The 72,089-nt window shown below is 39.6% G+C and overlaps 1 protein-coding gene across 1 annotated transcript; it reads left to right on the forward strand.

Annotated features, from left to right (window-relative positions):
* The first annotated feature begins 20,969 nt into the window (after window positions 1–20,969).
* LOC125091713 (nuclear RNA export factor 2-like) lies at window positions 20,970–54,030 on the forward strand. Its single transcript, XM_047715590.1, has 22 exons — window positions 20,970–21,052; window positions 22,515–22,612; window positions 44,560–44,743; window positions 44,977–45,130; window positions 45,436–45,519; window positions 45,634–45,738; window positions 45,860–45,940; window positions 46,058–46,127; window positions 46,275–46,363; window positions 46,483–46,590; window positions 46,763–46,872; window positions 48,689–48,725; window positions 49,106–49,174; window positions 49,261–49,316; window positions 49,456–49,563; window positions 49,684–49,742; window positions 49,855–49,970; window positions 50,063–50,105; window positions 50,672–50,744; window positions 51,279–51,461; window positions 53,593–53,653; window positions 53,792–54,030. The coding sequence occupies exons 1-22, from the start codon at window positions 21,018–21,020 to the stop codon at window positions 53,834–53,836; spliced, it is 1,968 nt and encodes a 655-aa protein (XP_047571546.1). The 5' UTR covers window positions 20,970–21,017; the 3' UTR covers window positions 53,837–54,030.
* The last annotated feature ends 18,059 nt before the right edge of the window (window positions 54,031–72,089 follow it).

Below are 72,089 nucleotides of genomic sequence, written 5' to 3' on the forward strand. Positions count from 1 at the left end.
GGAGGACTGCCCTGTTCTCTCTTACTCCTTCTGGGATTCCAGTTAACTGTGTTAGAATTATTCACTGTATTATCTATAATTCTTGCTCCCTCTTTTTCAGTATGTTCCATCACTTTTTCTCCCCAGGCTTCGCTCTAGGTATTTTCTTCAGACCGTCTTTCATTTTTTCACGTGGAGAACTCACTATGACCCTTAATATCTAACACCACACATTCAGGGTAGTTTGAATTGTCCACCTAGAGCACAGAAGGGAGGTGAGGTTTATGGACATTAATTAGCTCATTCCAGGTCACCCAGCCTGAACACATCAGAGCAGGGATAGTGTCTCACAATGGACACTCTGTCCAAGTCCTTCCTGCAGTGCTTGCTCACTCCTGGGTGGTGAATTCTCCCCACCTCTCACCTCCCAGGAGGTACAGGGAAGCCTTCCAATCTTCTGTGCTATATTTCTTTCTCAATTATAAAAATCAGTGATATTTCTTTATTAGCCATGACAGCATCCCAAGATCTTTTTCTTGGTTTTTAGTGTTTTCTACTTTGTGTTTTATTTTGTGTTGTCTTTTTTTCTTTTATTGATTTTTATGTGGTTTTATTTTCCAATTTCAGAGCATGATACCAAATTAGCTTCTTTCAAAGAACAATATGCTGGGGTGCTTCCCAAGGGAGATATGATACATGGTCTGAACAAATCAGTTCTGGGATTCATTCTTCACCCCTGTAGGAGCAAGATAGAGATGCAAAAATTGATGATGCCAGTGAGGGTCCCTGGATAAGATAGTAAGTGGCTGAAGTGTGCAAGGATAGGTGTGAATTGGGAAGATTAAGGGAGTGAATAATGGGTATTTGCAGGTTATTTGTTTTGCTTGTTTATTTCAGTCATTATCACATAACACTTCCATCTCAGCACATATAAGCCAGCTAGTTGTTTTTGAACAGTCATGCAGTACTTTTATGAATTTCATGAACCTGTTCCTTTCCTGACAGACACTTAGGTACCAGAATTTTTCTCCTGTGGCATACTGCCACAAAGCTCATTCTGCTGCCTATGATGCAGTACATGTGGAGGCATGTTTCTGTCATATAGATCAGGATATGGCACTTTGCAGTCAGAGTATCTCTACTTTGATCCTAATGGGTGTTACCTTTTCTTCCTCCATCCCAGATGCCTTCATGACAACTACATGGACTGCACCAGGGCCTTATAGGTTCTTGCTGTGCCCAAGATTAGCTTTGGGAATTTAGGCCACGTGAGAAGGATGAGACTCAGGGCTCCAGGCTTTGCTGATCTCCCAACTCCCTCCCTTCACTCCTTCCATGTTGTGATCAAGGTCAAGAAAAGGTTTTCATGAAGCTGTTTGTGATCCTGAAACCTAAAACTCTGAAAGGAGACATTGGTCTTGTCACCTTCCTAACCCTAATCTTTCTTCTCTGGCCTGCAATTGAGGTGAGAGGCTCAGCTCACCCAAAGAGCCAAAGGTTACGTGGTAAGGGTGACACCCGTTCACGCAAATGACTGGTTTTTCTCTGTTTTTGTCCCAGTATCCCTGATTATTTTGATAATAAAGAATGGCACTTCATGTTATGTCAAATCCCTGCAAAATCCATTGGAGGTGGATATTAGTTCACTGGTCCACTGAGGAAGAAAGGAAAAGTCAGAGGGTCAGCAACTCTTGGAGAACAGTGGGGTAGAGGCTCAAATCCTGGAGCTCCCCTCCAAAGCCCAGGCTGTGTATGATCCCCAGAGCCATGTAGCTGCTGAGATGGGGAATGTTCTATTACCTTGTTACACCTGGGGGTGGTGTTCTCTTCCCCTAGTATATTAGTCAAATGTTTTTATGCAGAACAGTATAATTTCTTCATCGTACAAATCTATTCAATTTTTGAAACAAATTAAATTAAAATTAAACATACATTATAATTAAACATATATTATAATTAAATATATATTCCATGCCTAATCTTACCATCCAGCCAATAACTTTGCCCTGAATTTAAAAATTCCTGCAAAAAAAATTATCATACTAATTTTATCAGTGAGGGTGTTATGTTCAAATTGTTTTATAAACAAGCTTGTATTAAAAACATAAATCTGTTTCACTGAAATTCAGTTTATTTTTAGAAACACTAGGTGAAATAAAGAGACTGCACCCAACTGAACACCTAAGAACACACAAAAGGGTACACACATACCTCAAACATCGACCAGCTCCCTCAGTTCACAGTGCTTGCTATGAGCCGTATCCATCCGCATCAGGTGTTAGAATGTTCTAATTCAGATCACTTGTTTTCCACCACTTCAAGGAAACTGACAAATTATAACCCTTTAGACACCCACTTTTACAAGCAAACTTCACATCGATATCAAGTAAACTGCCATAAATATTGTAGTGTTTACATACGTAATCATTTAACAGGTCTGAAACAGCACTACCATTTTTATTAGGTTCCTGTTTTATTTCTAATGAATCAGTATTTTAAAATATCCCAATAAAACCTGGGGGCGGCCGCCTTCACTGTTGAATTCTATCAAATATTTAAAGAATTAGTACCAATCCTTCTCAAACACTTCCAAAAAGTAGAAGAGCAGGGAACATTTCCTAACTCATCCTATGAGGTTAGCATTACCCAGATACCAATGCCAGACAGACACTACAAGAAAGCTACAGACGAATATCTCTTATAAATACAGATACAGAAATCCTCAACAAAGTACTAACAAACTGAATCCAACAGCATATTAGGAAGACTCTACATCATGACCAAGTGGGATTTATGCAAAGATGGTTCAACATTAGAAAATCAACATATTTTTTTAAAAAAGAAAATCAATGTATTAAGAAGGGCATGGGTTGTGATGAGCACTGGGTGTTATATGTAACCAATGATTTACTGAACTCTACCTCTGAAACTAATGATGCATTATATGTTGGCTAATTGAATTTAAATAATTTTTTAAAAACTAAACAAATTTTTTTCTATAGGGAAATAAAGGAATAAATTCATTTTATTCTTTAGGTTAAAAAAGAGAGAGAGAGAAAGAAAGAAAGAAAGAAAGAAAGAAAGAAAGAAAGAAAGAAAGAAAATCAATGTAATACACCATAGTTACAGAATGAAAAACATCTTTCCATCCTTGGAGTGAACCCTACTTGGTCATGGTGTATAATTTTTTATATATTGCTGAATGCTATTTGCTAATATGTTTTAAGGATTTTTGCTTCTATACTCATGGGGGACATGTAGGGTGTTATTTTTTCTTCCATCTTTCTTCCTTCCCCCTTACTTCTCCTTCCTTCCTCCTTCCCTCCCTTCCTTCCTTCCTTTATTTATTTTGTCTAGTTTGGGTATTAGGGTATTAGTAGTTTAATAAATTGAATTGAGAAATACTCCCTTCTCTTTTATTTTCTGGGTGGAGATTTTGTAGAAATGATGTTAATTCTCCCCTTAACATTAGATTCTCCAGTAGTATCATATGGGTCTGGATTTTTGGGAGAGTTGTTAAATTAGAACCTCAATTCTTTCAATAGATGACTTTTCAAATATCTATTTCATATAGGGTGAGTTATAGTAGATTGGTTTTTTTAAGGAATTGGCTGCTTTTATTTAAGTTATCAAAGATGTGTGTAGAGTTGCCCATCACATAATATACTCTGAGGATATTTTTTATGTCTACAAGATTTGTAATGACATCCTCTTTAAACTATGATTTTGGGCATTTGTGTCTTTCTTTCTTTCTTTCTTTTAGTGTTATTGGTGGAGGTTTGGCAATTTTTTCTATCTTTTCTAAGAATCAGTTGCTTGTTTCATTCCTCTATTATTTTTCTCTTAAGTTTCTTCAATTTCTACTCTTTATTATTGTCTACCTATTCTGGTCTTGGTTTCTTTTGCTGTTCTTTTTTTTAGATTCTTGAAATAGAAGCTTAGATAATTGATTTGAGACTTTTTTTTCCAATGTATGCATTTTGTGGTATAAATTCACTCTCCATGCTACTGAATCCCACAAATTTTGATACTGAATTTTCATTTTCATTCAATTTCATTTTTTTAAATTTCCCTTGAGACTTCTACTTGGACCTATGAGTGAGAGAATGCGTGAGTTATTTATTTACATGAGAAAATCAAATTTAATAGGTGTACATATGAGGATTCCACAGTCATGTAAATCCCAAAAGAAATAAAGCAAAATAAGGTATATATGTCATTCTGAACTAGGAGAATGGAGTAGGGGTCTGGGATTTCAGAGGAAAGGTATGCACTTCACAGGGTGATAATGGAAGCAGATGTTTGGCAATCAGATGTTTGACTACCATATAGATGCGTCACTCAGGTAAAATTTATCTCTGTTAATAACTCTTATTCTGGAAAAGACCCCCCAATTTAAATTTTTCTGTGTGCTTAAGGGAGGGACAAAACTTTGTCTTGAGTCTGCAGGTTCTCAAGTGCTTTCAGCTCAGGATAATCCACATACCAAAGTGGTATATTCTGAGGTAGGGGCTGTTCTGAACCCACAAATACTTCCTTGGGAGTGTCACATATTAAATATTGCACAGGTGAATTGTTTCATCTTGTTGATCCCATCTCTTGGTCCTAGCAATAGGTCAGTTTAGTGAAACTAATTTCAGGAAGTAGAGATGCAGGTATATTCTCAAAGTTACACCTATGTTTCAAGTAATCAGATATTAAATAAAAAGCATTTCTATGGAAATAAAAGGAAAACAATGGTTAACGTTTGGATCAAATGTTAAGCCAGTTTTTGTGTTCTGAGGGTAGCTAGTTGATGAAACATCTAGATGTCAGACTTGAAGCCTCTTTAGATAGAGTGAGGGCAGGTAGTGGCAATCTAACAGAGCTTCCTGGTTTGTAGTTCAAATGTCTTGGGTGATCTTTTTGAATGGCCATAGAGCAGTAAGCACAAAGAGTGTCTATTAATGAGGTATTAAGGGGATTTCTTTACATCAAGTCATTTATATTTAGTTTGCAGGACTTCAGGAAAAGGCAAGTTTTCATTTTCAAATTATTCCAAGTCAGAAAGGTGGGAGAAAAATCAGAATGTTAGTTTGGAGAGTTTTAGCCAGGCATTGGAGGACCTTAGGAAGAATCAGGACCTGGTCCAATTTATAACAAATAGTATTAAAATCTAGTATCTACAAAGATGTATTATTGAAACATATTTTGTCTCTATACCCTTATTTTTACCAAAGATAATCAATAATTTTTTGCAAAATAAGTCTAGACTTATTACCAAAGATAAACAATAATTTGTTTGAAAAATAAGGCTAGGCTTATTTTGACCCATAAGTTATTTAAAAGTGTGTTGCTTGGTTTTCAAGGGCCACAGTCCATCTAACTCTGCAGCTGACCATGAACAAATGATACAGAGGCTCCCAGCAATCTCTTAACATACAGAGAGTCTGCTTTGCCCCGGTATGTCTACAGCAGTGATTCTAGGGCAAGTGAGGGCAGAGGAGCCTGTCTGGAAAGGAGACTTAGGGATGGTAACGTGGGGAGGGGCTGGTGCTGGAGCTGTACCAGCTGGGCCTCTCTCAGCCCTCTGATTCCCTCTTCTTGGCTTCTTGGATACTTGATCACCCATGATATTGAAATGATACCAAAGCCTAGACACAGCATGGCTGCCTCCCTGCAGACGTATGAAAAGAACATGCCTGAGGTGAGGACTCAGGGCCAGTGCCGAGACTGATGGTGAAGGTGGGAAAGATTAGGTAGAAGAGACAGGTTGGTCTCAGATATCCCCTGTTGGGGTCCTCACTCTAAATTTTTCCTCACCATAGCTTTTGCCCCCAAACCCGAGCAACAAGACACCCTTTCAGCTGGATGGCCTGACATTGTGCAGAATGTCACCAGCATTAAGAACTTGAACCTCTCCAACAGTGAGGTGAGGTGTGATACCCAGATCCTTCTTTAAAAGGAAGGTGGGAGTGCTCATGGGATGGTGACAAGTCAGGAGAGTGGATTTGTTGGAAAAAAGAAGAGCTAGGTCATCCTGGCCATCTTTCTCTGCTCCGTGTGTTTCCTTCCCATAATTAGAGGTGATGTCTTCAGAGGAGCTGGACAAGGGCAAAAGTCTGCAGCCAGAAGAGATGAGTGCCGACAGAAGCCCCCTGTGCACTGCCTTCCCTGATAAATCAACCAACATAAGGTCAGTTGTACACTGTGTCACCCCATGGGACTCTAAACTATGCCTGACGGTACCTATTTGGACGAGCCAGCAGCTCTGTTCCTTTGCAGGAGACCAGAATCCCTATGCTCTCCTCTCTATGTCCCTCACCTGTGCCGAAACATCTCCTATTTGGATTAAGAGGCTAGAGGATAGCTTCTGAGCTCAGGGCTCAGGCCAACAGACAGAGGACAGCTTCTGAGCTCAGGCTCAGGCCAACAGACAGGGACTCTAAACTATGCCTAACGGTACCTATTTGGAGGAGCCAGCAGCTCTGTTCCTTTGCAGGAGACCAGAATCCCTATGCTCTCCTCTCTATGTCCCTCACCTGTGCTGAAACATCTCCTATTTGGATTAAGAGGCTAGAGGATAGCTTCTGAGCTCAGGCTCAGGCCAACAGACAGAGGATGAGGTTCACTGAGACTTACTTTTCTTGGCAAGAAGGGCCAGAAGTGGAGCTGAAGCTGCCTAATGTGCCTCAAGTTAAGATGGCTCTTGGATCTGTAATAGGATGAAGAGGTGGGAGAATCTCTGGGTCCATCTATGGGGATCTGAATAGAATAGGAAAAAAAGGGAGCTGTGGGGTGGAGAAAAACAGTGGAAGAAGAAAAATATGGGTTGGGGGGAAATGCCTTCTACATGATGCTAGGTCCAATACTCTCAACCTCCTCTATAGGATGCAACACATTATTCTCTTAGACCTGTGGTTTTCAACTCTGGATATACAGAAAAATCCCCTCCAATGTTCAGACTCAAGAAATTGAATCAGAAAAAAAAGAAAGAAAGAAATTTAATCAGAATATCTAGGGGTAGATCCAGTCATCTGTGTTTTTAAGGCTCCCCAACTGATTCTCATGAGCTGTCAAAATCGAAAGCCTTATCTAATAGTATATTAGTTTTCTAAGGCAAAGTCACCACAGACTGAGTGGCTTAAGCAATAGAAATTTATTTCTCACAGTTCTGAAAACTAGAAAGCCAAGGTCCAAGTACTTATAGCATTAGTTTCTTCTGAGGCCTCTCTTCTTGCCTTGCAAGTTGTCACCCTCTTGCTCCTTCCTCACATGGTCATCCTTCTGTGCACACACACCCTTGGTATCTCTCTATATTTCCTAAACTCCTCTTATAGGTAATCTAATCAGACTGGTTTGTGGCCTACCCTGATGGTTTCTTTTTAACTTAATTACCTCTTTAAAGGCCCTATCTTCGGGGCGCCTGGGTGGCTCAGTGGGTTAAGCCGCTGCCTTCGGCTCAGGTCATGATCTCAGGGTCCTGGGATCGAGTCCCACATCGGGCTCTCTGCTCAGCAAGAAGCCTGCTTCCCTCTCTCTCTCTCTCTCTGCCTGCCTCTCCGTCTATTTGTGATCTCTCTCTGTCAAATAAATAAATAAAATCTTTAAAAAAAAAAAAGGCCCTATCTTCAAATCCAGTCATATGCTGAGGTACAGAGAGTTAAAGCTTCAACATATGAATTTGGGTGGGATGCAGTTCAGTCCACAACAGATGGTATAAGTAATATCTTGGTCTGAGAAGTTCAGGTGCCTTTTAGCAGCCTTCCTGTGACTACCACACAACACTTTTACAATCACTTTGTTGGGCAGAAGTTGGTCATGTGGCCACACATAGCTGCAAAGGAGACCACCAGCGTGGTCTTTTACTGGCAACACTACTGTCCAAAATAAATTTCGGATTCTATTATTTGTTAAAGATTTTATTTATTTATTTGACATGGGGAGAGGGGAGAGAGCAAGCATAAGCAAGGGCAAGGGGCAGAGGTAGAGGCAGAAAGAGAAGCAGGCTTCCTGCTGTGCAAGGAGCCGATATGGGTTTCAATCCCAAGACCCTGGGATCACCATCCAATGTGGAAGGCAAACGCTTCACCTACTGAGCCACCCAGGTGCCCTGGGATTCTATTTTTAAGGGAGAAGTATAATTGGTATAGAATATATGCTATACTTTTATACCCAAGACAGCTAGAAGCATCAATTATTGGGCTCTTTCTACCCAATTTTCCAACCACAATTTTCATGGGTTCAAATAAAACTGCTGTTTTAGAGACACCTAAGCTCACTCTTCTGTCCTCCCAAATCCCCTGTCCTAGACTGCTTGGCTCATAACAACTTAACATACATATGTTTAATCAATGTCATTTATCATTCAACAAATATTTAGTGGTTAACAAAGACATGAGAGGCACTGTGATAGATACTAGAGATAAAGTAGAGAACCTGACAGACATGGTCCTCTTTCCCATTGAGCTTACATTTTAGAGGGGATGATACCTTCAGGGATGAAATGTTATTAGGAAAATAATATGGGGAAACATTATAGAGAGCCAATAGGGTGGGGAAGGCAGGGAAGAATTTTCTGAAGAAATGACTTTTACCTGATACTCAGCAAGAAGCAGACAACTGTGGGGAGATATGGGACCTTAGGGAACAGGAGAGGGTGCAGCAGGAAGAAAGGCCCTAAAATATGAACAAGCTTGGCACATGTAGGAAATAGTTTGGATTCCAATGTGTCTTAGAAGAACAGTGTTGGGAAATGAGGTTAGAGTAGCAGAAGAGGCCAGGTCACAGAAAGCCCTATGGGCCATGATAAGCACTCCAGATTTTGTTCTTACTAAGATGGAGCCACTGGGGCACTTTAAGAAAGAAAGGCATATTATTACAATCTACTTTATTAAAGGTCAGTCTGAATGTTCTTTGTGGAATAGACTGAAATATAGGAGCAAGGGGATGAGGTAGGAGACTACTACATACATGAGAGTGAGAAGTTACAGTGGCATGGACCAAAGTCTTAGCAATGGAAGAGGTGAGAAGGAGTTTAAAGTGAGATTTATTGCAGAAGTACTGAACTTGCTGATGAAGTCCATGTTTGTAGTGAGGGATAGAAAGGAATCAAGTGTGTCTTTTGGAATGTGGATCTTTGCAACTGGGTTAGGGTGGTTTTCTTAGATGAAGAACTGAATGGAGGGTCAGGTTTGGTGCAATTCCAAAGAAATTGACAGTTCTGTTTTGATCATGTTGTTTGTGGAGCTTATGAAAAAATCTGGGTGGGGCCATGTTGTTGGATATATAAGTCTGGAGCTCCTGATAATATTCTTGGCTACAGCAAAAAGAAGAGAGAACAACTACACCATTTAACAGAGTAATTCAATCAGAAAATACTTGATTCTACATATGAGCATGACCCAGCTCTAGATTTTGGAAGGGATATTAAGACATTTTAAATCAACTTTACTGAGCTATAACTTATGTTCAATATAATGCATCCATTTTAGGTGTATAATTCAATAAATTTGGATAAATTTATCCATTCATACATGTAACTACCACAGTGGACATATAGAACATTGATATGAAGGCTTTTAAGATCCCTATCCCTTTCTGGGGCACCTGGGTGGCTCAGTGGGTTAAAGCCTCTGCCTTCAGCTCAGGTCATGGTCCCAGGGTCTTGGGATCGAGCCCCGCATCGGGCTCTCTGCTCAGCGGGGAGCCTGCTTCCCCTTTTCTCTCTGCCTGCTTCTCTGCCTACTTGTGATCTCTGTCTGTAATATAAATAAATAAAATCTTTAAAAATAAAAAGATCCCTATCACTTTCTTCATGAAGCTCATCATGCTGTTAGAGGGAAAGAAATGTAGGCATGTAAGTGAAAGAAAGATATAAGGAAGTAAAGGGTAAGTTTCAATGACTGTAACAGTTCTTGAAGGATGTCACTTTGGTGAGGGTATCACCAAAATATATTTTGATATTTTATATATTTGATATTTTGGTGAGGAAAATGCCTGACTATAATGCAAATACATTTGGGGCAGGAAGCTTGCCATCAACATAAAAGGTCAAGGGAGAAGTCAGGCCAGGCCACAAGACTTTCATCTCATCAAATATCTCACCAATCAGAAATGCCCATAATAATTCACCACTTTGGCTTAAAATATTTGGAATTATCTTTAGACTACAAGTTATAAAATGCACATAAATTTTTCAAGAGTGATGTCTGTGGGATACATAGAAAGCCAGCACTCCACTAACATATGCTTATGGTGTCATAGGAAGGTTTTCTGGCAACCACCTCATTAGAGGATAGGGAACTTCAGGACAAATGAGGGATTAGCACAGCAAGTACTCAATATCCTCTTAACTCCTCTGTTTTCTTTTAACCTGACAATAGAAAGACTTCCTTCCTTTGGGATATCCTGTATCATTTTGTGGTGGCAAGCCTCATAAGGAAGCATGTGACATTTGTTTTAGTCCAAAGAAAAGGAGGATTTTATTGGGAGCATGAGTTCATCTAGGGATTGGGGGAAGCCCTAGAAAATGATGTGTGTGTGTGTGTGTGTGTATGTGTATAGGAGGTATAAACAAAGTCCATGGGCTATAAATTTTCAGTATCTATGTTTATTCATATTGATAGTAACATGTAAAAAGTGGTCATGGTGAGAGAGAAGGAGGCTATGCCGAAGCCTAACAGTATGAGTCTTGATTTATCTAGGTGTGTGGATATAGCTTTGCTACTGTTGAATTTTCAATATTCCAGCAACAGAAACCAATGTTGATCACCAAATATGGGTGATTGAATATTGAATAGACTGGGTCTTTTCACTCTGAAAGTGAAAGGCCAATGACTCTTTCGAGAGGAAGATGCACGTATTGAGGGTGATGGTTTTCTTGTCAGGTCTTGGCCATCACCTTTATCTGAGAGCGTAGTGTTTGATCCACTATCATGGAATTCTCAGAACACATCATATCAAACAAAGAGACCCACTTCATAGCAACATGTATGGAAATGGACCCATAGACATGGGATTCACTGATCATATGATATATTACACTACCCAGAAACTCCTGCCTAATAAAGGATTAAAATGGATTGCTGAAGGACCAAATGAAGTTCTGTTTAAAGGTGACATTTTAGTAGAATTGGGAGTCATCATCTAGGACTCAATGTACACCATGAGTAAAAGACTTTTATGTGGTTCTAATCCTCAAAAAAGATAGTACACGGATCTGGAAAACAAGGGGGTATAAGCAGGACATATCATTTGCCATCATTCCAATTGACCAGGTTGGAGAAATTTGGGTGCCTGGTTTCTAGAACTCTGGGTTATTGAACTGTAAGCTACAAATTCTACTCATATACTTTGTCTTCCTTGTGCTCATCAACCATCCTGTAAAAGAAGAGTCACCATCCTGGCAGAGGTAATTGACTATTATCAGGAGAGGTATGAACATTATTACACACTGAGGGCAGGAAGAAATATGTTTGGCTATGAAGCAATCTATTGCGTGCTTCTTAGTACTCCCCTGCCCAGTTTTGACAATAAAAGGATAATGGAGAAACCTATAGCCATAGAAGAATAAAATGACCAGGAATGAGGATCTAAATAATGCTACTCATAACTCATTACAACCATCAGACTTGGGGACTGAAGATGAAGGGAATCTAGAATGGGTAGTGGACGAAAGAGATGAATATTAGTTGTGGCCACACGACCAGATGCAGACATGGGCTGGTAATTATAATCTTCTAAGTTTCCTTCAGTAATACAGAACCACTGGGTTTTCTGAGCATATGTGGAGTAGTAGATGCAATTAGAGCAAATGGTAGAGAAATAGAGAGGAACTCAGAATAACGTTGCTTGATATCCCTTTCAGAGAACGACTTGTTGCCCACCCTGTGGCAATTGATATCAACAGATAGCCTTCAGCTATCAGCAGTTTCTGGGATAACATCTGTTGCAGAAAGCTGTCTTGCCTGTAGTCATGCCCTTCCTATGGTGTTCCTCATTGATGAAGGTAGGGTATAAAGGCCCAGCCATTTAGGCCCAATGCCTGACAAGTCTACTGGAAAGTTTTAGCTCTTCAACTCAACATGGAGAGGGCAAAAGATAACAGACTTGCATCATAGACTGACTTTTCCCTTGGCCTAATCCTACTTCTTCCTCCCCCAATCTATAGTTTTTTTATCCCTATGGAACTCTATAATAAATAGCCAGCATATTAAATTCAATCTTAAACATTATTTCCTGAGCTCACCTTAGGACCCCTCCCAGATCTTCTCAATGAGAACTTGCATATTTGTCTGTTTTGTTTAATGTTATTTTTCTAGCATCTAGAAGAGTGTCTGTAACATAGTAGAACCTCAATAATTATTGGTTGAATGGACATGTAAAATGGCACAACCACTTTGAAGAACAGTTCAGAAGTTTTTAAAAAGTTAAACTTACACTCTACCTACCATATAATATATCCATTCTACTCCTAGATAATTATTCAAGAGAAATGAAAGGTTATGTCCACCCAAGTACTTGTACATAAGTTTCATAACAGCTTTATTCATATAGCTCAAAACTAGAAACAAGTGAAACATCTACCACTTGGTGAATGGAAAAACAAATTGTGGAGTACTGCTCAGCAATAAAAGGAAGAAATTATTTATACACTTAATGATATGGATGAATCTCAAAATAATTTTGCAAAATCAAATAATCTAGGAGAAAAAGAGTATAAGATTATATTTTTCCATTTATATAAAAGTATAGAACATGATGGGGTACCTGGGTGGCTCAGTGGGTTAAGCCTCTGCCTTCAGCTCAGGTCATGATCCCAGGGTCCTGGGATTGAGCCCTACATCCGGCTCTCTGCTCAGCAAGGAGCCTGCTTCCCCCTCTCTCTCTGCTTGCCTCTCTGCCTACTTGTGATCTCTCTCTCTCTGTCAAATAAATAAAATCTTTTAAAAAAGTATGGAACATGCAGACTGACTTACAGTAACAGAAAGCAAATCAGGGCTTGTCTGAGGGTGGTAGAGGGTGTGTAGAGGGAGTGAGGAAGGATTAGAAAAGAGCATGAGAAATTTGGGAGGGTTAATTAATATGTTCATTATCTTTATAGCAGTTATGACTGCATGCATCTGTCAAAACTTAACAAGTCATACACTTTAAATATATAGTGTTAATTGCATATCAATTATACATCAAAAAGTCTGTTAAAATAGTTATTGATTGGATAAAAGAATGAACTCATAACCTAGGATAGTTGTTTCCCAGAAACCTACCTCAAATGTATATTCTCTGTTTCACATTTCACAATTGAGTAACCAGACCCCTAAGTTTTCAGTCTCTGAGAATCTTAGGAATGGACTTTAGAAACATAATTGACCCTTCTATCCTTACCTTTTATATGGAAGACTCAACAAGCACAGCCCCACCCCAAACCTTGGCAAAAAAAAAAAAAAAAAAAAACTGGTATGAAGGATCTGGTCAACACTAGGCAGGAGTGAAGACAGTTGATATTTCATGGGCAAAAATGAACTTGCTGAAATTGTTGGCAGTAGGCAGGAAAATCATAGCTCCAAGTTACACCATCTGTTGAGAAAATACATTGTGGGCCATGGGCTGAAAAATCCCTGTGGTGAAGAAGAACTATCTTTGAAGTTATGAGAAGGAAATGAGAGAATCAATGTGACAATGAAAAAAATATGCAACTCTCCCATACTTTAAAGAGGGGAGATATAAAAAAGTATTCTCTATGTGCTAGAACAGGGTAATGTGTATGAGGATTCAGTGATAGGAAGCTGAGAGAAGGAAATGGTTCCACCTAGGACAGAGTTTTGGGGAGAAGAGATGGTTCATGAAGGACAGGGGCTGATACTCTTACATCTCATAAATCTTCAGGGAAGAGAGGCAAGACTGCCTGATGAAGAGTCTGGTGATGTTTTATTGTGCACTGCGCCAGGTAACCTCTTCCACTGTACACCTGAGGATAACATAAAAGGCAGCTTGAATAATTTTTGTAATTAAACTTATCATTAGTAGAGAAGTGGGAGATAGATTTCAGCACCTGCTGCCAAAAATGGCCCTAAGTGTCCCAATAATATTGTGCTTCAATCAAGTTGCCACCCTGTATTGCAAAATATTTCAACCAAAGTTGAGGGGTTAAATACAGGCCTTCAGAGAAATGGAATAATTCTGAAGAAACATGGAGAGAAGTTTCAAACTTGCCCAAGCACAGCTGAGGCAGATGCTCCAGTCTTCTTCAGAGAGGTTTTAAAAACATGGAATGGATTTTGTCAGGTGCCTGCTGCTTCCCACTCCTACCCTGTGCTTGTTCCACGCTGTGCCTGTTTAGTTGGCTGCCTGCCAGTCCTAAGAAGAGAAGATCTAAATTGCTCTGGTCTTTTTTTGGCAGCTTGGTTTTTAAAACGAACATTTACCAACTTTACCCCACTCCAGTGCCTACAGAATGACGAACTACCTGTTGTAGAATGAGATGCAATGGCTATTACAGGAACCAGTAAAATAGAGTGAGGATGCAAGAAAATTAGGGTTAATGTTGATCCCGAGGTAGGAATCCTAACTGTTTCAAGTAGTACAAAATATAAGGGTGATTAAAGGCTCTGCTTTAGGGGCACCTGGGTGGCTCAGTTGGTTAAGCAACTGCCTTCAGCTCAGGTCATGATCCTGGAGTCCCAGGATCTAGTCCCATATCGGGGGAGGGGGGGTGTCCCTGCTCAGTGGGGAGTCTGCTTCTCCCTCTGACCCTCTCCCCTCTCATACTTTCTCTCTCTCTCTATCTCTCAATTAAATAAATAAAATCTTAAAAAAAATAAAGGCTCTGTTTTAGATGCTTTTACCGAATCCCCCAGTAATCAGATCCATACTCTGGTCTCTGCCTTGGAAGGTACCTACAACTCCCAGTTTTTGAGTCTTTTAGGATTCTGCAATTTGTTTCTTAGACAGTTGGTGTTTAGTTTCTGTGGTCTGATCAGTGTCTGTTTTCCAATTTCCAAAATTTTGTTCAGATTTTTTTTTGTCTTCTGTCCTTTTTTCCCACCTTTTCTTCATTTGAGGAGGTTTTCTACTGAGATCAAAAAAGCATTTGTATTCCATTTTCCAGGAATAAGCAGAAGTTCATAAATAGATTTTTCTAATAGTTCACTGTGCTTTCATTTCTGGAATAAATCTTTTGTGATCTTATTTCTTTATAAGATATTGGTTAGTTCGGTTTGGTATTATTTTACTTAGAATTTTTACATCTATAATTATACATCTACTATAATTTCCTTTGCTTATACTGTCTTTTTCTAATGCTTAGTGTCCAATTTTACTAGAATTACAAGAGAATATTTTTAAATCTTATTGACTTTAATGATAAATGTTTTCTCATCTGGACTAATTGGTGGATATAAATATATCTGAATAAATAAAAAGAATAGTCTTAACATGTGGAAAGGGACCATTACTATTTCAAAAGCACTGCTCTATGAAAGGAGGCAAAAAAAAAAACAAAAACAAAAAAACCTCCTCAATACATGGACTATTACCAATGAAACTGGGATAAAATGTTGCTTTGTTCAGGGGATTTCATTAAACTGGCTTTGTTATTATGATGTATATCTTGAGGAAAAGCCAATAAATTATGTTTTTTATTAGGTATTAGTGTTTTTTAAGTTTTTATCTAAATTCTAGTTAGTTAACATACAGTGTAATATTAGTTTCAAGTGTACAATATAGTGATTCAGAATGGCTAAAACTAACAACACAAGAAACAAGTATTGGTTAGAATGTGGAGAAAAGGGAACGCTCTTGCACTGTTGGTGGGAATGCAAACTGGCACAGTCACTCAGGAAAACCATAAATTATAAGTGAATAGAGTCTTGCCTGTTCACTTCCATGGTACTATTGTAAAATAAAAGTAAAGCCCTGAATGGATCTTCACAGTGCTCAGCTTTCCTCCCAGGTCAGGCCAGAACAACTCTTCACAGTGGCAGACCCAGGAGAGAGTCCCAATGTTCTCCCTTATCTTTCCTTCCATCCTGAATTAATATCTACTACAATTATTCCTCTGCCTATGTTATCCCTTAAAATGCGCTGCCTTGGTACTAGGCATTTAGATTCAGGTGAGAATCATGGTAGTTAATTTTATGTGTCAACTTGACAAGGCCACAGGGTGCCCAGATATTTTGGTAAAATGTTGTTTCTGGGTGTGCCTATGAGGATGTTTCTGGATGAGGTTAGCATCTGAATTGATAAACTGAGTAAAGCAGATTTCCCTCTTCAGTGTGGGTAGGCACCTAATTGGTTGAGTGCTGGAGCTGGAATTCTTCCAAGAGGTAAGCCTACATCATTGGACAGTGTTTCACTTCCAGTTATTTAGATAGTGGAAATGAGTAACCAGAGCAATCTCTTGATGACCCACAGCTCCCAGGCTTTCCCTTTTGACTACTTCTTCCTATTGAGTAAGCTAGATCACTTTCAGAAGCTTCACTTAATCTTTAGCTATCTCTCAGGCCACCTATGTAAGATGCTCAAGGAGTGTAGGTAGAAGTTTTTCTGAAGATACAAAGGCCAAGATCTCCAGAATGCCTCTCTGAAACTCATCAAGTTAGAGCCAAGCATAGGTTTCCCCTCCATAAATTTATGCTGAATCACTTGGGAGCACTGGCTGCATACCTGGGGTCCTGGTCTGCCAGGGGCTATTAACAGTTAAAGGGAAGAAAGATACATGCCTGGAATATAACTATAATTCATTCATTCATTCATTCATCCAAGCACCTAGTGCATGTCAAGCATAATGATAAGAAGGGAAAATAGGACCATAAAAAAAATCAGGCAATGTCCTTGTCTTCCTGAAGCTTCAGAGTTTATACAGAGAAAGAAAGGGGTTCTGGGGTAAAGGAAGTGTTTGGGTCCCTATAGTGTCTAACCCCAGTTTATAAAGTTGACTCTTCCCCCTCTGCATGTCTCATAGACAAAGCTGTGACATGAACTAGAACAGAAAGCTGTTCACCAGGAGCCTGTCCATTGTGTAAATAAAAGGTTGAGGAACTAGATTTCTCAAAATTCCACCCAATAGAACACTTAGTCCTTATTATATGCAGAAATACACTTAAATTTCATTTAATTCTTTTAACAATTTGAGGAGTGTAACTAATTATTTTATCTCTATCTAATCAGAAAGTTAAGGTTAAGGAAGATTGAGTGTCTTAAAAGAAAATAGGAGGCATATTGATAATAGGAAAGTGTTAAACTTTAAGCTATGAAATCTTAACTAATACAATATACTGGCTCCCATCCTTTGGGTCCAGGTCAAGGTAGTGGCAAAGCAAATTTCTCAGTCCAAAGCTTGGAATTTACTGGCCCTTAGAGAGTCATATGAACTGGAGAATCTATAGTATATTGAAAGCCTAACATGCCATCCTCCTGCCTGCTCTGTGTACTTGTTCCTGTCTCTGTTCTGTTGTCTCATAATAATGCCATCTTAACACTGGGCTTTATTTTGACTGGATTATTTCTCCCAAAAGTCATATGTTGAAGTCCTAATTCCCAGTGCCTCAGAATATGACTACATCTGGAAATGGGATCTTTAAAGACATGATTAAGTTAAAGTGAGGCTGTTATATGCCTTAATCCATTCTGACTGGTGTCTTCATACTAAGAGGAGCTTAAAAAAATGCAGAATCAGACCCATAAATACAGAGAACAAACAATTGTTGCCAGAGGGGAAGGGAAGTGGGAGATGGGCAAAATGAGTGAAGAGGAGTGGAAGATACAGACTTTCAGTTATGGATAGAATGTCACGGGAATAAAAGGCACAGCATAGGGAATATAGTCAGTGATATTATAATAGCATTGTATGGTGACACTTGTGCACATAGCACAACCTATACAGATGTTGAACCACTATGTTGTACACCTGAAACTAACATAAAATTGTGTGTCAACTATACTCAAATATAAAAATTTTAAATAAGTAAATCCATTTTGTTTTTTTTTTAAAGGAGCTTAAGACACACAGACGCCAGGATCGTGTGTGCATAGAGACCATCATGTGAAAAAACAGCAAGAGGGCACCCATCTGCAAACCAGGGAGAAAAGCGTCAGAAGAAACCAAACATAACAATACCTGATTTTGGACTTCTAGCCTCCAGAACCATAAGAAACAAATTTCTGTTGTTAAACCACCTAGTCTGAAGTATTTTTGTTATGGCAGCCCAAATAGTCTAATACAGGCATTATGAACATGTTGCAGAGTTTTGCAGGTTATAAAGCAGGTATAATAGCCTGTCACAGAAAAGATGAAAATAAAGTGATGATCAATGACCAGTAAAACTAAGAGAAAGATTTTTTATTTATATTATTGTCAGGCACCACCCCCCATGTGTATTAGAGTGTGCTGACAGGCACTCATTGATGTAACTAAACATTTTTTTAATCCTAAAAAATTCCTGGTAATCATCTCAGAGGAAAAAATATATGATATGACTATCAGGTCTGACAGGAGAAAATCTGACTTTTCTGAAGAAAAGTTATAATTAGAATTTCAGTGTTCATCTTTTAATGAAAGAAGCTGATCTTGATCACCATCAAAATGTCTAAGTATCGCTTGAGCATAAGTGGGATAGGTGCAATTCTGCTATGTCTTACACTGTGATCTGTCCATCTGTAAGTACTTACAGAGACTAGAGTTGAGCCAGGCATCAGATCTTGATGTCAGACTCCTGTGATTGTACATAGAGGCTTCCTAAATCCAATTTGAAGTTTCATAATAGGTTTTATTGTAAATACATGGCTTCATTTTCATAACCTGCATTTACATGTGTTCCATAAATGATTCTTCCAAAATTATCTATAGAACACAAATTTTCACAAATTATAGTCACTTGAAAAAAAATCACAACTTCTTTCAGTAGTCTTAGAACTACAAACACACGCAGGGCACCTGGGTGGCTCAGTGGGTTAAGCCACTGCCTTCAGCTCAGGTCATGATCCCAGGGTCCTGGGATCGAGCCCCGTATCGGGCTCTCTGCTCCCCAGGGAGCCTGCCTCCACCTCTCTCTCTGCCTGCCTCTCTGCCTACTTGTGATCTCTGTCTGTCAAATAAATAAATAAAATCTTTAAAAAAAAAAAAAAGAACTACAAACACACAGTCTGTTGTCATCCTTACTAAAATATTCAAATTTAACCATAGTACAAAATTTACTCTGTCGAATTTTCTTCAGCTTATTTATGTAACTATGTTATATTGCAGGTATTTGGCAAAATAATACCATTGCTTTTATAACACTTTTTTCCCAAGTCAGCAAACCAGTAAGGCCACATCAAATTTATTATGGATATACATACAAAAGCTTCAGTTTCCCACACAAATCCCACACAAAGCAAAAGAGGTGTTCATAAAACTGCAATTAAAAAAAAACTGCATTGTATATTCTTCTTTGGTCTTTCTAGGAAAGTTCATAGTATATCTAATATACACAGTAATACCTAATTCAGATTCTACTCATTTTTAATTTTTGTAATTCCAGCAAAAGCCAGGTATTATGTTTAAATTCTGCAATATTTCTTTTTTTGGTATTTATCTAAAAGGAGATGTTTTCAACTATCATTTAACATTATATACCACATATTATATAAATGAATATTATATATATTATTACAATTATATTTATACATTAAAATAAATCTAAGGGTCTTAATTAGTTTCAATTTTGTTTTATTAGTTCTAATTACTGGTAGTACCTGAAATTATTTAAATGGCATTTCAAAGAGGTCCTCCATTATCTCAACTTTTCAGAAACTGAAAAGTTTCTGGCTGTCCATTTATTCTGAATAAGGAAGACTGAATTAATATTAATTTTTTTGGAGAATCTAGTAGGTGATCAAAACACAAAGTTTGGATCCAGAGTGTCTGGAAGCAATCCCTGGCTTGACATCTATAAATTCTAACTTCTTAGGCAAGTCACTTAACACATATGTGTTTCAACTTCTTCATCTGTGAAAACTGAAAAAATAAAGATAGTACATACTCCATAGAATTACCACTATTAAATGAGTTAATATTTTTAAGCCCTTGACTCTTAGTAATTATTATACTTTTTTTTTTCAAATTAACAGCTAAAATCCACTTACTTGGTTTACTTTAGTTTCCTTTAGACTTCCACAAAATTAAATCAACATTGCTTCTCCGTAACCACTCCTTAGGCTTTTGAAGTAATCGCCACAATATGGCAATTGTTATGGTTTTAGGGAGGACCCATTTCATCGTTGTGTATTAATTTGTGTCTTAAATTTCATGTATTATTAGGAAAATAACAGAATTAGCACATTAAAAAAAGGGTGGGGCAGGAAAAGCCCAACCTTGTGTGCTGAGGAAAGTCACTTGGAGCCACCACCATCACTAGGGAGCCCAGGAATGTGGGCAATCTCAGATCTCCAGATCTCATGAAGAGAATGGTCTCCTAAAACATGCAGATTGGGAGAATCCTACCGTTGTTGTACCTAACTATTACCAAGCTGCCCCAGCATTTGAGCACTGTGGGATCCTAAGGCTGTTGTCACATGAATACTGTCATCATGTGAACACTACAATTATGTGGCAGGCCCACACATACTGGTCATGTCAATACCATGGGCTTCTAAACCCTAAGGTCACCTGGTCTCTCTAAACCGGTTGCCACTATGATCATGTGGTAGATTCAGCATCAAGTCACTACAGAATCACGGACTCTTAAATCCTGCCCATCAGGTGATTTTTTTTCCTGTCATGTGGCATGTGGAAACTTGAGCTCTCAAAATCATATGGGTGTCCTGTTTCCGAGGTCATAAGGATGATGGTCATATATCAGGCTCGGTTGTCTCTATCACTGAAGACTGTGGACTACCAAACTGTAAATCTACGAGTCAGCAACCATGTGGCACCTACCATAACGTAGCAGTCACGTGAGCAAAGCAGCTACCCAATCGCTTTTGGTTACCTATATCCTATGGTCACGCGAGGCTCAGATTTCGCAGTCACGTGAAAATTGGAGGCTTCTGAACCCTGAAGTCACTTAGATCTTTCTGTCATGTGGACCCTGCCAGTCAAGTCTCTGGAAGTCAGGTAGACCCCCGATAGCTGTGGATTATGGGGATCCTGCAGTCCCGTGATCCCCCTATAGTCGTGTGCGAGTGTCTGTGTTTTTAAGTGTGTGGAGTCTCCTGAAGTGTGGCTCAACTTAGCTTTCTGAGGAGTCAGACCTATACATAAAGAAGACCCTGTGGTCTGCATCCTGGCAAAGGGAGAATTTTCCTGAGACTCCGGTTCAGATCCCTTCCTTTCCACCAACTTTTATGTCCTGGCGTGGTGAGCGGCACTTGGGTGGGCGGGGCACCAGTAAATACTTGATCTTTACTCAGAGAGTTGGCTTGAGAGGATGCCCCTGGGGTTCATGTACTTCTCTCAATGGCCAGTCTCTAGAAATGCGGTGGGACCCCGTTGCCATTCCTCTTCCCCAGCCCCACACTAAAGCCCTACTTTTTTTTTTAAAGATTTTATTTATTTGACACAGAGAAAGAGCGAGCGCACGATCAGGGGGAGCGGCGGGCAGGCAGAGGCAGAGGGAGAAGCAGGCTCCCTGCTAAGCAGGGAGCCCCATGTGGGGCTGGGATCATGTCTCAGCCGAGGCGCCCCTAAACCCTGCTCTTGATTATCACCCTGCCGTATTAGCTTGTCTGTATTGGACTCCTCTGCCATTGTCTGTGCTGTTATCAAAGATACCAGAGACCTCTTAGATGCCAATTTGTATAAATGATTCCAAATCTGATTTTAATTTCTTTCTTCTTTGATTCTGTGGAGAGAGGGAAGAAGAGACTTTCAAAGAATCAGATATTTTGGGGGCGCCTGGGTGGCTCAGTGGGTTAAGCCTCTGCCTTCCGCTCAGGTCATGATCCCTGGGTACTGGGATCGAGCTCTCTGCTCAGCGGGGAGCCTGCTTCCCTTCCTCTCTCTCTGCCTGCCTCTCTGCCTACTTGTGATCTCTCTCTGTCAAATAAATAAATAAAAATCTTTAATTAAAAAAATCAGATATTTTTTCAATGAAAGTGTGAAAGTTCAAATGTATTTAAAAATATTTTTAAGTATGACAGTAGCCATTACCTGAAGTTTTAGAATGTTTTTATTAGATTTACTTTGTAGTCCAACAGTTTTTCAAAGTGCACATTGGGTGCATATATTTTTGTTCTAGGGATCTCTAAGTAGCTTAAACTAATCCAACCAGACACCATTAGCTTCTGATTTTTCTCCTGATTTTCTAACCATTGCTTCTTAGAATCCTTGAAAACTCTTTTCCTTCCTCCTGTTCTTCATGTGGAAAAAATAGTAAATTTATTTAAGAAAAACATATTAAATTATGGGTGATACATAAAAATCACACAGGTGGTAGTGGATGAGTAAAATTCAGCAAATAAAGGACTGTGTTTACATTTGTGAGGTTTTGAAATATCGTTTGATAGGCACTTAAAGAATATTGTCATGTGTAATATTTTTATTTCTCATATCCACTTTACCTTTTCTCTCATTTCAGCACTTCCAGGTTTGATACACAAAATACTATGTCCAAAAGACAGCAACAACAAAAATATGTTCTTCCATCAGATAAATATGAGACATATAGAAATAAAGGTAAAAAGATTTTTATATTGTCATATTTTTAAGATAACTATGCTAATATGCAATGTGAATATCAAAGAGAGAGGTAGTGTCTTAGTCCTTTCAGGCTGCTTTAACAGAACATCATGAAGTTTATAAGTGAGAGTTGCCAAGAGAGGCAGTTCACAGAATATTTCACAGAACCAAATCTTTTTGCTATTGTAAATTATGTATTCACAATGATATATTATTTTCTATTTGTTACAATTCTTTTGTATATATAGTATTACATCCAGTAAACTGGTCAATCTCTAGTCTTATAATTTTCTGTAGATTCTCTGGAATTTTTTAAGAAGAGTTTTGTTTCTTCACTTTTACAGTTATGAATTTATGTATATATGTATGCATTTACTTATTTTGGTTAACTCACTGCCTAGGAGACTCAGATGTTGAAGAGAACTGATCATATGAGGGTGACTGGGTGGCTCAGTTGGTTGAGCATCAGACTCTTGATTTTGGCTCAGATCATAATCTAAGGGTTGTGAGACTGAGCCCCACGCTGGGCTTTGTGCTCAGTGCAGAGTCTGCTTGATATTCTCTCCTTCTCCCCCTGTCCCTCCCCCTACTCGTGTTCTCTCTCTCTTAAATAAATATTTTTTTAAAAAAAGAACTGATTATCTGATTTAATATGGAATGCTTTTAATGTTTCACAATTATGTATGGTGTTTGTTGTAGTCTTTTTAAAAAAATACATGTTATCAGTTTAAAGAAATAGCTCTCTATTCTTGGTCAGCTGAGAGTTGTTGTTTAATCTTGATTGGTTACTAAATTTTATTTATACCCCTGTTTCTGAAATCTTTGTGATGATTATCCTCTTCCTGCTTTATCTTATTAATGTGATGGATTATATTATGGATCTCTTAATGTTAAGTCACACTGCAAGTTTGGGATAAACACAACTTTGTTATGTTATCTGTTTTACCCATTGCTGGATTTGGTTTGCTATTATTTCCAATTTTTTTGCATTTCTAAAACTAATTAAGATTGAACAGTAATTTTGCCTTTTCATGCATTATTTGTCAGGAATCCTTTTTAAATTAAGAAAGAGAACTCTTGGGGTGCCTGGGTGGCTCAGTGAGTTAAAGCCTCTGCCTTCGGCTCAGATCATCATCCCAGGGTCCTGGGATCCTGCCCCACATCAGGCTCTCTGCTCAGCGAGGAGCCTGCTTCCCCCTCTCTCTCTGCCTGCCTCTGCCTACTTGTGATCTCTCTCTATGTCAAATAAATAAATAAAATCTTTATAAAAAAAAAGAAAAGAAAAGAAAGAGAACTCTTTATATTATTTTCTATTTCTTCAATTTAAAACAGTATTATTTTATGACACATGAAAATTATTTGAAATTCTCATGTCTGTAGCCATATATAAAAAGTTTTACCAGAACAGAGCCCATGCTATATGCATGGCAGCCTTTGGCTAAAAACAATAGATTTGAACAGCTCCATCAAAAACTGAAAAGCCGGGACGCCTGGGTGGCTCAGTTGGTTGGGCGGCTGCCTTTGGCTCAGGTCATGATCCCAGCGTCCTGGGATTGAGTCCCGCATCGGGCTCCTTGCTCATCAGGGAGCCTGCTTCTCCCTCTGCCTCTGCCTGCCATTCTGTCTGCCTGTGCTTGCTCTCTCTCCCTCTCTCTCTCTCTGACAAATAAATAAATAAAATCTTAAAAAAAAAAACTGAAAAGCCTGCAAAGTCTCAAATATTTAGGATTTGACCCTTTCCAGAAATAATTGTTGAACTCTGGCTTAGAGCACTTGTCCTTAAAACAAGTGCACAGTAACTGGTAAATGGCTGGAAGTCCCTTTGGCTAAGCCCAGGAAGATTTACTGTAGTCAATTGTGACTTCATTCTAGGGTTTTTTTTCCTCAGTAGTCCATTTGCTTGTGGTATTATGGCTCAGGTGTGGGAATTGATTTTTCAACCATTCAAATATGTAAAAGCCATTCTTAGCTTGCAGGGCCCACAAAAACAGGCCACAGAAAAGGTTTGGTCCATGGGCCGTAGTTTGCCAATTCCCTGCCCTATGCTAATGGAATCACTAGGTCTCCAAAATAGCCATAAGTGGAAAGTCAGCAAATGAGAGGGAAATCATTCCTAGGATCTTCTGGCAAGCATAAACCAAAAACTGACAGTTTAACATAGTAATTTTCAGTCTCGGTTGCACACTGCAGTCATATGGAGAGTTTAAAAATGTAGTTGTCTAGTCTGATTCCAGTTCTGCTTTAATTGTTGTAGGTATACCTTGGTGCCAGCATTTTTTCACTTTTTAAAATTTCTTTTTCTTAAATTTTTATTTAAATTCTAGTTAGTTAACATATAGTGTAATATTGGTTTCAGGAGTATAATTTATGATTCATGACTTACATATAACTCTCTTATGATTTGTTTTCCCTTCTATTTTTCCCCTATGTTTATCTGTTTTATATCTTAAATTCCACATAGGAGTAATATCATATCATATTTGTCTTTCTCTGACTGACTTATTTCACTTAGCATAATGCATTCTAGCTCTATCCACATCATTGCAAATGGCAAGATTTCTTTTTTTTTGATGGCTAAGAAATACTTCACTGTATGTATATACCACTTCTTCCTTATCCATTCATCAGTTGATGGACATTTGGGCTCTTCATAGTTTGACTATTGTAGATAATGTTGCTATAAACATAGGGGTTCATGTGCTTATTCAGATCAGTACTTTTGTATCCGTTGGGTAAATACCTAGTGGTGCAATTGCTGTATCTTAGGGTAGTTCTATTTTAACTTTCTGAGAAACCTCCATACTGTTTTCCACAGTGGCTGCAGCTCTGTTTGTATTCCCACCAACAATGTAAGAGGGTTCCCCTTTCTCCACATACCAATATCTGTTGTTTCCTGTGTTATTAATTTTAACCATTCTGACAGGTGCGAGGTGGTATCATATCATGGTTTTAATTTGTAGTTCCTTGATGATGAGTGATGTTGAGCGTATTTTCATGTCTGATGGCCATATGGATGTCATCTTTGGAAAAATGCCTATTCATGTCTTCTGCCCGTTTCTAAACTGGATTATTTCTTTTTTGGGCATTGAGTTTAAGAAGTTCTTTATAGATTTTAGATACTAATCCTTTGTCAGATGTGTCATATTATAAATATCTTTTACCATTCCTTAGGTTGCCTTTTAGTTTTATTGTTTCCTTCATTGTGTAGAAGATTTTTATCATGATGAAGTCCCATTAGTTCATTTTTTGTTTTGTTTCTCTTGCTTCTAGTTCTAGAGTCAGCTAATAGAGTCATGTCTAGTAATAAGTTGCTATGGCCAAGATTGCTGTTTGTGTGTTCCTCTAGGATTTTGATGGATTCCTGTCTCACATTTAGGCCTTTCATCTGTTTGGAATTTATTTTTGTGTATAGTATAAAAAGTGTTCCAGTTTCATGCTTCTGCAAGCTGCTGTCCAGTTTTCCCATCATTATTTGAAGAAACTGTCTTTTTCCATTGGATATTCCTTTCTGCTTTGTCAAAGACTAGTTGATCATATAGTTATAGGTCCATTTCTGGGTTTTCTATTCATTTCCATTGATCTCTTTGTCTGGTTTTGTGCCAATATCATACCGTCTTGATGTTTACAGCTTTGTTTTTTTTGTTTTTGTTTTTGTTTCTGTTTCTGTTTTAAACTTTTTTTTTCAGTGTTCCAAGATTCATTGTTTATGCATCACACCCAATGCTCCATGCAGTACGTGCCCTCCTTTATACCCACCACCAAGCTCACTCAAACCCCTACTCCCCTCTCCTCCAAAACCCTCAGTTTGTTTCTCAGAGTACACAGTCTCTCATGGTTTGTTTCCCCCTCTGATTTCCCCCAACTCCCTTCTCCCAATATCCTCCATGTTATTCCTTATGCTCCACAAGTAAGTGAAACCATATGTTAACTGACTTCCTTAAGAAATTAAACATATGGGCGCCTGGGTGGCTCAGTGGGTTAAGCCGCTGCCTTCGGCTCAGGTCATGATCTCAGGGTCCTGGGATCGAGTCCCGCATCGGGCTCTCTGCTCAGCAGGGAGCCTGCTTCCCTTCCCCTCTCTCTGCCTGCCTCTCTGTCTACTTGTGATCTCTCTCTCTGTCAAATAAATAAATAAAAATCTTTAAAAAAAAAAAAGAAATTAAACATAGGAGTACCTGGGTGGCTCAGTGGGTTAAGCGGCTGCCTTAGGGTCATGAATCTCAGGGTCCTGGGATTGAGCCCCGCATCGGGCTCTCTGCTCAGCGGGGAGCCTGCTTCCCCTCTCCCTCTGCCTCTCTGACTGCTTGTGATCTCTCTCTGTCAGATAAATAAAATCTTTTTAAAAAAAAGAAATTAAACAGAGAACTACCCTGTGATCCTGCAATTGCACTACTGGGTATTTACCCCAAAGATACAGATGTAGTGAAAAGAAGGGCCATCTGTACCCCAAATGTTCATAGAAGCAATGGCCACAGTCACCAAACTGTGGAAAGAGCCAAGATGCCCTTCAACAGACAAATGGATAAAGAAGATATGGTCCATATATACAATGGAATATTGTGCCTCCATCAGAAAGGAAAGAATGAATACCCAACTTTTGTATCAACATGGACGGGACTGAAGGAGATTATGCTGGATGGATACAGCTTTGTAACACAGGTTAAAGTCCAGAATTATGAGGCCACCAGCTTTAGTTTTCTTTTTCAACATTCCTTTGGCTATTTGGGGTCTTTCGTTGTTCCATACAAATTTTAAGGTTGTTTGTTCTAGCTTTTTGAAAAATGTTGTTGGTTATCTGTAGATTTCTTGGGGTAGTATAAAATTTTTAACAATATTTGTTCTTTCAATCTATGACCATGGAAAGTTTTTCAGTTTCTTTGCTGGTTATGGTTCCTGTTCAAATTTTCTATTTCTTCCTGTTTCAGTTTTGGTAGTTTGTATGTTTCTAGGAATCTGTCCACTTCTTCACTGCACACTTTGTTGGCATATCATTTTTTATAATATTCTCTTATAATTATTTGCATTTCTGTGGTGTTGGTTGTGATCTCCCTCCTTCTATCATGATTTTATTTATTTGGGTGTTTTCTTTTTTTCTTTTTGATAAGTCTGGCTAGGAGTTTATCTATTTTGTTAAATATTTCAAAGAACCAGCTCTTAGTTTTGTTGATGTGTTCTACTGTGGGTTTTTTGTTTTGTTTTGTTTATATCATTTATTTCTGCTCCAATCTATTACTTCCCTTCTGCTGGCTTTAGTCTTCATTTGCTCTTCCTTTTCTAGCTCCTTTAGGTGTAAGTTTAGGTTGTTTATCTGAGGCTTTTTTTGCTTCTTGATGTAAGCTTATTGTATTGCAATATACTTCCCTCTTAAGACTGCCTTTGCTGCATCACAAAGGTTTTGGACTGTTGTGTTTTCATTTTCATTTGCTTCCATGTATATTTTTTATTTCTTCTTTAATTTCCTGGTTAGCCCATTCATTCTTTACTAAGATGTTCTTTAACCTCCATGTATTTGTAGTCTTTCTAAAATTTTTTCTTGTGGTTGATTTCAAGTTTCATAGCATTGTGGTCTGAAAATATGCATGGTGTGTGATCTGTTCTGGAGAATGTTTCATTTAGACTCGAAAATAATGAGTATTCTGCTGCTTTAGGATGAAACGTTCTGAATACATCTGTTAACTCAATCCAGTCCAGTGTGTCATTCAAAACCATTGTTTCCTTGTTGATTTTCTGCTTAGATGATCTGTCCATTGCTTTAAGTCGGGTGTTAAAGTATTGTATTATTATCAAAGAGATTCTTTATGTCTGTTGTTAACTGATTTATATATTTGGCTGCTCCTGAGTTCGGAGCAGAAATATTTACACTTGTTAGATCTGCTTGATGGATGACCCTTTAATTATGATACAATGCCCTTCTTCAACTCTATTTACAGTCTTTGGTTTAAAATATAGATTTTATGGTACAAGTATGGTTACCCGAGCTTTATTTTAATGTCTGTAAGCATTTATTTTCACAGTCCATCCCCTCACTTACAATCTGCAGATGTCTTTAGGTCTAAAATGAGCCTTTTATAGGCAGCATATAGATGGGTCTTTTTTATGTATATGCATTCTGAAACCCTATGTCTTTTGATTGGTCCATTTAGTACATTTACATTCAGAATGATTATTGAAAAATATTAATTTAGCACCATTGTATTACCTATAAAGTTACTGTTTCTGGTGATGTTCTCTGTTCCTTTCTGGTCTTTGTTGCTTTTGGTCTTTTTTTCCCCACTCAGAGAGTCCCCTTTAATATTTTTTGCAGGGCCAGTTTAGTAGTCATGAATTCCTTCAGTTTTTGTTTATCTGAGAAACTCTTTATGTCTCCTTCTATTCTGAATATCAGCCTTACCAGATAAAGTATACTTGGTTGCATGTTTTTTCCACTCAGCATGTTGGATATATCATGCCACTCACTTCTGGCTTGCCAAGGTTTCTGTGGACACCTCTGCTGCAACCTCATCTATCTTCCCTTCTAGGTTAAGGACTTTTTTCCCTTGCTGCTTTCAGGATTCTTTCCTTTTTTGTGTATTTTGTGAGTTTGACTATGATATGTCTTAGTGATGGCCAGCTTTTGTTGAATTTAATGGGAGTTCCCTCTGTTTCTCGGATTTCAATGTCTATGGCCTTACTCAGATTAGGAGTTTTCAGGTGTAATTTGCTCAAATAAACCTTCTGCCCCTTTTTTTCTCTCTCCTTCTGGGATTCCTATGATATAAATATTATTAACCTTTAAGGAGTTACTGAGTTCCCTACATCCACATTTGTGATCCAATACCTCTCTTTCCCTCTTCTTTTCAGCTTCATTATTTTCTAGAATTTTATCTTCCATATTACTGATTTATTCCACTGCTTCATCCATCGTCATTGTCATGACATTTAGTCAGTTTCGCATCTCAGTTATAGCATTTTTAATTTCAGCCTGAATAGTTTTAGTTCTTTTATCTCTGCAGTAAGTGATCCTCTAATGTTTTCTATGTTTTTTTCAAGCCCAGATAATATCCTTATAATTGTTGTTTTAAATTTTGGTTCAGACATCTTATATCTGTATTGATTAGATCCCTGGACTTTAACTTCTTCCTGTTCTTTCTTTTGGGGTGAATTCCTCTGTCCTATTATTTTGTCTAGGTCACTGTTTTTTTGCATGTTTGTTAGAAAAGCCTGATATATTCCTGCTTCTGAGAGTAATGGCTATATTAAGAAGAGGTCCCCAAAAGGTCCCCCCCAAAAAAGTCCTATATGCACTCTGCCTCTGTGTTTTGGCTACTCCTACCTCAGGTCAGTCCTCTGCAGAATTTCTTTTTGCTTGCAGTAGGGGTTGTTTGGACCTTGTCCACTGTATGGCAAGTTTTAACTATGTGTCTTTTGGTCTGCTTGTTAAAAGAAACTAGATTAAAAAGAAGAAAAAGAAGAAGAAGAAGAAGAAGAAGAAGAAGAAGAAGAAGAAGAAGCAACGACAGCAACAGCTAGATCCTATTTCCCCCCAGAGCTGAAGCTTTGCAGCACTCTATGATCAGTAAATTTGGTGCCTATGAGGGGTTGTTCTGGTCTTCTAGTGGTGGGGCCTGCTGCACTTATTCCAGGAGAACTGCTGAGGAAAGATGCTCCTGCAGGGTGCTGGGGGATGGGGATTGCTATAAGCAGCTTCAGCCTCCACTGGCGGCACTATGTTGCTCACTGAACTCTTTCAGGGCTGATGGCAGGGATAGGGAATGGCTTCATCCCACTCTTGTCCCTGAAGCAGGGAGTTTACACCTTTCACTGTTCACAGAAGAACAATCACCCATCTTGTGCCCCTGGTTTCTGTCATATCCATGCCTTCCCCCTGTCTGTGTCTGAGCTATCTGCCTGCCAGGTTGCACAGTACACCTGTGTTTTATCTCAGACCTGTAGCTGGGTTTCAAAACTCCAAATTTTAGGAACCCACATGGTCTGGACCTACACTGGTCCTCTGGGGGAGGGTCTAACCGCACTTTTCTCGTTTGTGGGTTGCACAACTGCAATGTGATTCAGACATTAATAGTAAAGTGCGGCAAAAAGTCGGCACCAAGGTTTGCTGCCCTCTGCTGGTGTCTTTGTTCTTATGCTAGGGAACAGGGCAGCACATTGCCACTGCCAGTTCTTTTGTCCCCAGAGAGGCTATGCCACCATTCCCAAATGCACTCCAAGAAGGCGAATTGTTTCTCCCCATGCGACTTCAGACCACACTGCCCACTCTCAGATCTCTGCCCTCCTTCCCCACAGGAGCACCGCTAAGCCCACCAGGCATGACCCTGGTGATGGCATGGACTTCTAAAACTTCAGACTTTGCACTCTGATGCTTATAGTAACTTGTGGTATTCAGTCCCCCTTCCTTTTCCCAGTCAGTGGTTTTAGGGAAGAATTTTTCTTGTGTAATCTCCTACCTGCTGCTTTCTCTCTCTCTCCTCTCTGTGGTCAAGGCTCCCTCCACTTAATAGCACCTACAGTCTTTTCCCCTCCAAATCAACTCTCTGCAGCTCCTAACTTCCATGGGTGGTCATTTTTTAACTTACAGATGTACAGCTTTGTTCTCTCAATCCTCAGATCGATTTCTTGGGTGTTCAGAATGGTTTGATATTTATCTAGCTGTGTTCGAGGGATGAGGCAAGCTTAAGGTTCCCCTACTACTCTGCCATCTTAACTCCTTCCTCTTTTTTTCAGTCTTCCCAAGTGGCTCTAGTATGTGAACAATGTCCAGAACTACCTGAATGATTTAAATGATGACAGTGCAAATATTTAACAATATTTCACTTCAAATTTTTATAATTGTGGTTTTGGAATAATAATATTACATTAATAAATACATATGATATGCCAATAGTAACAAACAAGGTGTAGATGAAAGCTAAATACCCATGAGCACAATGCTGACTTGGCAGTGAAGCTTTCTTTGTAGGAGACAATCATGACCCAGGGTAAGGATGGAAGAGACAGAAAGAACTCAACAAATCAAATGATTTGTAATGAAAGAATATAAAAAAAATAGGAAAAGTAGAATAGGACCTTAAGATAATATTTTCTAGAGAGAGAAAAGTATGATAAAGGAAGAAATTATATATATTGTAAAAGAATAGAAAACTGATCAAGAAATATGGCTGATTTAACATAAAAATCTACTTTCACTTATTCCTGAAGTCTCATTAAAATAATATTAAAGGTATACAGATACATATGATAGGATATTACTCAGCAATTAAAGACAAAAACATGGGTGGATCTCAAAAACATTGTGCTGACTTAAAGAAGCCAGACACAAAGGCATACTGGATATATGATTCCATTTAAAAAAAATGAGATTCTAGAGCAGGCAAAATGAATATGTAGTGACAGAATGTAGATCGAGGTTTACATGCGAGAAAAAGAGACTAATTTGGTATGGTATATACCCATGTGGTTTATGCTTTATATCTTGATCAAGGTGGTGTGGTATATACTTTATACCTTGATTAAGGTGACAGTTAGCTTTAATCCTTGATTTTTACATGTAAGTAATTTGAGATCAGGATAAATTGGGTGAATTTTCCAAATTGTTGCAGCTTATTAATCAGAGAGAAGACGGGGGATCTGATTATCAATAATAAATTGTTTCTATTGTGCTGCATAATGAGTCAATAAGAGTAGTGCTTCCCCCTCAAACACCTGACAAAACTTCAACCCAGCCTTGTATACAAGTGAATCGTGGACATGAAAGTATAAATATCTGCATTCCAGCCAACCATTTTTAAACACAGTTGACATTCTTATGTTCCTTTACCTTGACTTCTTTATGTTTGTATTTGTAAATCAAAACATAAACTTTCTTTTTTTTTATTTAGTAACATATAATGTATTATTTGTTTTAGGGGTACAGGTCTGTGAATCACCAGTCTTACACATTTCACAGTACTCACCATAGCACATACCCTCCCCAGTGTTCATCACCCAGTCACCGCATCCTTCTCACTCCCCTCACCTCCAGCAACCCTCAATTTGTTTCCTGAAATTAAGATTCTCTTATGGTTTGCCTCCCTCTCAAGTTTTGTCTTGTTTCATTTTTCCCTCCCTTCCCCTATGATCCTCTGCCTTGTTCAAATTCCTCATATCAGTGAGATCGTATGATAATTGTCTTTCTCTGATTGACTTATTTCACTTAGCATAATACCTTCTAGTTCATCCATGTCGTTGCAAATGACAAGATTTCAGGTTTTTTGATGGCTGCATAGTATATACAGACATTTTCTTTATCCATTCATCTGTTGATGGACATCTAGGCTCTTTCCATAGTTTGGCTATTGTGGATATTACTGCTATAAACATTCGGGTGCATGTGCCCCTTCGAATCACTACATTTGAATCTTTGGGGTAAATACCCAGTAGTGCAATTGCTGGATCATAGGGTAGCTCTGTCTTCAACTTTTTGAGAAACCTCCATACTACAAAGCATAAACTTGCACTAATATTTACTTCTCAGTAATGTATTATAATGTACATTTTTAAAAATTGTGGCAAAAAGCACAGAACATAAAATTTATCATTATAACCATTTCTAAGTATATAGTTCAGTACTGTTAAGTATACTCACATATTTGTGAAACCAATCTCCAGAACTTTTTCATCTTGGAAAACTGAAACTATATGAAACAGCAGCTTCTCTCGCCCTTTTCCACCAGACCCTAATAACTACCATTCTACTGTCTGTTTCTATGAGTTTGACTACCTAAGATACACCATAAGAGTGGAATCATACAGTATTTCTCTTATTGTGACCGGCTTATTTCATTAAGCATAATGTTTTCAAGGTTCATCCATCTTGTAGCATGTGACAGGATTTTCTTCCATTTTAAGGTTGAATTATATTCTGTAGTATACATATACCAATATTTGTTTATCCATTCTTCCATCAATGAACATTTTACCATCTAGCTCTTGGCTGTTTATGAATAATGTTATGAACATGTATGTGCAAATATCTCTTTGAGACTCCACTTTCAATTCCTGTGAATATATAACCAGAATTGTGATTTCTGGGTTATATGGGAGTTCTACTTTTAATTTTTTTGAGGATTCTTCATACTATTTTCTATAAAGGCTATATTGTTTTGCCTTTCCACCAAAAGTGCATGAGGCTTCCGATTTCTTCACATACTCACAAACACTTACTCTGTTTGTTTTTTTGTAGCCATCCTAATAGGTGTAGGTGGTATCTCATGGTGGTTTTTATTTGCATCCCTCTGCTGATTAGTGATGTTTCCTTCTATCTCTATTTTGCCAAGTGTTTTTTTTTAATTATGAAAGTGTCTTAAATTATGTAAATTGTTTTCCTACATAACTTTGATGATGAGTTTGTTTTTGTCCTTCATTCTGTTAATGAATGATGATTGATTGATTGATTATCAATGATTGATTATCACATGTTGAACTATCCTTGCATCCTAAGGATAACTTTCACTTGGTCATGGTGTAAACCTTTTAATGTGGTGTTGCATTTGGTTTGCTCATATTTCTAGAGGGTTTTGAATGAATACTCACCAAGGATATTGGCCTATAGTTTTCTTGTAGTGTCTGTCTGGCTTTGGTATAAGGGAAATGCTGGTGTCATAGAATAAGCTTGGAAGTGTTCCTTCTTCAATTTTTTGGACAGGTTTCATTTGGCATTCATTCTTCTTTAAATATTTGATAGAATTCGCCAGTGAAAGGCATCTGGTCCTGGGCTTTACCTTGTTGGGATGTTTTTGATAACAGATTCACTCTCCTTACTCACAATTGACCTGTTCAGATTTTCTATTTCAGATATGATTCAGTCCTGGTAGTTGCTGTTTTTCTAGGAATTTATTTCTTCCAGGTTTTCCAATTTGTTGGCATACAATTGTTTATAGTATACTCCTACAATACTTTTCATTTCAGTGGTATCAGTTGTAATGTCCTTCTTTCATTTCTGACTTTTGTTATTTGGATCTTTATATTTTTTCTTAGTGAATCTAACTAGAGGGTTGTCAATTTTGCTTACCTTTTCAAAGGACCGACTCAAAAGTTTTGTTGATTTTTTTCTATTGTTTTTCCTTTCTCTATGCCATTTATCTTTGCTCTTATTTAATTACTTCCTTCCTTATGCTAGTTTTGGGTTTTGCTTGTCCTTTTTCTAATTTCTTGAAGTATAAAAGTTCATTGTTGATTTGGGATCTTTCATCTTTTTAATGTACACGTTTAAAATTATAAGATTTTATTTATTTATTGACAGAGAGAGATCACAAGTAGACAGAGAGGCAGGCAGAGACAGAGAGAGAGAGGGAAGCAGGCTCCCTGTCAAGCAGAGAGCCCGATGTGGGGCTCGATCCCAGGACCCTGAGATCATGACCTGAGCCGAAGGCAGCGGCTTAACCCACTGAGCCACCCAGGCGCCCCTTAATGTACACGTTTAAAACTATAAACTTCCTTGTTAGTGTTGCTTGTGCTGCATCCCATAAGTTTTGGTATGTTGTATTTTCATTTTAATTTGTCTCAAAGTAGTTTCTAATTTCCTTTGTGACTACTTCTTTGACCCATTGGTTGTTTATGAGTGTGCTGTTTAATTTCAGTACATTCATAGATTTTCCAGTTTTCCTTTTACTGCTGATTTCTAGTTTCATTCCATTGTGATTGGAAAAGATACTTCGTATTATTTCACTCTTCCTGAGTTTGTTAAGACTTACTGCTCTGGGCACCTGAGTGGCTCTGTTGGTTAAGCGACTGCCTTCGGCTTAGGTCATGATCCTGGAGTCCTGCATTAGGCTCCCTGCTCGGCGGGGAGTCTGCTTCTCCCGCTGACCTCTCTCCTCTCATGCTCTCTCTCTCTCATTCCCTTTCTCTCTCAAATAAATAAAATCTTTTTTTAAAAAAAAGACTTAATTTGTGGCCTTGCATGCAGTCTATTCTGGAGATGTCCCAGTGCACTTGAGAAGAATATATGCTGTTCTTGGGGGAGTGTTTCATATATATTTGTTTGACCCAATTAATCTATACCGTTGCTCAGGTCCTCTATTCCCTTATTGATCTTCTGTCTGGTTGTTCTGTCTATTATTGAAAGTTAGGCATAGTCTCCTACTATTATTGTGTTGCTGTCTATTTCCCCCTTCAATTTTATCAAAGGTTGCTTCATATATTTAGGAACTCCGTAGTTTAGTCCATACATACGTAAATAATTGTCATATCATCTTGGTGAATTGATCCTTTTACTATTATATAATGTCCTTCTTTGTCTTTTCTGGCAGTTTTTTACTTAAGGTATATTTTGTCTGGTATTAGTATAGCCACTGCTGCTCTCTCTTGGTTATTATTTGCATAGAATATCTTTTTCCATGCTTTCAGTTCCAGCTTCTCTATGTCCTTAGATTTAAAGTGAATCTCTTATAGACAGCATATATTTGGATCAAGTTTTTTAAAATCTATTTGGCCAATCTGTGTCTTTTGACTGAGGAGATGAATCCATTTACATTTAAAGCAATAACTGATGGGGAAGGACTTACTATTGCCCTGTTGTTCATTATTTTCTGTATATCTTGTAGCTTTTTTGTCCCTACTTTCTTATCTCACTGTTTCCCTCTGTATTTAACTGATGTTTTGTAGTGATATGGTTTGATTCCCTTCTCATATATTCTATAGATTTTTTTCTTTGTGGTTATCATTGTAGTTACATAAAACATCTTAAAGTTATAGCATTTGTTTTAAATTGATAACAGTTTAACTTAAATTGCATACAAAAACTTAACTGCTTTACACCTCCACCTGCCCTACATTTTGCTATTGAAGTTGGCATTACATCTTTATATATTGTATATTCCTTAACATAGATTTATAGGTTTTTAAAAATATTTGTCATTTAAATTCTCATTGTCATTTAATGCGCCAAAATTACAATAGTACAGGTTACTCTATTGGCCCATGTATTTACCTTTATTTCAGAATCTAATATTTTCACACAGCATAGTGTGTCTGTCTACTATCCTTTTATTTTAACTTGGACTCCCTTTAGTAATTCTTGTAGAAGAATTCTAGTGATAATGAACTCCCTCAGTTTTTGTTTATCTGGAAGAGTTTTAATTTCTCCTTCATTTGTTAAAGGTAATTTGCCAGATACAGTATTCTTGGTTGACAGTTATTTTTTTTTTTACTTCAGTACTTAGAATATATCATCTCACTCCCTTCTAGCCTGCAATGTTTTGGCTGGCAAATCAACTGGTAATCTTATAAAAAGTTCCCTTGTACATGATAAATTTCTTTTCTCTTGATGCTTACAAGATTCTCTCATTGTCTTTGACTTTGGGCAACTTGATAATGTAGTTTAGTGTGATTCTCTTTGAAGTCATCCTAATTGGAGTTTCTTCAGCTTCTTAAATCATCATGTTCATGTCTTTCCTCAGATGTAGGAAGTATGGAACCATTATTTTTGCAAAAAAAATCTCTCTGGCCCTTTCTCTTTTCTTTCTGGGATTCCCCTACTGCATATATTGTTCTTCTTTATAATGCCTCATAAGTCCTATAGGTCTCCTTACTTTTCTTTATTCTTTTATCTTTTTGCTCCTCTGACTCAGTGATTTCAGATAACCTGTCTTCGTGTTCACTAATTATATCTCCTGCCTTACCAATTCTACCTTACAAATTTTCAGTTGTTCTTGTATTTTGCAGCTCCAAAATTTTTACCTTTTTTTGTAGTTTCTATCATCTTGATGTACTCATTTTGTTCAGACATTGTTTTCTTGTTTCATCCAGTTATCTGTCAGTTTTCACTTTTAGCTTATTGAGCATCTTTAGGATATTTATTTTAAATTCTTTGTCAGACTGGGGGCACCTGGGTGGTTCAGTTGGTTAAGCCACTGCCTTTGGCTCAGGTCATGATCCTGGAATCCTGGGACTGAGTCCTGCATCAGGCTCCCAGCTCTGTAAGGTGTCCGCTTCTCCCTCTGACCTTCTCCCCTTTCATGTTCTCTCTCATTCTCTCTCAAATAAATAAATAAAATCTTTTAAAAAAATTCTTTGTCAGATTGCTCATAGATCTTTTTATTTTACAGTCAGTTTCTGGAGTTTTATTTTATTTATTATTTTATTTAGATTATTTATTTATTTTATTAATGTGTTTATATTATTAATATTTATTAAATATTTATTAATATTGTAATATATAAATATATTAATGTGAGTATATGGATGTTTATATTAATATAAATATAATTAATTATAAATATAATTAATATAAATATAAATATATTAATATATACTTATTAATATTTAGTATTTGTTTATTATTTATATTATTTATTTAGTTTTATTTTATTCTTTTAATTGGACCATATTTCACTGTTTCTTTATAGGCCTTGTAATTTTTTGCTGAGACTTGGGCATTTGAAAAAGCAACCAGCTCTGCCAGTTGTTGTGTACACGTTTCATTCAGGGGATGACCTTCACTAAGGTCAACCTTGCTGGAAGTTCTAGGACCTTTCATACCTTTCTGGTCTCTTGCTCTCCCTGGCATCTGCCTGTGAAACTGAAGCTCTCATTTACTGCTTGCTTCTGTTTTCAGCACTTTCTAAACTTTGATGCAAGCCCAGTAAGTTTTCTAATTTACACAAGACAGAAATTCATCCCGAATCAGCCCCCTAACAAGCCAGAATGTTGGATACATGGTCCACTCTTAATTCCATCCCAAGGGAGGAGAAGGAATATGGGCAGCTTCCTCCCAGTTGTTCTGTGGTATGTCACAAAGGCAAAGGGGCATGAACAATCCCACAAAACAACATGAATTTCACTACCTCTTTAGCTAAAATCCCTGGTTTTATAACGGCTTGAATGCTGTATTTTTTCTGTTCACCTCCAGAGTCCCTACAGAGATATTCTTGTTCATATATTGTTGTTAACTCAGTGTCTCTTTGGGAGAAGGAAGCCTTGTAGCTTCCTAGTCAATCTTGTTGCTGACATCACTCTGTAATATACAATTTTGTATCCTGACTCTTTTTTCTTTCACATAATGGCATAAGGTATCAGGAGTATTCTATCTTGCTTTTTGAGCCTGCCACTTGAACTTGAATCGTTTTTTTAGAAAAAGAGCATGAGTGGGAGGGAGGGGCAGAGGGAGAGGGAGAGAGAGAATCTTAAGCAGCATGGAGCCTGACATGAGGCTTGATCTCACAGCTCTGAGATCATGACCTGAGCCAAAATCAAAAGTCAAATCCTTAACCAACTGAGCTACCCAGGTGTCCCACCATTTTTTAAATAATAATACATTTTTAGCAAAAATACTGGAACTCAGAATGTAAGCCCCCTTTCAAACCGGTCTGTATGCCTGTATCAGAGTGTAAGCATTTTATTTTGGTTCTCTTGATTAGATCAATGTCAGATCATTTCCCACCAAGCCTGTCCTGTTTTTACTGTTGCTACTTTATAAATACATTAATAGTTGACACCATGATCTTCTCCCATACACTCATCTGTTTTCCTTCTCATTTCCCAGAGGACTAACAACAATGAATGTAAATAACACCCATCCATCCTTTACTAAACACCAGATGTTGTACTAAGTACTGGCCTAATAATAGCTAACTTACTTATAGTGTTTATTTGGTCACAGGCATTTCTCCAGGTGTTTTCCATGTATTTCCGTATATTAACTTTATTTTCACAATTATAAGGCAAAACTGTTACTATTTTCAATTTAAGGGGAAAAAATAAGGTGAGTCACCATGAAGTCAAAGTTACTTTCCCTGGAACATAGAATTTAGCACTAGGATTCAAACCCTCATTGATCTGACCTCTAGTCCTGCGCCCATAACAAATGATGTATGACTCTGTGTTAGGGCTGAAATGAACACGGAGATGGTACCCAAAGTCCAGTGGACAGTATTGGCTATGGTGTCTGGGACCAACACGCTCTGAACTCTAGCCCTTCGTCCAAGAAACTCATCACTGTATGCTCTTCCCCCTGTATGATCTCTCCCTTCTTAGACCGTAGGAACTCTTTCTCTGGTGTTCAGCTTGAAGATGAAGTAACAAAGACAGACAAGTTATACATGGAAAGAAAGAAAGGTTTCCAGTGAGGTGCATATTGCCAGGATTTTTCAGTTCCTCATAGGCCTTTCCCATTTATGTTTCATTCTCTTCCAATGCTCACCCTTATCTTTCTGACTGGCATGTCCATCCCTTGGCCTTTTTGTTCTGTATGTCAGGTACCATGCCTCTTCTTTCCTATCCTTGATTCAAGGGACAATCATTTCTACCTCTCTTCTGTCAGTATCAGCCACTCCCAGATCCCATTGTTTTTCTGTGTCAAAGAGCATATAAAGCACAGCCGTATAATTATAAGTATATATTTCAGCATAGGACATTTTGAGGTGAAATGTCTTGGTCAAAGTGTAAGAATGGTTAAGCATACTGTAGGAAATTAGACTCTCTTGCACTGTTAGTGGAGAAATATATTGGTGTAAATATTCTTAGGAAATTGTCTCTTATAATTTAAAATATGATGTACTTCTTCTGGGAAGCTGTAAAATACAGACTGAAATCTTGGAACTGTCCTAAATCCCAAGCCATGCTCTACTGGGTAATTTGGCTTCCCTCATTAGAAATACCTTGTATAGAGAATTCCAATACTTTAAATTTGAAAATCAATTCAAATATTAAAATGCAAAGATGTAAAAAATTAAAGGGCATATTAAAAACAAGAAGCAAAAATTGGATATATATATAGTATATAATAAATGAAAAGAAAATGTATATTAGGTCCTGTTTTGTGTGGCAATGAACTTTTCAGCATGATTTGAAATACATGTATCTGTAATCTAACTATATAAATGTATACAAATGTAATCTAATTATACAAATGTAAAACAGATAATATTAACACATGCCCATGCACACACACATGCTCATGCAGACACTCTTGCTTTCCTCTGAGACAAGTACAGTACTGGCCGTCACAAAGCTGAGCACCCACAGACATGCATGTAGGTCCAGAACATTCTTCGTACACATACCAGCACCAGCTATATCTGCTAGATTTAAGGAAACCCTCTCTTCATTTCTGCCACCAGTTTGCAAAATCCTCCTTTCCTCAGATCAGAAAAGCAGTAGTTTCAGCATTAATCAAGAGGGGGGTAATCAGCTCTAGATCTAACTGTACACTAGTGAAAAATACTAATTTTGCAAAAGACAAATCCAACACATGGTAGCTTTACAAGCAGTTTATGAAATAGTTCTGCAGCCCAATTTTTTTTCTGGAATAAGTAGATGTGGGTGGAAGTGGTTGAGATGTATGGATTCTCAAAAGTGGTTTTATCACAAATCTACATTGCCTACATTCATTTAACAAATACTAATTAAGCCCTGTTATATGCCAGACAATGCCACCTCGAAGTGACTCTTAATTGGCAAACTCTGTGATCCAAACAGATTTATCCATCTAGTTCAAGACCTATATCTCCACTTGGTCCAAGACACCTGGATCCGCCCAAGCAGGAGACTAACTCCTGCTCACAAAGCATCATCCTTTGTCTGCTCACAGAAATTGGTCCTTGAGATCTAAAAGTCCACTAATAAAGGAGACGCAGCCCAGTAGCTGGAGGAACACTTAGGATATGAAGGCAGACCAATCGATGAGGACACAATTTCTGCTCCACCACTGACTTGGCTGAGAAATCCAGGGAAATGTACCTAACCCCTGTGAGCCTAATATTCATGATCTAGAAAGGGACTGTGGATACAATCATTTTTAGACTTCTGTGAGGAGGTCAAAAAACTCTAGTGAGGGACGCCTGGGTGGCTCAGTTGGTTAAGCCGCTGCTTTCGGCTCAGGTCATGATCCCAGTGTCCTGGGATCGAGTCCCACATCGGGCTCCTTGTTCTGTGGGGAGCCTGCTTCTCCCTCTGCCTCTGCCTGCCACTCTGTCTGCCTGTGCTCGCTCTCTCTCTCTCTCTCTCTCTCTGACAAATAAATAAAATCTTAAAAAAAAAAAAACTCTAGTGAGTCTGCCCAACTCTGATTAAGTATTGGTTCCCACCAGGCAAGTGTTGGTTTACTTCTCACCCTGTTCACCAATGGCAGGGACGCCATTGTCATGTGCTCAATGGCATAGCAATGATGTAGGCAGAATTCCAAATCAACACAAGAAGTACCATGTGAACACACATGATGTCATAAAGGATACTCACAACCGTTTCTTTGTGTATCAGTTAATACTGTAGTAGAGACTGAGGGGAAACCCAGGCAGCCTGGGTGAAAGGCACCAACTGATTTCTGATGCTCCTTGTTGTTATCTTTGACTTTGGCACAACGACAGTGAGACAGGGATTGTACTGAGATGCAAACCTTCAGTAAGTGGATATGCACGTGCACGAAAGTGTGTGTGTGTGATCTCTCTGATTTTTTAGTCACATGCCCACTCTCCTATGAGATTCCCAAAACAAGGCTGTGATTGTGATTGCTTCTGTCAAATCACCTTCTTTAGGGAGGCCTCTGGTCCTGTTTAGACTTAGCTGGTCAGTCTGGGGATTGCTATAGCTGTTAGGTAGCTCATTTTTAACACTTCCCCCTTGACAACATTATTTCTGAAGTAATGTCAGTTCTCAAAGATGATTCTGATGCTCTGTACACTGTATGTTGACTATGGACCATTATTCCTCTTTCTAATATTTGATTGTTTCCTTTCATTGGTGGATTTTTATGAAAACACATTGTTTTCCTGGAATTCTCCAAAGGTCACTAATAAGGTTTCTCTTTGTTGTTGTTATTGTTGTTTAGTATCATTATGAACTCATGGCTTTTTAACATGTTGATGGGCTTCAAACCATTGTTTTGAGCAGAAGAGTGAAATGATTTATGTTCCACTCTTGGGCTGAAAACAGATGGTAAGGGAGCAAGGATGAAAATAGAAGGATCAGTTAGAAGACAGTATAATCCAGGAGATAGATGTTGGGGTCTTGGCCAGGGTGGTAATAATAGTGGTGGTGAGAAATGGCTAGATTATGGATGTACTGGAGAGAGGAGGCAAGAGAATTTCCTGAATAGTTGGATGTGGAGTGAGAGAGAGAGAGAGCACTCCAGGCCACTTCCAAGTTTTGAGGACTGAGCCATTGGCATTTCAGCATCAAATGCTCTGCCCATGTTTAATTCCACTTCTGGTGCCACACAGGGAACGTCCCAAAGGTTGTGAGTAGCAGGGTTGTCATGACAGCAAGGCCACACACTGAAAGCAGTGACTCCCCAGAGAAATTAATCTGAGGCATGGTTGTAATCAGTATATCATGGAGTAATCACCAGTGAACAGATTTTTACTCATAAGCGTGCCCTAAAACAGCATGGAGTAATTAATGTACAAAATGTACAACACACAAACTGAGAGAGCCTTAAATATTAGAACCCAAAAGGAAGCTGTTTTCTACCAGTCTAGGTACCTTAATTCTCTCCTCACTGCCTACCCAAACCACTACCATTATTATGTGCTGTTTCACTGTTTCAGTTGAATGTGGTAAAAATAAAATACCCTTAGTGAATCCACTGTGAGAGAGAGAATTGGGCCTCTTCTGTAGATACCAGAAAATTTCCAAATCTTTCCAAATGTAAATTATATATTTTGGCAGGGAGTATTTGCAGGGGGAATGGTGAATATCAGTACAACTCCTAGGAGTGAATACAGGATGAGATAGCACCAAGACACTAAGTGTACTTGTGGTTACAATATCCAAGAAAGTAGAACTCAGATTAAAGGAAATTGATAAGAGAAAGAAAGAGGCACTACATAATAATAAAGGGATCAGTACACTGGGGAGTCATAATGATCCTAAATGTGTATGGGCCAAACAACAGAGACTCAAAGTACATGAAACAAAAACACTAAGAGAGCTGAAAGGAGAAATAACCACATCCATAATTAGAGTTGGGGCCTTCAACAGCCCCCTCCCATTTAACAAGGGATAAAATTACTAGAGACAAAACCAGCAAGAATATAGGAGATCTGAATAACACAATAAACAGGATCTATGCGACATAAATATAGTACTCCAACCAATGACAGCAAAGCACGTCCCCCCCAATATCTATCTAATATTCATCAAGCTAGAGCATCTCTTGGACCATCAAACAAACCTCAACAAATTTTAAGAGAATTGAAATCACACAGGGCATGTTCTCTAACCATAATGGACCCATGTTAGAAATCAATAATATAATGAAAAAAGAAGAATCCCTGAACACTTGGAAATGGTAGTTGACATATCATCCCAGTTTGTAATTCAGATCCTTGTTATAGAGGAGCTGAGGTTAGGAGGAGTTGTCCCCTCACCTGAAAGGCATTTCAGGCTGGGCAAAAAGAAAACTCACTCTGGGTATTTCAAACTGAGTATTGTTGACAACAAGGCTGGAGGGAGGGGAACAGCTTAGGAGGCTATTATATCAGTCCCACCTGACATTAAAGCTTGAACTACACCAGCAAAGGAAGTACAGCTTGCTGAGTGTTAGTGGGATCAGTATGGTGGCTGACTGAATTTGGGAAGCATGAGAAAGAATGCTTCCCTGGTATTGGTGTGGTATTTAGACAAGCCTGAAAGAAGGCATAATTCAGATGTCTTCCTACTGTATGGCTGGTTTCCAGTCTAACCCATGGATGCATAGATCTCTGTTTTTTTATAAGTCCTGCTTCATTCTTTAAAAGGTTCAATACAATTTCCTCCTCCTCCTCTCCCAAGATCCTCCCCTGATAGTCCCATCTGTCAAATAAGGCTCTCCTATCTGGACAAGCAGAAGAGTTTCCTTTCTGGGGTTTGGGGGATTGGACCCTTAGGGCAGGTTGACACTTTGCTTGCCCTACCATGGTGTTAGCCTAAGATGGATACATGGCAAGTGGACCACTGACATGTCTTCAATCTTGTATTTTTCCCCTTTTGAGAATACAATGATGGTGATAGCTCATCTCAAGGAAGAAAGAAAATTTGGAGCTCATTCCGAGGTGATTTTGTCAAGAGGAACCCTCATTATGAATGTGGTGGATATGAGCCTCATCCTTCATACCTCCAGGAGAATGATGGAAATGTGTTGATGAGGGATGTCCAAGAGGACCCCAAAATAAGACAGTAAGTGACCAGGCAGACTGGTTTGCATGTAGCGGCCCCTGGGACTAGGTGACTCTTTCACTCTCCCTGGTCTTCTTTTTCTTCTCTCACTGGAAAACTGAAGGATACCAGAAGTGGAATAATGGTTAAGCAATCCTAATTGTATTCCTGGTGACAGAGAGGTGAAGGTGTATAGAAGAAGACTTTCTTAGCATTTATGGTCCTACCTTTGTCTTTCCACTTCTCCTCCACAGCACTCCCTATAGCACCCGGCGCAACAAGAGGAGAGTGAAATGGCAAAATGAAGGCCATATCCATATTACTGTGTGGAGAGATAGAAAAACTCTGAAGAGAGAAATGGGGGAGAACACACAAGATGGAAACCCAGGGAAATGGTTCAAGATCAACGTGAGTGTCTTGGCAAGGTCTGCATTAGATAGACTATCCTGGAACCTTATAAAAAAAGGAAGACCACATTACACAACCTTACATCAATTATTTGGAGGAGAGCTTTCCAATGGAGATTTCTCTTCTCCATCGGAGGATCTAGGAAATCCATATCTGGCACAAAAATAAGAAATAATGCCAGTGGTCCCTTCTTTCGAAGTTCTATGCAGATCAATAGAAGGGCCGATAAGAACGCTGTTGGGTCTGTTTCCAGCTTTAATTCTATGTTGTCTCTCCTCACTCCCATCCCTTCTTTTCACCTTTAGATTCCCTATGGGAGAAAGTATGACAAGACATGGCTAATGAATTCAATCCAGAGCCATTGCAGTGTCCCCTTCACTCCAGTGGATGTAAGAGAGGATGGTGAAACCAGACGAGTGGGCACAGGGAAGTGTGGGTGGGGGAAGCCAACTGAGCCAGAAGACTCTATTCTCCAAAATTATTGTTGCCTCCCCCTCCTGCAGTTTCACTACGTGAAAAACCAGGCTCGGTTCTTTGTCCAGGATGTTGGCACTGCCTCTGCACTGAAGGATGTCAGCTGCAAGATTTATGATGAGGAGAACCGAAAGGTATGTGTTGAGGGCATTACCTCTCCCTAGTTTCTTCCTGGGGCAGGAAGAAAGGGCAGGGGCTGGTTGTCTTCTTTGGAATTAAAGTTCTTGGTGTTTACCCCACCTCTCCTTCCTGCAGATATCTATCTTTGTCAATCCCTCCTCTGTACCCTACTCTGTGAGGTATAAGTTGGAGCCAGAAGAAATGGAGCAGCTAAAGGTAACTCAGACTCAAGGCCCATTGTGTGCCCAGACCCAGACCCACCTCTTCCTCCAGCCCCTGATTTCCCTATCCCCACTAGAGCCTCCCAGTGGCTCTCTGCGTCTCTCTCTGCAGCTGACCATGAACAAACGCTATGACGTCTCCCAGCAAGCTCTTGACCTCCAGTGTCTCCGCTTTGACCCAGGTACACAACAGCAAAAATTCTAGGGCAGGTGAGGGCACAGGGATCTTTCTGGGAGGGAGACTGAGGGATGGTGATATGAGAAGGGGTTGGTGCTGGCCCTAGACCCCACTCTCAGCCTTCTGATTGCCTCCTCTCGGCTTCCTGAAGACTTAGTAGGCCATGATATAGATATAATCCTGAACCGAAGAAACTGCATGGCTGCCACCCTGCAGATCATTGAAGAGAATTACCCTGAGGTGAGACCTTGGGCCCAGTGCTGTTATTAATGGTAGGGGGTGGGACACATGGGGTGGAGGACAGAGTTGTCTCTGAGTCCCTAATAATAATTGTCACTCTAACTCTTCTTCACCAACAGCTGTTGTCCTTGAACTTGAGCAACAACAAACTGTATGGGCTGGATGGCCTGTCTGACATTATAGAGATGGCCCCCACAGTCAAGAACCTGAACCTCTCCAAAAATGAGGTGGGGAGAGGGAGCCAAATCAAAGTTGGGGTTGACAGTGGGTGGTAGTGCTCATCAGAGTAATGACAGGAGGCAACAGAAGGTACCTGTGTGGTAAGGTGGGAGCTTGGGTGCAGGGCCTGTGTGTCTCTTTCCCGGGAATCTTTTCCAGTTTCTTCCCCATATTTCTCAGCTGAACTTGGTGTGGGAGTTAAACAAGATGAAAGGACTGGAGCTTGAAGAGCTTTGGCTAGAAGGAAACCCCTTGTGTGACACCTTTCCAGACGAGTCCACCTACATAAGGTCAGTGTGAACACCTCTCACACTTCCTGGGAACCCTCGATCCTGGGAGCCTGAACTGTCCCTGAGAATGCATGTATGCAGGAAGCTACAACCATAGTCCTCTAGAAGGACCATAGGTCCCACCTACTCCTCTCTCTGTGTCCTTCAGCTGTAAGGAGTTTCCTTCCTATGACCTGCTCACCTGCTCTCCTGGTCTGGAGTCTGTTTTCACCTCACTGCAGTACAGAATTCTTTTTCTTTTTTTTCCTTTTTTTTAAAAACCATCTTTTTAAATTTTTCTTATTTAAATTCAATTTAGTTAACATTTAATGCATTATTATTTTCAGGGGAAGAATTTAGTGATTCATCAGTTACATATAACACCCAGTGCTCATTACATCAAGTGCCCTCCTTATGCTTTCAGTGTTCTTTAGAATGCCCTCCAAGAGTGTGCTCCAGGAAGCAAGTCTCCTCCTCCTCACCAGGACCAGGAGGGACCAGACTTGAGCCAGATGTTAGTACTTTGAACTGAGAAGGGTCCTCCAGTTCAGGGCCTCGGTGCTGAGACAGGCTTTCCTACTCACTGCTGAGATGGAGTTTCCCTCCCTTGTTCTGAGAGGGGACCTCCTTCTCTTACTCCAAAAGGGTTGCCCTCTCTAATTTCAGGCTATCGTGGTGGCTTTCCTGCCCCATGCTGAGGCCAAGGTCCTGGAGTCCTACCATCACGATATCTATTCCTCTGACCCAATGCCAGTAGTAAGGCCCTGCTTGGGAGAAACCAGGGTTCCTGAGTCAATGGGCCAGAAATGGGTGACTGCCAGTGAGCAGAGGCCTTTCTGAGGCAGGAATGGAAGTCAGAGGGCAGAGGTGCTTGAGGAGACAGAAGGACAAACCTCTCAGAGGCACTGCCCCCTCCTTTCCCTCCGCACATCACATCTCCGCAAATGATCCTTCAGAGAAGCCCTGGGTAGTCCCGCACAGATATGATTCCTCAGGCTAGGAATCAACTAAGACAGGCACACGTGCACAGGGTCCATCAGGAGAGAAGGCAGTGATCATGAGAAGGGACAACAGACCCTCAGCCCCATGCTGACCTGGGGGTTGACCCTATACTCCCTCTGGGGAAAATATCCTGCCCCTGTGGTTGTCTCATTCCCCAGCTCAGACTGAGCTCACACAGGTGACAGAGTTTCATCCAGCATGCAGTGGGCCCCCAACCCAACACCTGCACGTCTTCCATTCCTACCTTGGGTGCCAGGGCCTGCCAGGGCAGATGAAGGATAGGACTGCAACCAGGGAGCCATTTCCCCATTCTTCTCTCTTCTTTCTGATCCCTACCACCATGGTAGAGCTTCTTTCCCCTCCCTTTGCTTTGCTTTCTCTTACTCCTTAGTCTCTGATTCCATTATGTCTCTCCTACCTCTCCCCTCCTACATTCATTGCCTCTTCTGTCTTCATCCCCCCCTTCCTGCCTCATGGGCCTTGCCTCACACACCTCCCTGCCCCAACATCCTGGACATCCTTGGGGGATATCAGGGTCTTGCAGGATGCTAGACCCCTAGTGATGTAGCAGAGCTCTGGGCTCCCATTCCATTCCCTCTTCTCTTGGGAGTCTTCAGTGGGGATTTGGAGGAAGTAAGGAAGGCAGGGAGGGGAAGTCATCCCTGGAGCCTGAGCTCCAAATGTTGCTTCTGGTGGCACTGAAGAAGGGAGTCAGAGCAGTATAGGTGGAAGCTCCCAGTGGAAAGGAGAGGGAGGGGAGGGAGGGAAAGGGTAGGAGGGAGGCTTTGCAACCCTGACCTATCAGTCACTTCTTTCTATTTTGGATTTTGGACAGTGCCATCAAGGATTGCTTTCCTAAGTTGTTACGCCTGGTAAGTGACTACACTCATCATTGTCTCTTACTAATATTGATCACCACCACACCTTTGGGTGTTCTCTAGATTACATGTTTGTGTCAGACCTTTATCCATTTTAGGGTACCAGGACTCCTGAAAATGACATGAATATGCTCTCTGGAGAAATGTGTGCGTACACACACATACACACACACGACAGAAAAATGTTGCATATAATAGTAAATACTTTCCAGACGTCATGTTGAAGACACACACTCTAATCTTGTCCATGTAATTTCCAGTGCGCTTTCATACCTAACCTCTGACCCTCACCCTCTCTTGGGCTCATCTTTTCCCCTGATCATCCAGGGCCACCTCCCTGGTCTCCACTGCTGACTTCTTCTTCCCTTCTCCAGGATGGCCAGGAGTTATCACCACCAGTTATCACTGATACTGACACACCCTGCTTGTTAAAGCCCTGCAAGGTGAGGGAAAATTGATCAAACAACATTTGGGCTATTACAAGGGAGGTTTTATCAGCCACATAGTCTCAAATGTCTTTTGATTCCAGGAAAGCTACAAAGGATCTGATGCCCTGAAGAGTCTAGTCCTGCAATTCCTGCAGCAGTAAGTACTCCTGGGAATCTGGAGAAGGGGATGGCTAGGACGGGTGAGGCCACACAAGCTCAGAACTGCTTACTGGTTCTGGAAATCTCATTTGGGGTCCAGACCACAGAGATAGACTGTCTTCATTACTCTCCCACAGGTACTATTTCATATATGATTCTGGAGACCGTCAGGGTCTCCTCGGTGCCTACCATGATGAGGCCTGCTTCTCCCTGGTCATTCCCTTAAACCCCAAGGACCCAGGCCCGTAAGTAGCAAAGCCCAGTCTCTGTTCCTGGGCTCTGTGGCTCCCCAGAAGACACAGGGCAGCTCCTGGAATCACCCACACCGGCCACACCACCACTTTCTGTCCTTCTTTCTCTGCTAGAAGCAGCTTGTGGGAGTACTTCAAGGAAAGCAGGAATATGAAGAAGCCCAAGGACCCCTGTGCGTATGTGATGAGGAAGATTGGGCAGGGAAACAGGGTGTGCAGGGGTTAACTATTATGGCCCAGGGTGTGGCGACCCCTGAACTTTGCTTGCTTCTCCTCTCCCCCTAGCCCTGTGTGTTCAGCCGCTAAAGCACACAAAATATAACATCGTGGGCTCTCTCTGTGTGCTGCCCAAAACACAGCACGATCTCAGCTCCTTCTTGGTGGACATGTGGCTCCAGACGGTGAGCACCTTCTTCCTCCCGAGGGCAGCCCCAGAAAGCCATGGGTGGGTAGGAAGTTTAGGTGACTTAGCACCTGGGCTCTTCCCTTTCAGGAAAGGATGCTCTGTTTCACTGTCCATGGGGTATTCAAGGAAGGTGAGTGTGCATAGAGTCCCTCCCCAGATGCCCCACTGCTCCCTCCCCGCTGGCTGGAATCTCTCTCAGAACTGCCCCAGCTTCCCTGATCCCTTTCCTTCTCTTCCTATTCCCACTGTGTTCTGCCTCCACTCTGTCCCCAAACCATCCTGGTCTGAACTGGATCTATGCTGGTCTGCCCCACACAACTTGGGGATTAAGGACACATTCTGTGGAGTTTCATGGCTGTCATCCCAGATCCTTATTCCGAGAACTACTTGAGGTGTTTATTTAACCTCTAAGTTTCCTCATTTGCAAAATGGAGCTAATAATGCCCACCTCTCAGAGTGAAAAATGAATCAAATGAACTTGTGGAGTGGTTGTCACAGCACCTGCCACCTAGTAGAGGCCCTGTCACTGGGAGTAGACTGTCCCTACTGTTGGCATCCCCATACCAGACACCCCAACTCCCAGTGAACAATAGTTCCCTTCAGCATGAGTATCGAGTCAGACCCTGACTGGGTTTCACTGTGTGGGCATGTGACGTATGTGTGACTCTAAGAGGGTATTATTGTTTGTTGTTGAAGTGGAGGGAATGTCTCAGGGTTCTGTTCGTGCCTTCACCAGGACTTTCATCACCATCCCTGCCAACAATTCCAGGTGAGTGCTACGTTGTAGGTGGGAATGCTCATCCCAGCCTGGGCTCAGGGTTGTGGGAGCATGGTGGTGAAGACATCTTGGTTTTCTCACTATTGTGGAAAGCCAACAAGTAGATCCAAGAAGCAGTCTAGTGTGGTGGTTAAGAGTATGGGTTCTGGGGTTAGAGCACTGGGTTCTCTTCTTGACCCCAGCACTCACTGGCATCACATGATCTCTCTGTGACACATTGTCTTCATTGGAAAATGGGGATTAGCTGCCCCTTCCCTTAGGCTATTGTAAGGGTTAAATGTGGGTGTAAAATCATCCCTGGGTTGCAGGTTAAGTACACATCTAGTGATGTTGGTAGATAGTCCCTGCAAAGGTGGGCTCTGTGAAGGGGTGGAGGCACAAGACATGGAATCTGGGGAGGATGGCAGGCATTCAGTAGGGGTAAGGAAGGAATCTAGTTGCTGAGTGGCAGTGGAAACAGGATCATTGATCTGGATGTGGAGTTGTACATTCATCTACTTGTCTAAGGGCCCATTTTCTCTCCAGTCTATGCATCGTGAATGATGAGCTGTTTGTGAGAGATGCCACCCCCAGTGAGACTTGGAATGCGTTCTCTTACGGAGATCCTACACCAACTTCCAGCTCCATGCCTACCCTCTCCCAGGAGCAGCAGGAAATGGTGTATGCTTTCTCCACTCAGTCTGGGATGAAACTCGAGTGGTCTCAGAAGTGAGTGGTGGGTGTACATGGGAAAGGGCAAGTTGCGACAGCGACTTGAGTGGAGGAGTGTGAATCAAAGAAACTCACAGGAAATTTGGAAAAATAACATTTTGGATAGTTTGCTTCCAAAAAGAAAGAAAGTGAGTCCATGGAGAAGGTGTCATACTATTATATATGTGAAGGATTAAAAAAAAATAGTATAATGCTCAATGACATTGTTTTATATATAGAAAATCTGAAAGAATCCACCAAAAAGCTAATAAAACTAATAAATTCAGCAGGGTTGTAGGATAAAAAACCAATATACAAAACTCATTTTTATTTCTATGTACTTGCAATGAGCAGTCCAAAAATGAAATTAAGAAAATTTACATTTACAATAGCATCAGAGTAGTGAAATATTTGGAAACAAATGTAACAAAAGAAGCACAAATCTTACACTCTGAAATCCATAAAATGTTAAAAAAATTTAAAAATGGGAAAGACATTCCATTTCCATTGGTTGGAATATTTCTAAATAGCTTAATATTGTTAAGATGGCAGTAATACCTAGAGCAATCTACAGATTCAGCACAATCCCTGTCAAAATCCTTCTTTGTAAAAATTGACAGGGTTATCCTATATTTCACATATAAGTGCACCAAATAACAATCTTGAAAGGTAAGAACAAAGTTAAAGGACTCACACTTCCTAATTTCAAAACTCGCTAAAAAGGTACAGTAATCAGAACTATGCAGTGCTGGCATATGGACAGTGCATGAATCAACGGAGTAGAATTGAGAGTGCACAAATAAACTCTCACATTTACGGTCAATTGATTGTCAGTGAGAGTGCTGAAAAAAATGTGATGAGAAAAAAAATAGTCTTTTCAGCAAATGGTGCTGGGACAACTGGATATCCACATGCAAAACAATAAATTTTGACCCTGGATTCACATCATGTACAAACAGACTATAAGTGGATCAAAGATCTAAAGGTAAGAGCTAAAACCATTAAAAAATTGGAAGAAAACATACATGTAAGCCTTCATTAATTAGGCAAGTGTTTCTTATATATGACACCAAAAGCACAAGCAACCAAAGAAAAAATAGATAAACAGGGCTTCATCAAAATTAAAAGGTGTTGTGCACCAGTGAGCACTATCAAAAGACTATAAATCCCACCAAAGGAATGGGAGAAAATATTTGCAAATCACATATCTGACAAGAATGTATGAAGAATGATTGCAGCTCAACAATAAAAGGACAAACGACCCAATTTAAAAAGTGGTAGAAGTGTCTGAATAGACAATTCTCCAAAGAAGATACACAAGGGGCCAAGGAGCCCATGAAAAACTTCTCAACAATTAGTCATTAAGGAAATGTAGATTAAAACCACAATGACTTACTACTTTACACACCACTGGTATGGCTTTGATCAATAAATGTTTAATGAGGTTTTTTTTAGATACAATTATTTGGGAATTAGATAATGGTGATGATTGTGCAATCTTGTGGCTATACTAAGAAAACACTGAATTGTACACTTTAAAACTAACTAAAACTAAAACTAAAACTAAAAACTAACTAACTAAAATGGTATGTGCATACAAAAATAATAAAATGGTATGTGCAGGGCACCTGGGTGGCTCAGTTGGTTAAGCGACTGCCTTCAGCTCAGGTCATGATCCTGGAGTCCCGGGATCGAGTCCCGCATCAGGCTCCCAGCTCCACGGGGACTCTGCTTCTCCCTCTGAACTTCTCCTCGCTCATGCTCTCTCTCACTGTCTCTCTCTCTCTCTCTCTCTCTCAAATAAATAAAAAATGAAATATTTTTTAAAAAATAGTATGTGCATTATATCTCAATAAAAATAACTGGAAACTTGTACTTTTAAATTTCCCATTTATTTTCTTGAATATCTTTTTTTTATCAATATATATTAAGTTCCCTGGTTCTTTTGGAAAGGTCTATTTTTCTGTCTTGAATTCTAGTGGGCATGAACGCCAGTGATAGACATTTTCACTAGGTCTTTCCTCATTATTGCACATAATGTTCATTCTGGTACATGCATCCCAGCAAAGAACTGGCACCGATTTAGCATCCCACGGTCAGCATGTCTGTACTGTGATACTAATGGAGATCACCTGTTCTTCCACTCCAGGTGCCTTCAGGACAACGAGTGGAACTATACCAGAGCTGGTCAGGTCTTCACTATGCTCAAGGTGAGGTCTGGGAATCATTAAGCGGGCTACCGATGGGCATTTCTGGGCCTTCAGGGAGGCCAAGAAAATGGAGGCTGGGTGGCCTGGGAATGAAACTCCAGATCTGGCTCTTCTGATGTCCCAACTCCTTCCCTCCAGAATGAGGGCAAGATCCCAGAGGAGGCTTTCAAGCAAATCACCTAAAAGAAGCCTTAGATGTCCACGTCGTCACTGTTTCTCTTTTCTCCAGCCTAAGGCTATACCCATGACTGGGGATGGAGGCCTGGCTGACCAAGAAATCAATATTACCTTGCAGGCCAGGTAACATAAGCACCTGAAGGATCAGTTGTTCCATGTACTTTCCTCACACATGATCGCTGTTTATTTTCATAATAAAGAGTTATGTTGCACATTGTGTGTTGTGTGTCCTAGATCACTCTTTTCCTGCCCCAACCATGAGCCAGTGAGTCCAGGACTGAAAGGTCCTGTCCTCTTCCAGACATTGTTCACCCTGGCACAGCAGGTACACAGGCTTGACTCCACAGGTAATATGTCAGTAAATTCTGGTGAGAAGGTACACACACTAATTCCAGAGATTAGCTTTTGGAAACAGTGTGACTCAGATGCTCTACCTGGAGGCCTGCAGAAGCAGGCATGTGGCCTGGAATAATAGGGGCTTTGCAAGGGCTGCCTACCAGCTAGTGAGGGCAGTGGAAGGAAGGAAGATGACTCACATGTATTTACTTCTTATTCCTAATCACTTGGATGCATTCAAAGGCATACCATCAACAACTTTATGACTTGCACACCGGTGAATGGGAAATGGGCCACGCTTGCATTTGTCTTCTCATCTATCCACTGTACTCCCCCCTCCCCTTCTCTGAAGGTGCACTGTGGGAGAGTTCTTACTTTAGCTCCTGAGAGTGAGGGAGAGTCAGCCTGTTTGCCCAGTGCATTTGTTAGAGAGGCGACAAAGGTGCTCCATGTCCGTGTGCTTGAGGGTGATCAGACATTTAGTTTCACATCCAAACAACAGTAACATGGAACCTCCCATTATGGTTGGCTTTGTGGGTAATTTCTCAATGATCAGCAATTGGCAGTTCAGAATCACAGGTAAGAGTTGAAAAGGACACTTGTGCAATTTATTTTCCATACTTCTGTAACATTTGGACTTTAGACCACAAGCAGTCATAATTCTTGAAATTAAAGTAATAGCAGTACCAAGTTTCACATTACCATCCTATAAATGATGGAATAGGTGAGGTATCACCAGTGTACAAATTATGCCTCTATTGGCAGGTCTCACATAAGTCATTTCCTACTACTTGCCACTTTTCAACTCTATGTACATTTACAGAAGGAATATAGAGGTGTGTGAATTTCTTAGATCTATGAACTAGGAGAATAATTGCATTACATAAGGAATAATTCCATGCTATTCCAAGCAGTACCTCAGGGGTCAAAGATAAATCTCTGACTCCTTACCCAGAGAAGAGAGTCTGCATTGTGAGGAATAGAGGCAGTCTCACATGTTAGCAAGCAATTGCTGTGTCTGGCTCAAATTAAGCTCTCTGAGCTGAGTTCTCTCATGGGCAAGGACTACAGAACCCATTACATGGTGCCTTTACTGCTTTTCTCTACATGATTAGGTTTCCACATACTTTGCCTCCTTCCCTAGCTAGCTCAGATGCCATGGTCTTCCAGTCACTCATTCTTCGGCCAATTCTCCCAATTCCATTGGTCCCATGGTACAAAGGCATCAAGTTTATGGACACCTCCAATGAGATGCCCTTCTCACAAAGGCTACTACTGGGGATGGGTGGTGGACCCCTTCCCACACGCCCTCAGGCCAAGAACCTCTGTGGGGAAGGAACCCCAGAAGCAGCTGCAGGAACTCTAGGAAGAGTGACCTTGATGATGACTCTTCCTATCTCCCACTAACTTCTGTGCCTTTACTAAAAATCCCTCTGACTCTAGTGTGTCACTCTGCTCCCAACACTTTGTCCCAGAGCTTGCTCTGAACTGATACCCTTATCCCTAGGATTCCTGCCCAGATACTCTACCCCCAGCTCTAGTGTATAACTGCTGCTTATCTTTCTTTTTTCAACATTTTAATTTAATTTTTTTCAGTGTTCCAAGATTTGTTTATGCACCACACCTAGTTTTCCATGGAATACGTGTCCTCCTTAATACCCACCACCAGGATCACCCATCCCCTCACCCCCTCCCCTCCAAAACCTTCTGTTTGTTTCTCAGAGTCCACAGTCTCTCATGGTTCATCTCCCCCTCTGATTTACCCCAATTTACTTTTCCTTTCCTTCTCCTAATATCCTCCATGTTATTTCTTATGCTCCACAAGTAAGTGAAACCATATGATAATTGACTTTCTCTGCTTGGCTTATTTCTCTCAGCAAAATATTCTCCAGTCCCATCCATGTTGATACAAAAATTGGATATTCATTCCTTCTGATGGAGGCATAATATTCCATTGTATATATGGACCATATCTTCTTTATCCATTTGTCTGCTGAAGGGCATCTTTGCTCTTTCCACAGTTTGGCAACTGTGGCCATTGCTGCTATGAACATTGGGGTACAGATGGCCCTTCTTTTCACTACATCTGTGTCTTTGGGGTAAATACCCCGTTGTGCAATTGCAGGGTCATAATGTTGCTCTATTTTTAATTTTTTGAGGAATCTCCACACTTTTCCAAAGTGCCTGCACCAACTTGCATTCCCACCAGCAGTGTAAGCAGATTCTCCTTTCTCTACATCCTCTCCAACACTTGTTGTTTCCTGTGTTGTTAATTTTGGCCATTCTAACTGGTGTAAGGTGAAATCTCGATGTGGTTTTGATTTGAGTTTCCCTGATAGCTAATGATGATGAATATTTTTTCCATGTGTCTATTCTGCTTATCTTTCTACATATGGATTCTATTTACCCTATTTGCCTGATCATAAGTCTTTAATGGTACCATTTCTTTAATGACCAGAGAATTTCTCTTCAAACATTGCTCCTTATGATTCTACCACCCTGTAACTATTGTGCTGGAGAAAATCAGCCATTGGATGTGAACACATCACCCCTTCAGTGAGCATAACCAAGGGCTTGGCCCTTGATCATACAAGGTTGGGCACTGTCTCACATCCCTGCTGAAATCAAATAAAGCAGAGAGAAATGGTGTCTGGTTGTTCTTAGCACCCTATCCTGCATCAAAGAAATGTAGTAAAATAATGGTAAGATGGCATGATTTCTGGGTGTTAAGGAGGACAGTTGTCTGTGGCAGGGTCTGAAATTTTGCAGTTGTAACAGGATCCCAGTTGTGATGGTTAATTTTATGTGTCAATTTATGTAGACTGTGGTACCCAGATACTTGGTCAAACATTATTATGGATATTTCTATATAGATTGTTTGGGATTAGATTAATATTTAAATCAATAGACTTAGAGCATAATGGATTACTTTTCATTATGTGGATGGGTCACATCCAGGCAGTTGAAGACCTGAATAGAGAAAAGACTGACCTCCCTGAAGGAAGAGATAATTCTGCCAGCAAACCACTTTCAAAATTGAATTACAGCTCTTTCCTAGGTCTCCAACCTACCAGCCTATCCTGCAGACTTGGAGCTTGTCAGGTTCCACAATAGCAGGAGCTAACCCCTCAATTAAGGGGAAAAAAAGAATAAACCATACAACAAACTACACAAACCAGAATAAATGGAAAAATTCTTGGAAACATACAACCTACTAAATGGAAACAGGAAGAAATAAAAAAAAAAATCTGAACAGACCAATTACTTGTAAGAAGATTGGATGATCATAGAAACAAAAACAAACAAACAAACAAAAAATCCCAGTGAACAAAACTTCAGGACCAGATGGCATCACTGGTGAATCTTACCAACATTTATAGAAAAATTCATGTCAATCCTTCTCAAACTCTTCCAAAAAATAGAAGAGGAAAGAACACTGCCAAATTCATTTTATGAGGCCAGCATTACCTTTATATCAAAACTAGGAAAGGACACTATTAAAAAAAAAAGGCCAATATCCTTAATCAATATAGATGCATAAAATATCAATAAAATACTTGCAAACTAATTCCAGCAGCACACTGAAGGATAATTCACCAAGTGGGATTTATCCCTGGGATGCAAGGATGGTTCAATATATGCAAATCAGTAACTGTGATACATCATATTAATAGAATGAAAGAAAAAATTGCATGATCATTCAATAGATGCAGAAAAAGCCTTTGACAAATTCCAACAACTGTTCATGATAAAAACCTCTTAACAGATTAGTTATAGAAGGAACATACCTCAACATAACAAAGGCCATATATGACAAGCTGACCAGTAACATCATTTTCAATGGTAAGAAGTTAAAAGCGAGAGTGCCCTGTGTCTGGGGACCAGCATTAACTTGGAGTCTGGTTGAAAGCACTCAAAAATAGCAAAGGATCGTGGGGGGAAATTGTGGGAATCGGGGTGGTTAGGGACAGGGGCTTAAGTCCCCAGACCCAGGACAGCCTCCCCTGGCTCTGAGCCAGAGAGAGTGTGGCGAAGAAACCAGGTCTTGGTCCCTGAGCCACCAGCACGCCTGAGAATGCCTGGGGTCTGGCTCCCATGAGGGGCTGGGACCCGCGCAAGCCGGCAGAACGTCGTGCTATCAGAGCCTGAGATGCACACACCCCACACCCTCCCCTGAGAGAGGTGCGCACAGGGGCCAGCTTGGTGCTCTGGGACCTGGAAAGACCAGGCACTCCCAGCCCAGGCCAGCGGGAAAATCTCAGTGTGCGATCACTGCTTGGAACCTCTCTGGCGCTCTGGAGCTGCCCAGTTGCCCAGTCACCACTGTGGTGGTTTTGGATACAAGCGGGAGTTCCTGTGTCCCCAGGGACTGCAACTCGGAACTGCTCTGCCAGCAGCTGGGGGGGAACTTACTGTGCTCTGGAGACCCAGAGGGGAACAGACTGAGGCTTCTCTCTGAGAGGGAGGTCAGGGTGCAATTTGCTTTCCTCTAAACCTCCAAAAACCATCAAAAGCTGTCAAGGCGAGAGAAAAGAAACAACAAACATAAAAACCTCCAGAGAACAAAAGCCTGAAAAACCAGTTTCTTCAGAGCCCACCCCCTTGAGGGGGGCGGGAGGACTTAACTCAGGGAACATTGTCTGAAAACCCACGTGGCAGGCCCCTCCCCCAGAAAACCAACCAGGAAAAAAAAAAAAGGGAAAAAAAAGAAAGACTACAAGAGAACAACCACCACTACTTCATAGATACAACTTTTGTTTTTGATTTGTTCCCACTATTCTGGTTCATTTTTTTAATATATAGATAATTTTTTAACCTACTTACCATCACAGTGAGATGTCCAGTATATCAAATTCCATAATAACCTTTTAACCTGAACTTTTTGATACATATACCCGTGTTTTTCTTTTGCTTTTCTATTTTTAATTTTTTTAAATTTTAGTTTAGTTTAGTTTAGTTTATTCTTTTTTTATTTTTATTTTTTTAATATTCATATAGAGTTAAACTTCAAGGTAGTCCCCTTTCCCCAATCAATGATACCCCTATAGGTAAACCAATTTTTAATCCCTCTTTATCTTAGGAAAGTTGAGTCCTTTAACAAAGATATCAAGATACATCCAGGAAGAATCAAAATAACCTTCCTCACCCACACTGAGAATTTATAACAACTCTCCCATCTTTTTCTTTCGCCAGTGTTTCTGTGTATTTGTGTTTGTCCTGATAGTATATAAATCTTATACTTGGGGTTCTTTTTGATGAGGTTCTTTTTTTTTTTTTTTTGCTTTTATATATATATATTTTTTTCTCTTCTCATATACTTTTATCAGTCTTTTTGTTGGTCTGTTTTTGTTTGTATACTTCATAAATCTTACCTTGGGGCTCATTTAGGCTGAGCCTTCTCTTTTATCTTCCCTTTTTTTCCCCCTCTCTCTCTCTCCATCTCTCTTTTTTTTCTTTTTATTTTCTTTTTTCTCTCATTTGGGTGGGAAATCCTGATTGCTCAGAAGCGTTCCAGGGTGCACCTTGACTGCACCACAGTAGATACATCCAGCTATATCCGTTCAGCCATCTCTCACCAAAACGACTAGGAGGAGGAATGCCCAACAGAAGAAAAATACAGAGGATGGGCCTTCTGCAACAGAGCTAATGGCTATCGACATAGACAATATGTCAGAAAGGGAATTCAGTCTAACAATTATCCAGACAATAGCTAGGTTGGAGAAAGCCATGGATGATCAAACAGAATTGATTAGGGCAGAACTGAAAGCCACCAGGGATGATGTTCACAATGTTAGGGCAGAACTGAAAGCCACCAGGGATGTGCTCTCAGTGAGTTCCAATCTAATCTAAATTCTCTAAAAGCTAGGGTAACTGAGACAGAAGATCGAATTAGTGATCTGAAGGACAAACAGATAGAGAGAAAGGATCAGGAGGAAGCCTGGAACAAACAGCTTAGAAGCCATGAAAACAGAATCAGGGGGGCGCCTGGGTGGCTCAGTGGTTAAAGCCTCTGCCTTCGGCTCAGGTCATGATCTCAGGGTCCTGGGATCGAGTCCCGCATCGGGCTCTCTGCTCGGCAGGGAGCCTGCCTCCTCCTGTCTCTCTCTGCCTGCCTCTCTGCCTACTTGTGATCTGTCTGTCAAATAAATTTAAAAAAAAAAAATCTTAAAAAAAAAAAGAGAAAACAGAATCAGGGAAATAAATGATGCCATGAAATGTTCCAACATCAGAATTATTGGAATCCCTGAAGGGGAGGAGAAAGAAAGAAGTCTAGAAGATATAGTGGAACAAGTTCTTCATGAAAATTTTCCCAATCTCGTGAATGGAACCAGTGTTCATGTACGAGAAGCAGAACGGTCTCCCTCCATGATTAAAGATTCTAAAAAAAAACATCAAGGCACCTGATAATAAAATTGAGAAGTCATAATTGTAGATATAATCTCTTGAAAGCCGCTAGGACAAAGAGGCTACTTACATACAGAGGAAAGCCCATCAGAATAACATCAGTCCTGTCCACAGAAACCTGGCAAGCCAGAAAGGGCTGGCAAGATATATTCAGGGTACTAAATGAGAAGAACATGCAGCCAAGAATGCTTTACCCAGCAAGACTGACATTCAAAATAGATGGAGAAATAAAGAGTTCCCAAGACCGGCAAGGCTTAAAAGAATATGCAACTACCAAGCCGACACTGCAGGAAATATTAAGGGGGGGTTCTATAAAAGAGGAAAAATCCTAAGAATAGCCTTGAACACTAATATAGAGACAATCTACAGAAAGAAAGACTTCAAAGGTAACACAATGTCAATAAAAACGTATCTATCAATAATCACTCTCAATGTGAATGGCCTAAATGCACCCATAAAATGACACAAGGTTGCAGATTAGATAAAACGACAGGACCCTTCCATATGTTGTCTACAAGAGACCCATTTCAAAACTAAGGATACACCCAGAGTGAAAGTGAAGAGATGGAGAAGAATCTTTCATGCCATTGGGACTCAAAAGAAGGCTGGGGTAGCGATTCTCATATCAGATAAATTAGATTTTAAACTAAAGACTGTAGTCAGAGATACAGAAGGACATTACATAATTCTTAAAGGGACTATCCACCAAGATGATCTAACAATTGTAAATATCTATGCCCCCAATATGGGAGCAGCCAATTACATAAGAAAACTATTAATCAAGATAAAGAGTCATATTGATATGAATACATTAATAGTAGAAGATCTTAACACATCTCTCTCGGTAATAGACGGACTACTGAAGCAGAAAATCAATAAAGAAACAAGAGCATTGAATGACACATTGGACCAGATGGACCTCATAGATATATACAGAACATTCCACCCTAAAACAACAGAATACACATTCTTCTCAAGTGCCCATGGAACCTTCTCCAGAATAGACCACATACTGGGTCACAAATCAGGACTCAACCGGTACCAAAAGACTGAGATTATTACCTGTATATTCTCAGATCACAATGCTTTCAAACTGGAGCTCAATCACAAGGAAAAGTTTGGATGGAACTCAAACACCTGGAAGCTAAAGACCACCTTGCTTAAGAATGCTTGGATCAACCCGGAGATCAAAGAAGAACTTAAAAATTCATGGAAACCAATGAGAATGAAGACACTTTGGTCCAAAACCTATGGGATACAGCAAAGGCAGTCCTAAGGCAGAAATACATAGCCATCCAAACCTCCCCCCAAAAAATTCAAAAATCCATAATATGCCAGGTGTCTCTACACCTTAAAGAACTGGAGAATCAACAACAAATCAAACCAACTCCACATGTAAGGAGGGAAATAATCAAGATTAGAGCAGAGATCAACGAGGTAGAAACCAGAGATACAGTAGAACGTATCAATGAAACTACAAGCTGGTTTTTTGAAAGAATCAATAAGACCGATAAACCATTGGCTGCACTAATCCAAAAGAAAAGAGAGAAAGCTCAAATTAATAAAATTATGAATGAAAACGGAGAGATCACAACTAACACCAATGAAGAAGAAACAATCATCAGAAGTTATTATCGACAGTTATATGCCAATAAGCTAAGCAACCTAGATGAAATGGATGCATTCTTGGAAAACTATAAATTCCCAAAATTGAACCAGGAAGAAATTGGCAACCTGAATAGACCAATATCTAGTAACAAGATTGAAGCAGTGATCAAAAACCTCCCAAAAAACAAGAGCCCGGGACCTGAGAGATTCCCTGGGGAATTCTACCAAACTTTCAAAGAAGAAATAACACCTATTCTCCTGAAGCTGTTTCAAAAAATTGAAGCAGAAGGAAAACTTCCAGACTCTTTCTATGAAGCCAGCATTACCCTTATCCAAGCCAGCAAACCAGGCAAAGACCTTACCAAAAAGGAGAATTTCAGACCAATATCACTGATGAATATGGATGCTAAGATTCTCAACAAGATCCTAGCAAACAGGATCCAACAGCACATTAAAAAGATTATCCACCCTGACCAGGTGGGATTCATTCCTGGGCTACAAGGATGGTTCAACATTCACAAATCAATCAATGTGATAGAATAAATCAATAAAAGAAGACAGAAGAACCACATGGTCCTCTCAATTGATGCAGAAAAAGCATTGGATAAAATCCAGCATCCATTAATGATTAAAACGCTTCAAAGTATAGGGATAGAGGGAACATTCCTGAACTTCATAAAATCTGTCTATGAAAAACCCACAGAAAATATCATCCTCAATGGGAAAAAGCTTGCAGCCTTCCCTTTGAGATCAGGAACACGACAAGGATGCCCACTCTCATCACTCTTGTTCAACATAGTATTAGAAGTCCTAGCAACAGCATTCAGACAACCAAGAGAAATAAAAGGTATCCAAACTGGCAAAGAAGAAGTCAAACTCTCTCTCTTCACAGATGACATGATTTTTTATATGGAAAAACCAAAAGACTCCACCTCCAAACTACTAGAACTCATACAGCAATTCAGTAATGTGGCAGGATAAAAAGTCAATGTACAGAAATCAGTGGCTTTCTTATACACTAACAATGAAAATACAGAAAGGGAAATTAGAGAATCCATTCCATTTACTATAGCACCAAGAACTGGGAATAAACCTAAGCAAAGAGGTAAAGGATCTGTACTCGAGGAACTACAGAACACTCATGAAAGAAATCGAAGAAGACACAAAAAGGTGGAAGATCATTCCATGCTCTTGGATTGGAAGAATAAACATTGTTAAAATGTCTATACTGCCTAGAGCAATCTATACTTTTAATGCCATTCTGATCAAAATTCCACCGGTATTTTTCAAATATATCTGGAACAAATAATCTTAAAATTTGTATGGAATCAGAAGAGACCCCGAATCACTAAGGAAATGTTGAAAAACAAAAATAAAACTGGCGGCATCATGTTACCTGATTTCAAGCTTTCCTACAAAGCTGTGATCAACAAGACAGCATGGTACTGGCATAAAAACAGACACATAGACCAGTGGAATAGATTAGAGAGTCCAGATATGGACCCTCAACTCTATGGTCAAATAATCCTCAACAAAGCAGGAAAAAATATGCAGTGGAATAAAGACAGTCTCTTCAATAAATGGTGCTGGGAAAACTGGACAGCTATATGTAGAAGAATGAAACTCGACCATTCTCTTACACCGTACACAAAGATAAACTCAAAATGGATAAAAGACCTCAACGTGAGACAGGAATCCATCAGAATCCTAGAGGAGAACATAGGCAGTAACCTCTTCGATATCAGCCACAGCAACTTCTTTCAAGATATGTCTCCAAAGGCAAAGGAAACAAAAGCGAAAATGAACTTTTGGGACTTCCTCAAGATCAAAAGCTTCTGCACAGCAAAAGAAACAGTCAACTAAACAAAGAGGCAACCCACGGAATGGGAGAAGATATTTGCAAATGACAGTACAGACGAGAGGTTGATATCCAGGATCTATATAGAACTTCTCAAACTCAACATGCACAAAACTGATATTCATGTCAAAAAGTGGGCAGAAGATAGGAACAGACACTTCTCCAATGAAGACATACAATTGGCATTCAGACACATGAAAAAATATTCATCATCACTAGCCATCAGGGAGATTTAAATTAAAACCACATTGAGATACCACCTTACACCACTTAGAATGGCCAAAATTAGCAAGACAGGAAACAACATGTGTTGGAGGGGATGTGGAGAAAGGGGAACCCTCTTACACTGTTGGTGGGAATGCAAGTTGGTGCAGCCACTTTGGAGAACAGTGTGGAGATTCCTCAAGAAATTAAAAATAGAGCTTCCCCATGACCCTGCAATGGCAGTACTGGGTATTTACCCCAAAGATACAGATGTAGGGAAAAGAAGGGCCATCTGTACCCCAATGTTTGTAGCAGCAATGGCCACGGTCGCCAAACTGTGGAAAGAACCAAGATGCCCTTCAACGGACAAATGGATAAGGAAGGTGTGGTCCATATACACTATGGAATATTATGCCTCCATCAGAAAGGATGAATACCCAACTTTTGTAGCAACATGGACAGGACTGGAAGAGATTATGCTGAGTGAAATAAGTCAAGCAGAGAGAGTGAATTATCCTATGGTTTCACTGATTTGTGGAGCATAACGAATAGGATGGAAGACGAGGGGAGTTAGAGAGGAGAAGGGAGTTGAGGGAAATTGGAAGGGGAGTGAACCATGAGAGACTATGGACTCTGAAAAACAATCTGAGGGTCTGACGGGGCGGGGGTGGGAGGTTGGGGGAACCAGGTGGTGGGTATTGGAGAGGGCACGGATTGCATGGAGCACTGGGTGTGGTGCAAAAACAATGAATACTGTTACACTGAAAAGAAATTAAAAAATAAGTAAATAAATGATCAGAATTGAAAGGAAGAAGTGAAATTATCTCTATTTGAAGATGACATGATTTTATATGAGATAATCCTTAAGATTTTACCCAAAATTTTTAGTTCTAATCAGTGAACTCAGTAGTGGCGGGACACAAAATTAATACACAAAAATCAGTAGCATTTCTATTTGCCAACAGTGAATTATCTGCAAAAGACATAAAGAAAACAATCTCATTTACAACAAGAGAATAAATGAACTATTGAGACTTCATCAAGATAAAAACTTCCACACAGTGAAGGAACCAATCAACAGAGCTAAAAGTCAGCCTATGGAATGTGAGAAGATATTTGCAAACTATATATCTGATAAGGGGTTATTATCCAAAGTCTGTAAACTTATCAAACTCAACACCAAAAAAATAAATGACCCAGTTAAGAAATGGACAGAAGACATGAATAGACATTTTTCCAAAGATGACATTCAGATGGCGATCAGACACACGAAAGGTTGCTCAACATCATTCATTATCAGGGAAATTCAAATCAAAACCATGATGAGATACAACCTCACACCTGTCAAAATGGCTAAAATTAACAACACAGGAAACAACAGATGTTGACAAAGATGTGCAGAAACGGGAAACTTCTTATACTGTTGATGGAAAAGCAAACTTGGGCAACCACTGCAGAAAACAGTATGGAGGTTCCTCAAAAAGTTAAAAATAGAACTACCTTACAACCCAGCAACTGCACTACTAGGTTCAAAGGGGCACGAGCACCCCAATATTTATAGCAGCATTATTAATGATAGTCAAATTATGAAAAGAGCCCAAGTGTCTATTGACTGATAAATGGATAAAGAAGAGGTGGTATGGGGTGCCAAGGTGGCTCAGTTAGTTAAGCGTCCAACTCGTGGTTTTGGCTCAGGTCATGATCTCATGGCTCTTGAGATCAAGGCCCGCGTGGGACTCTTTGCTCAGCGGGGAGTCTGCTTAAAGATTCTCTCCCTCTGCCCCACCTTCCACTCTCTCAAATAAATAATTTTTTTTAAAAAAACGAAGAGGTGATACTATTATCCAGCCATCAAAAAGAATGAAATCTTGCCATTTGCAACAACGTGGATGGAGCTACAGTGTATTTTTTTAAGTGAAAGAAGTCAGTCAGAGAAAGACAAATACCATAGGATTTCACTCATATGTAGAATTTAGGAAACAAAACAGATGAACATAGAGGAAGGGGGAAAAAAGGGAGAGGGAAGCAAACTGTAAGAGACTTAACTATAGAGAACGACTGTGAGATGATGGAGGGTAGGTGATCAAGAGTTGGACTAAATCAATGATGGATATTAAGGAGGCCACTTGTGTTGAGCACTCAGTGTTACAACTAAGTGAAGAATCACTAAATTCTACTTCTGAAACCAATATTACACTTTATGTTCACTCATTAGAATTTAAATAAGGAGCACCTGGGTGGCTCAGTCATTAAGTGTCTGCCTTTGGCTCATGTCATGATCCCAATGTCCTGGGATCAAGCCCTGCATTGGGCTCCCTGCTCAGCAGGAAGGCTGCTTCTCCCTTTCCCACTCCCCTGGCTTCTGTTTCCTCTTTTGCTGTGTCTCTCTCTGTCAAAAAATAAATAAATAAAATCTTTTAAAAAAAGGAATTTAAATAAAAATCTGAAACAAACAAAAAAGAAGTAATCTCACGTACACTAGCACCAAAAACAATAAAATACTTAGGAATAAATTTAACCAAGGAGGTGAAAGGTCACTACACTGAAAACCACAAAACACTGAGAAAGTATCCTGTTTCATAGATGGAAAGAATTAATATTGTTAAAATCTTCATACTACCCAAAGCTATCTATAGATTCAATGCAAACTATCAAGAATTGAATGGCATTTTTTTACCGAAATGGAAAGAAAAACAAATCTCAAATTTATATAGAACCATAAAAGACACTGAATAACCAAAGCAATCCTGAGGAAGAAGAACCAACTGCGAGGCATCACCTTTCTTGATTTCAAGCTATATCACAAAGCTAGAGTAATCAAAACTACATGGTACTGGCTTAAACACAGATACAAAGATCACTAGAAAAGAGAGGGGTGCCTCGGTGGTTCAGTGGGTTAAAGCCTCTGCCTTCAGCTCGGGTCATGATCTCAAGGTCCTGGGATTGAGCCCTGCACAGGGCTCTCTGCTCGGCAGGGAGCCTACTCCCCCCACCCCCGGCTGCCTCTCTGCCTACTTGTGATCTCTGTCAAATAAATCAAAAAAGAAAAGAAAAGAAAAGAAAAAATTGAGACCCCAGAAATAAAGCCAAGTATATACTGTCAACTAATATTTGACAAGCAAGCCAAGAACACTCAATAGAGAATAGACTATCCCTTCAATGAATGGTGTTGGGAAAATCGGATATTCACATGTAAAAGAATAAAACTAGACTTCTATGTTACACAATTTGTAAGTACTTAAACCAAAAAACTCCTAGGAAAAAAAGAAGAAAGCTCCTTGACATGAATCTTGGCCATGATCTCTTGGGGATGACACCTTAAGTGCAAGCAACAAAATAAAAAAAAAAAAAAAAAGCAAGTAGAATCACATCAAACTAAAATTCTTCTGCGCATGGGAAAAAAAAAAAAAACAAGATCAACAACAAAATAAAAAGCCAATCAATGGAATGGGAGAAAATTTTGCAAATCATATGTCATATACCCCATATATCATATAAGGGGCTGGGCAAAAGTGTAGGAAAAAAACAAAATGTCCCTCAAAAGTGGTCCCCAAAACACACTGTGATTCATTCTTACAGTATAATATTGTATAGCAATAAAACTGAGTGTCTTTGAACTATAGGAATCAGGCCCTATATACATCTGAAAAATGCAATGTTATATCAAGTTATCAAATGGAAGATAAAGGCACCTACAGCATGAATATATATGTGTATTTACATATGTGTGTGTGTATACAACATTTTTTAAGGATACTTTCTTTCACAGTTCAAATATGAAGCAATTTATGGAGTTTACAAACACCTTATTCTGGTTATTAGTTACATCTCCGGAGGCATAACCCATTCCCTGAACCACTGTTCCTATGTTATATTTCTTCTGAGTTATGGCTGCAGCCCGCACGGGGGACCGACTCACCCAAGATCTTGGGGTTTGGCGTGGGGACAGGCCTCCTGAAATTACTCTTCTGTCCAGGAGACCTTTTATTGGCTTGTTCCCATATATGTTCTCTTTTTCTGAGGCTCAGTTAGAAACTTCTCCACCAGTAACAAACTAGAAGGGAAAAGAAGGGAACAGGAAATCACCTGGAATAAAAGTAATTTATTTTCTTACCTTTCTCAAAATTCCTTGCTTAATTCATCCCACAACACAGGAATGATACCAAAGCTCATGCACCGGGTAAGTGTCTGTACGTTTCTCTCCCTTTGCTACATTTCTGGATACTCTCTATGAGAGATATCCTTTTTGGTTTCTCTAAGAGTCCATTCTTTTATGAGAGGGAGGAGGCTGGCTGGGCAATACTGTTATTCCTACTTTACAGATGACCAAAATGGGCTCACAGAGCACTATGCTTTTCCAGTCACACATCAACTCAGGAGCAAGAATGGGGTTCTTTCTCTCTCACTTCCCACAATATACCCATAGGCTTCCCTTTGGAAGGTTGGGTTTCCAAAGCTGAAGAACCAATTGTTTTAAACCCTCCTAGAACTATGACCACATGACTGCTCAATGTGATGCTGATTATAGAGATGAAACCTTGTGCCAGGAGGACCAGATGTATGAACCACGTGTTCCAGCGGGTCTCTAATGTGGTAAGCAAGGTTGATGTGACAGCAGAGCTGTTGCCCTTTTCTGGAGGGTGACCTGAGAAAAGGTTGTTGGCATTTACACAGGGACTTTAACGAATGGGTACTTTATACTTTAACTTAATCCTTACAGCTATTCGAGTTACTGTTCATTGTTGACATTATTCAGATTAGGACACAGGAGTTATGAGAAGTGAGGTAACTTCCCCTGGGGAAAATAACCTTGTAAATTAATGCTCAGGAGCTTAAAACCTAGAATTACACAAAGTGCCAGTGCTTTTCTGCTCTGTGATGTGGGCAAGGAGTTAATGGAGCTAAGTGTATTATTCAGGGTTTTGCTTTAACAATGAGCTTTCACAGCTTTTACATTTGAATATATATATTCATATATATATGTATATATACATGGCGGTATGTGTCTGTATATATACTACAGATATATATAGATATATGCACTATATACCTGTATATATCTGCTATACAGATGGTACATAGCAAAATTTAAAAGTACAAAGTATATAAAAAGGTGGGTGAAAATTTTTGGAAGACACATTGGAGGTATAGGGTTAACATCTTCAGTCTTTCAGTCAACAGAGAAATGAGCCAAAGATTACAACAGAGAATGCTCATTCAAAGCACCATAAATGCCCCATAAAATCCTTAAAAACATTCCCAACCATATAACTGATGAAATGCCAAATGAGCTCTTATTCGAAGTGAAACAGGTAAATATCAACACGATATGTAGAGAGGGGACACAAGTTTGTAAAATATATAATTTACATTTGGATAAATATCTGTGCATTTTATTAGGATATATACTGGGGAAAAACAACAGAATATGCATCAAATAATTAATAATGAGTATCTTCTAGTTAGTGTGGGAATCCTGGCACAAGATTAATATCCTGATATATTAATTTGGCTAAGAGAATAAAATCCCCCAAATGTTTTTTTTTAAAGCTTGTTATGAAACACTCTTCAATAAAATAATAATTACCCTTATTCTGAAATGACTGTTTTCCTTCTTTCTTATTTTAAATTGCACAATTCATAGTAAGAGCTGCAATATTTAAATGTCTACAGCCCTGTGCTGAGAAGACCAGCGAACAAAACTGCCTAGGGTCAGAGCAAAGAGACCACAATGTACACAGAAGTAATGCCCCTAGAACAGCGCTCTAGATCTCAGAATTAAGAACTAGGTGCCAATATATGTCACCTCCCTAAAGGCAGAAGGGACCAGATGTATTTTATGGTGACTAACATAACCCAATTAAAAAAAAAAAAAAGAAGGGACCAGTCACAGTTCAGTAGTGTAAGTCCAGGGGGAAAAGAGGCAGATATGGAATCAGTGCAGATGGAGGGTTCTGTATCAGACACAACACACTGGCAACATGATTTACAGACATAATTAATATACCATTAATTTCCATATAATGAAATCTGACTAGTTGAACAAGTCATGTTCACATGTACCAACAGATAATTCAAGAAAGAATAATAAATGGCAATCAGACATGTGTAAAATTGCTCAACCACACCAAAAACTAAATGAAAGTAAATGGTAATAGAAACATCAGATATATAAATATATAAAAAAGGTATTGAACATAATGTGCAATACAACCTAAGTTTTGAAAAATTTATATTTTCATAAGAATATATATTATGTCATAATTTAAATGATAAACAATCCCACACAAACATGTATGGGGAATATTAACAAATATATTGGCTGCTTATTTTGAGGTGGGACATAGAAGTTAAGAGGGGAATACAAGATAATTCCTCTCACAAATGTATATTTCTTCAGTGTTTCCAGGGGCTTCAGAGTACATGTGTGCTGATTTTTTTGAAAGTTATATTTATTTATTTTAGAGAGAGAGAGAGAAGAAGAGAGAGAGAGCACGTGTCCCCACGCATGGGGTGAGTGGCAGTAGAAGAGGGAGAGAGAAACTCCAAGCAGACTCAGTACTGAACATGGAGCCCGACACAGGGCTTGATCTTATGACCCCAAGATCATGATCTGAGCCAAAACCAAGAGCCAGATGCTTAACCAACTCTACTACCCAGGTGCCACTGTGTACTGAGTTTTAATTACTAAAATAACTAAGATAAAATTATGACAGCATAAGATAAGCCTAGCTGTGCTTTTATTTACAAAATTAATGTTAGGTCGCCTGGGTGGCTTAGTCAGTTAAGCGTCCAACTCTTGATTTCAGCTCAGGTCCTTATCTCAGGGTTGTGAGATCAAGCCCCACATCTGGCTCCGCACTCAGACCAGAGTCGGCTTGAGATCCTCTCTCTCTCCCTCTCTCTCTTCCCCTCCCCACCCCTCATGTTACAAATAAATAAGTCAGTAAATAAATAAGTAAATAAATAAAATCTTTTTTAAATATTTTTTTATTTTTTATAAACATATAATGTATATAATGTATTTTTATCTCCAGGGGTACAGGTCTGCGAATCGCCAGGTTTACACACTTCACAGCACTCACCATAGCACATACCCTCCCCAATGTCCATAACCCCACCCCCCTCTCCCAACCCCCCTCCTCCCAGCAACCCTCAGTTTGTTTTGTGAGATTAAGAGTCACTTATGGTTTGTCTCCCTCCCAATCCCATCTTGTTTCATTTATTCTTCTCCTACCCTCTTAACCCCCCCATGTTGAATCTCCACTTCCTCATATCAGGGAGATCATATGATAGTTGTCTTTCTCTTATTGACTTATTTCGCTAAGCATGATACCCTCTAGTTCCATCCACGTCGTCGCAAATGGCAAGATTTCATTTCTTTTGATGGCTGCATAGTATTCCATTGTGTATATATACCACATCTTCTTTATCCATTCATCTGTTGATGGACATCTAGGTTCTTTCTATAGTTTGGCTATTGTTGACATTGCTGCTATAAACATTCGGGTGCACGTGCCCCTTCGGATCACTACGTTTGTATCTTTAGGGTAAATACCCAGCAGTGCAATTGCTGGGTCATAGGGTAGCTCTATTTTCAACATTTTGAGGAACCTCCATGCTGTTTTCCAGAGTGGTTGCACCAGCTTGCATTCCCACCAACAGTGTAGGAGGGTTCCTCTTTCTCCGCAATAAAATCTTTTTAAAAAGGATTTATTAAAATAAGAAGAAAGGGTAAGTAAGTATCTTAGAAAATTCTTATTGTTTTGGATATATTTGCTTAAATAAAATGTATTATTAAAGTGAATTTCACCTAAAAAAAAGGTAATGGTGAAACACGTATTTCTG

The sequence above is a fragment of the Lutra lutra genome, chromosome X (genome assembly GCF_902655055.1).
Source record: "Lutra lutra chromosome X, mLutLut1.2, whole genome shotgun sequence".
NCBI classification, from domain to species: Eukaryota; Metazoa; Chordata; class Mammalia; order Carnivora; family Mustelidae; genus Lutra; species Lutra lutra.

What these genes read in the sequence shown, in the direction of transcription:
- LOC125091713 (XM_047715590.1), top strand. Translation starts at nt 21,018, where the DNA reads ATGTGGACCCTGCCAGTCAAGTCTCTGGAAGTCAG. An exon ending in TGAGACATATAGAAATAAAG is followed by an intron (nt 22,613 to 44,559) that starts GTAAAAAGATTT and finishes TCCCCTTTTGAG; the next exon opens with AATACAATGATGGTGATAGC. An exon ending in AGGTCTTCACTATGCTCAAG is followed by an intron (nt 53,654 to 53,791) that starts GTGAGGTCTGGG and finishes CCTTCCCTCCAG; the next exon opens with AATGAGGGCAAGATCCCAGA.